This window comes from Schistocerca piceifrons, chromosome 3, assembly GCF_021461385.2.
Source record: "Schistocerca piceifrons isolate TAMUIC-IGC-003096 chromosome 3, iqSchPice1.1, whole genome shotgun sequence".
In the NCBI taxonomy this organism is placed as follows: Eukaryota; Metazoa; Arthropoda; class Insecta; order Orthoptera; family Acrididae; genus Schistocerca; species Schistocerca piceifrons.
In genome coordinates, this window is record NC_060140.1 from 510,981,838 (window position 1) to 511,053,926 (window position 72,089).

General features: G+C 43.6%; 1 protein-coding gene across 1 annotated transcript; it reads right to left on the minus strand.

Annotated features, from left to right (window-relative positions):
• Positions 1 to 20,766: 20,766 nt before the first annotated feature.
• Positions 20,767 to 37,158, minus strand: LOC124788348 (achaete-scute homolog 1a-like). The gene is made up of 2 exons (XM_047255608.1): positions 35,890 to 37,158; positions 20,767 to 22,412 (listed from the first exon to the last, which is right to left on the minus strand). Exon 1 carries the CDS (start codon positions 36,865 to 36,867, stop codon positions 35,899 to 35,901), a length of 969 nt encoding a protein of 322 aa, XP_047111564.1. The 5' UTR covers positions 36,868 to 37,158; the 3' UTR covers positions 20,767 to 22,412; positions 35,890 to 35,898.
• Positions 37,159 to 72,089: the final 34,931 nt, after the last annotated feature.

Genomic DNA, 72,089 nt, shown 5'->3' on the forward strand with positions numbered 1-72,089 from the left:
AAGTGAAACACTAAACGGTTGATTTCAACAAGATGGTGAAACCGCGCATACATTTCGCGTTTCAATGTCACTGCTTGCTGATGTTTTTGGTGGTCGCCTAATTTCACGGGGACTTTGGCCTCCACGATCTCCTGGCCTAACACCACCTGACTTTTTCTTCTGGGGTGCAGCGAAAGCAACTGTCTATAGAAACCGTCCAAAATCCGTCGATGAATTGAAAACTGCAATGTCCACTTTCACTGCTTCTGTTACAGAAGAAATGTTACAGCTTGTGTTTGAAAACATGATTAGACGAATTGAATTGTGTATTATACAACAGGGGGGACACTTTCAACATTTAATGTGAAAATTTGTAAGAAAAAATGAATATTCAATAAATTAATAACTTGTATTTCACTGGGTTTTATTTCGATATATTCACTGCGGCATACGGCACGTGCGGCTAACAATCGTACGGCGCTGCGGAGAGACTTTTTGAACACCCCGTGCTTTGAAATTCACGAGTGATTTCTTTAACTGATCGCATGCGATGTTTTACAACCACTCTGCGCAAGGCTACACGGTCTTTGTCCGTCATTACATGAGGTCAGCCAGGTCGTGGTTTAGCTTTTGTTGTTCCTTCGAGTTTACTCTTGAAAATCACATCATCAACAGTCGATCTGGGCGGCTTTAGAAAGTCTGAAATGTTCCCAATCGATGTATTATTCAGGTACACCCAACGACTAGTCCATGTTCGAAAGCACTGAGCTCTCTTGAGCCCCCGTTCTGCTGTTACTGTTTTTCTGCTGACCACAGCGTACTCCCCACCTACTTTTATACCTACTAGTCCTCCTCTTGTAACATCTAGTGATCAATTCCGCATTACGTAGGGCTGGCCAGACGCTTTCGATCTCATAATGTATTTCGTAGCAAAATGCGAGAGTTAAACATATACCTTCATTTCTACAGACAACTGATGGTGCCTAATACGAATAGATGAAACGGCTTTGGTTAAATATAATAATAAGCATTCACTTGCAGCAGACGGCTAATATTTATTCTTATCTTCACGGTAAACATAAACAAGAAAAGAAGTAGCTCAGTTCAGTTTAGAACAAGCGCGCGAAAGAAGAACTTACGTTCTTGTTAGACGTTCGTCTCGCATCTGTGGCTAGCTGGTGGATGCAGCGCAGCAGGCGGTTGTGCGTGCACGCAGCTACGCAGCTAATGTGCGGTCGTGTGGGCGCGCGCACGGGCCGGCAGTCTCCTGCACGGCCCGTGCCCCGCGCTCTTTGTGGAGCAACTTTGTGATCAAGTTTTATTTCACGGCGAGGAAGCGTGCCGGGGAGATCGGTTGCTCTCCGTACAGGGGTTGCGGCGAGGGGTGACAAAAGTGCGCAACTCGTTTTCCAGCTGCCGGCGCTGGTGCGGCTTACTCTCCCCCGTGGGCACCCTGCAGGACTAGCAGATATCCACTGCCCACTGGCTGAAGACTGTGAGCGGGGTGTTCTACAGGGAGTGATAACAATGAATATTTAGTGACAGCTGGAAATCGGTGCAGGACCAGGGAAAGTTTAAAAGAGATCAGTAGCGTTAGTCATTAGCTACTTTCTGGACAACATCGAATACTCGAAATCTGTGCGCCTTTCGTGCCTGTGTGTAACTCAGCAAAATATGCAACGTCAGTGACCAATACACTGTGGTGAACGTGGAATTACAAATTTCCAAGTATGCTACCTGCTGCTTGCGCAGAAGCAGGGGACTGTGCCGGCCTCCGCTAACATTGGAACTTTGTGACTTAAGCTGTTCTGGTCGAATTCACTCCTGTAATTTGCATTTTCGTTTCTTCTTAATATTTATTGAGTTGCTTGTTTTCTTTCCGTGACACATTGGGAAGTTACTAAAGGACCTAGTATTTTTTGCTACTAATGTTATCCTGTAAGAGACACGAAATACACAAAAAATTTAAAAAAAAAGCAGGGAGCACGAAGAAATTATCTGAATGGGACGGAAATCGATAGATGTGATGTACAAGGGGAGACAAAGAGAATATTACGATTTCAGACAAGTTGAGTAATTTATTCAAGTGAAAGAGCTTCACAAGTTGAGCAAGTCAACACCGCGCTGGTCCAACTCCGGCCCTTACGTAAGCAGTCAAATAGTTCAAATGGCTCTGAGCACTATGGGACTCAACTGCTGAGGTCATTAGTCCCCTAGAACTTAGAACTAGTTAAACCTCACTAACCTAAGGACATCACACACATCCATGCCCGAGGCAGGATTCGAACCTGCGACCGTAGCGGTCACGCGGTTCCAGACTGCAGCGCCTTTAACCGCACCGCCACTTCGGCCGGCCGTAAGCAGTCATTCATCTACATCTACATATACTCCGCAAGCGAAGTCGGAGGGTATTTTCGGTACAACTATATGATCCCTCCAACCGTGTTCTAATCGCGAATAGTGTGTGGGAAGAATGATTATCGGTAAGTCTCAGTATTGGCTCTAATTTCTCGAATTTTCTCCTCGTGGTCAATGACGCGAGATGTATGTGGGTGGAAGTAATATGTTGTCCGACTCCTTCTGAAAAGTGCTGCCTCGAAATTTCAATAGTTAATCTCTCCGTGATGCACAACACCTCTCTTGTAACGTCTGCCAGTGGAGTTTGTTTAGCATCTCCGTAACGATCTCTCGCCAGATAAACGATCCCGTGACGAAACGAGCTGCTCTTCGTTCGATCTCCTCTATCTCCTCTCTCTCCTACCTGATAAGGATCCCAGATAGATGAACAATACTCAAGAATTGGGAGAACAAGCACGTTATAAGTCACTTCTTTCGTGGATGAGGTACATTTCCTTAAGATTCTTCCGATGAATTTGAGTCTGGTGTCTGCTTTTCCCACTATCTGTTTTATTTGGTCATTCCACTTAAGGTCGCTCTGGATAGTTACGCATAGATATTTTACGGCAGACCTGTTTCCAGCTGTTTGTCATCAATAGTGTAGCTGTACAGTAGTGGATTTCTTTTCCCAATAATGCGCAATATGTTACATTTATTTACGTTCAGGGTCAACTGCCAGAACCTGCACCATTCATCAGTTCTCTGCAGGACGTTCTACAAATTCTTACTGTCTTCTGGCGTTGCTACTTTGGTACAGACAACTGCATCATCTACGAATATCCTTAAAGAGCATCCGACTCGTTCTAATAGATCGTTTATATATACTGTAAACAGCAACGGTCCTATCACACTTCGTCCGCAGCTCGTGGTCGTGCGGTAGCGTTCTCGCTTCCCACGCCCAGGTTGCCGGGTTCGATTCCCGGCGGTGTCTGGGATTTTCTCTGCCTCGTGATGACTGGGTGTTGTGTGCTGTCCTTACGTTAGTTACGTTTAAGTAGTTCTAAGTTCTAGGGGACTGATGACCATAGATGTTAAGTCCCATAGTGCTCAGAGCCATTTTCCTATCACACTTCCCTGTGGTACTTCGGGTATTACCCTTACATCTGTCGATTTTGTTCCGTTGAGAGTGACATGTTGAGTTCTGTCTACAAGAAAGTCTTGAATCCAATCGCAAGTTTGCTCCAATACTCCATAAGCTCATATCTTTTTCATTGAACGGCAATGTGAAACGATTTCAAATGACTTACTGAAATCAGGGAACACTGCATCAACCTGAGCGCCGTTGTCCACTGCGCTGTGGATCTCATCGAGGAACAGAGCGAGCTGAGTTTCACAGGATCTCTCTTTGCACCATATGTACCGTGTTTATTAAGCCCCATAAACTCTACGCACGGAAGTATGAAACCATTGGCAACAGAGCAACATTATGTTCAAAAGCTCAGTCTCTTTCAGAATACTCTTATTTATTAATATATTTCTGTTTCCTTGTGTATTTCTTCATATATGTCAGATTCCTCCATTTTTATAAAGCTCTGTATCTGTATGCAGTTTGGTGGAACTGTTAAGCTACGTCAAAGGCGTTCTATTATTGTTCAAATTTGCGCATTCTCTTGATGCTCTCGCCTCGCGAAGAAAACATGTATTTTGCGTATTCGTGCTTTGTCGAAAACTATTCGACGCCAAGACGGTTAAGATCAGCCTTTTCACAAAGTGCTACTAATAGTAATAGTAATAGTGCTTTGTTGAAAGAGTCTAACTGCGACGTTTATCGGGAATAAAGAAAATCCCATCGAAATTCGCAAAGCACTATTCACTTCACTACAAATTCAGTTCAGAAGCTTATTGTAAACAAAAAATGAGAGCAGAGGATTAAATAGAGTTCAAATTAATTTATTGGAAGAATAATGAACGGTGAGTGTCAGTTGTATTCGAAAATTTTTGAATTGCTAAATAAATACAATTATGAGTGGTACGTAAAGTTAGTACATGATATTGTTATATTCCTTTTGTACATCTAAAAGCGTCGCTGTGAAACGATTCCATTACTCAAGAAACGCCATGAAATGTAACTAAATGTAATTAGCAACTTCTTTTGATTATTTTGCAGTTTCAGAGACACAGACCTATTTCCATTTCAGACATCAAATTAAAGGTATACTTGGTACGAGTAAGCGGATTGCGGACAAAGAAGCGTTGTTGCTAGAATGGACGTCAAAACTGCATTACACACAGATTTTACCTACATCTACATGCTACGCCTGCTGGTCTTCTCAGTACATTCAATACGAACCGCCCGCCATGTCATAACCTGCCAGTTATGTCATTCGGATGCCGTACAGAGGTGCATGGTGCCCGCCACCACACATTTCTCCCGGTCTTCATATAGACCCAGCCGCGGGATAGCGAGGGCGCACCTGCAGCTGCACCACTTTCTCTGATTCACAGTAATTTAGTTTAGTTTCTGTTTCTCACGTTCTTTGGTAAGATGGTGAATTGTTCCTGTGATTTTTATCGTGTAGCCCCGTGTTTACTACTTCACTCTAAAATTAAGGTATACCTTTGAGTAAGGCAATTCGTCGGGTAGCCCCCTGCCACCAGAAGAGACACGTCACGTGACACCAACTAAATCTCTTGTTAAAACACGAAACATAGTTTAGATCTGAATTTGACAGTTTGCATATTTATTTCCTGCAGTAGCTTTTGAGTAAGCAGAGTTTCTAGTTAAAAGTAACGATTGATGCATTTGTTTTCATTAGAGAAATTTATTTATGTTTGACGAGCTTGCGGATCTTGCCATCTCAGGCTGTAGTGAGAACTCTGCAGATAAGATTTAAGTGACTGGTTGTTCTCCTCGTTAGTATTTTGCATAGATTCCAATCTCAGTAGCGCCACAGTCGGGAAATTTTCTCTTTTGCGGGGATCGGTTTGTACTTACTCAGTTACTCCTGGCTGATTCGTTAGTACTTTTCGACGTCTTATTCAGTTTTTTACAGAGTATATTATCGATAGAGACTGTGCGGGTTGTGAGAGGTTACAAGGAGAATTGGCTGCTGTCTCTAAACAGCTGGAAGCTGCATTGGCCACGGTCGACAAGCTCCTGTCTACGGCTCAAAGCTGCGGCGACATCAGGGCGCCAGTGACGAGGCCTGCAACATCTTTGGTGCTGCTGGAATCCCCTGGAGACCTGGTTGTAGCTGCGTCTTCCAATATACAATATCTGACCGGTCGGGCTTTACTCGAGAGTGACTGGCGGACAGTAGTGAGTTCACGTGACACCGGGCGGAAGGCAACAAAGGGGAACGTGCTGCACCGTTGGCTTCTTTCGCGTTGGCGGCAGGTACGAGGTGCTACCCAGTGTTGATAATACGTCTGAGCCACCACGGTATGCCTATCCTGTTGAACCAGTGGCCTATTTTCATACCCAGCCCGGACAAAGGCAGATGACGGGTATGCTAGTCCTCGGAAGCTCCAATGTTAGGCGGGTAATGGAACTCCTCAAGGAAATAACAACCAGGTCGTGAAGAATGCCAGTGTTCGCTCGATATGTCCTCGGAGACGTGGGGGAGGCTCTGCTGGCGGCTATCGATAGTACAGTGTGCAACCAGCTACAAAAGGGGCAAACGTCGACACGAATGACATCTGCCACTTGGTTTCTGAAGCCACCCTCTGTTCCTCTCGACGAATGGATGATTCGGTGAAGGGACCTAGAGCATCGCACGCGGAGTACACATTAAGATCTTATTTCTTATTTTTAGCATTGTATCCAGGGTCGATCGCGGTCCGCTAGTTTAGAGCAGAGTGGAAGGCCTAAACCAGAAGTTCAGACGATTCTGCGATGGTATCGGATACGAATTTCTCGACGTATGCTACTGGGCGGAGAATTGTAGGTTTCTCCTTAATAGGTCAACAGTGCCCTACAGTCAGCGAGCACTTACTAAGGTAGCGGAGTACGTTTGGGGTGCACATGGCGTTTCTTTAGGTTAGAGAAACCCCTCCTTGGGATTAGAGACGAATCATCGGCAAAAATGGAAGCAAAATGAATCATAGTGTTCTCAGGGATTGTTCGCCTTCGAAGATCGAATACAGAAAAGGCCAATATGATATTAGTATACTGCAGGAGCATCTAAGGAAAGGCCCCAAAATTAGTATCGCTTATTGAACATTATAATGCCCATATAGTATTAGGAACAGAAAATTAGTTGAAACCGGCGAAATCCTAAGTTCAGATTGGAATATTTCTCATAAGGACGAGTTAGTCATCTATGATGGCGGTGTATTTATTGTAATAAAGAATTCGACGATGTCTAGCGAGGTTATCACGGATTCCGAAAGTGAATTAATGTGGATGGAGTTAGGCATCAAAGGTCGGTCAAAAAATGGTAATAGGATGCTTTTCTACACCGCCTGGGTCAGGAGCGTTAGTACCAGAGCGTTTCAGTCATAGCTTGCAGAATATCTTTAGCAACTTTCCTATCATGACGTTTTAAAAGGAGGTGAGTTCAGCGTATAAACTCGAAGAGTCATGCTATCACAACTGGTGACAGGAAAAGGGATATTGTGACACTGATCTGAACGTCTGGTCCGAAAATTACTTGGAGCAGATAGAGAACCGATTAGTGAAGTTAACGACTATCATTTCGTAGCAACATACTAGCCTGAACTTATCGAATCATTTAACGTAGAGGAAGGCATCAGTGATCATAAGGCTGTGGCAGCATCTAGGACGACGGGTCCTACAGGGAATGTTAAGAAAGGTAGGAAGATATATTTGCTCAACAAGGGTGACAGGACACAAATTTCAGAATGCCTCAGCAGTCAGCATCAAATATTCGGTGACGAGGACGAAGAACTGGAGAACAAACGAAAAATATTCAAAGGCATCGTTCAATATGCACTAGACAAGTATGTTCCGAGAAAAGTTTTAAGGGATGGGAAAGATCCACCATGGTTTTATAGCCACGTTAGAAAAGCGCTACGTAAACAAACAGCACTTCATCTCAGATTCAAGAGAAATAAAAACCTAGCTGACAAACAAAAGCTGAAAGAAGCGAAAACGAGCGTAACGAGAGCAATGAGAGAAGCGTTCAATGATTTTGAAAGTAAGACCTTGTCAACCGACGTGAGTAAATACCCTAAGAGATTTTGGTCGTATGTAAAATCAGGAAGTGGGTCAAATTCATCTATTCATCCTCTCAGCGACCCTACCGGCATCGAAAGGGAAGATAACAGAGAGAAGGCCGAAATACTGAATTCGGTCTTCCGAAGATGTTTCACCGCGGAAGATCGTAATACGGTCCCTACTTTCAATCATTGTACAAACGTCGAATTGGCATATATTGAGACAACCGATCGCGAAATAGAAAAGCAGCTATAATCGCTTGATAGCGGAAGGCGTCAAAACGAGATGAGATACCAGTAAGATTCTACAAAGATTATGCGAAAGTACTAGCTCCCTTTTTACTAGCAGTTTATCGTATTTCGCTGGAATATCGAATGGTACATTCTGCACAGGGCATTCCCGTTTCCGAGAAGGGCCGTAGGACAGGTGCAGATAACTGTAGGCCAATATTGTTGACGTCAATCAGTTGTAGAGTTATGGTTCAAGTTTTACTCTCTAGAATTATGGCGTTTTTGGAGAAAGAAAATCTCTTCTATAAAAATCAACATGGATTCCGCAACACAGAGATTTTGTGAAACTCACGTCGCTCTGGTCCTCCGTGAGACTCATAGCGCTGCAGACAACGTCGCTCAGGTTGATGTCGCGTTCCTTAACGACAGAAAGACATTTGACACCGTCTTACACTGCCATTTGGTGTCTACAAGGAAGTACCAACGCCAGAAGGCAATATCGTTTCACAGAATAACTACAGAGGATTGAGAAATGGTGCAGGCTATGGCAGTTGACCAAGAACGTAATAAATAAATGTAGCATATTGCGCATACAAAGGAAAAGGAATCCATTACTGTACAATTGCACTATCGATGATAAGTTGTTGGAGACAGTACCTACCGTAAAATATCTAGGACCAACTATCCAGAGCAGTCTTAAGCGGTAAGTCCACATAAAAGAAATAGTAAGAAAAGCAGCTGCCAAACCGAGCTTCAAAGGAAGAGTCTTAAGGAAATGCAATTCATCCATAAAAGAAGTGGCTTACAAGGCGCTTGGTCGACCAATTGCGGAGTATTGTTCATCAGTCTGAGATCCATACCAGCCAGGACTGATAGAACAGACAGGGGACGTCCAACAAAGAGAGACGCGTTTCGTCACTGGATCGTTTAGTCGGCACGAGAGCGTCACAGAGTTGTTCAACAAACTCCGGTGGCAGACGCTGCGAGAGAGGCTATGTGCACCACGGAGAGGTTTACGATTGAAATTTCGGGATAGCATTTTCCGGGAAGAGTTGGATAACATATTACTTCTTCCGACATATATTTCGGGAAATGACCACGACGAGAAAATTCGAGAAATTAGAGCTAACACAGAGGCTTACCGAAAATCGTTTTTCCCATCCGCTATACGCGAGTGTAATAGGGAAGGGCAAAAAGGGGGATCAGCTAGTGGTGCCAGAAGTATCCTGCGCCACATGCCGCCAGATGGCTTGTGGAGATGTAGGTGTCGGCTTCCCAGATCCTGGAGCCGTTAGTTCTCGCTCAAGTAGCTTCTCTGTTGCGATGACGAGGCTGAGTGCACACCTTTCCGGTTCTCCCACCAAGGAGAAATCCCGTGGCCTGTAGATAGTAGTCAGACCCGCTGACAACTGATCTTCGTAAGTACACTCATATACATGCCTACTCTGCAATTCACACTTAATGTGTTTGGCACCAGCGTGAGGTGAACTACTTTCAGATTATTTCTGAACCGTTCCCCAATCGAATAGCACGTAGGAAAAATCTTTCCTTGAGAGTCCCGATTTCTCCTATTCTATCATGATTTTCTTTCCTCACTATGTAGGTGGAGGTACCAAAATATTTTCTGCATTCGGAGGGGAAAGTTGCTGATTGAAAATTCGAGAAAATATCCTGCTGCAACGAAAACGCCTTTGTTTTGATGATTGACACCCCAACTCGCCTGTCATACCCGTGACACTCTCTCTTCCAGTGCGTTAAAAGACGAGCTACCCTTTTCTGAATTTTTTCAGTGTCCTCCTTTAATAGTATCTGGTAAGGAAACCTTACACACAGCGGTCCTCCAGAACAGGATGCACAAACTTAGAGTAGGCAACCTCTTTGCTATAGACTGATAAGCCTAGGTAAAGAAAAATACGGGTTGGGACTACCGTCGACAGTGAGACAATTTGAGACGTAGCTCCAGTTAGGATTGGGGAGGGATGGGGAGGAAAGTCGACTGCCTTTCTCAAAGGTATCATCCATAATTTGCCTTAATTGGCTTAGGGCAACCACGGAAAACGTAAATGTGGATGTCTGTATAGGAATCTGAGCCGCCAGCCCGCAGAAAGCGTATCTTGTGTCTTGCCACTACACCATTTACTCTGGTATCTGCTTATAAGTGTGCATTATCAGCTTTCCAAGCAGAATACTAAAATTATCAATGACATTTGATTACAAAGGCTTTGGAGCAAGTCTTGACGCTACAGTGCGTACGAGGGTCGGCTATTTTTGCTGTAGTCGGCCAGCAGAATAAACATCCCTGGCACATTACGCACGTGGACTATATTTTGTGCAGAGAACGCCCTAACGCCATCATAATGATGGTGCCGAGTTGCCGTCCCAACCACTCAACGCTGTGCATGGTGCCACCCGTTCTTAGTGGCTGCAAAGTTGTAAGGTTGTTGTTTTATACAGAAAATTGTAGTTTCGGTAATATTTTGGATTTCAAGATTTTAAACATGGCTGCAACAGCAACTGTTGAAATTCTTCACGATAAAGGATGTGATTTTCGATGTGTATGGGTGGTTAATCGACTAGTATGTTTTTATTCACAACGACAGATGGTTTCGTTTTATTATAACATTTTGGTTGTTTTCGCTAGTATGTATTTCACCGCCTACTTTACGCGAGATTCTCGCGCATTACACTAGTGCCCTCTCTCGTTAGATGTTCCATAGCGCAAGCTTTATCTGTTTGACACTAGGACACAGGTAAATTGTTTCTATATTTTATATTTTACATAAATGTTTTTAAAATGGTCTGATATGTTTTATTTATTAAGACAGAAAGTTTGAATTAACACAACTTTAATAATTTTTGATTCGCTTATGTATGTATTCATGGATTTTAATATGCGTGAGTGTATGGCACATACAAGTGCCCTCTCTCGGCGAAACCATCTGCCCTAGTGCTTTCACACTCTTGTCTCGATAGTTCATAGGCGAAGTAATGGTGCTAAACTGTTCGCTTTGACCCTGTGCCTATAGTCATGTTGTACAAATGGAGAAGATGTCTTAATTATTGACGACGCCTTTGGCACAATTGTTTTATTAATCCCCATTGCATTTAGTAAGTAACTAAAGATTTTATGCCTGTATTACTCTGGTAATTTCACTATTGCTTAAGCTTTTGTGTTTCTCACTTCCGATGCTAAAGCTTTTCTAATGAAAGTGTCTTCCTGTTCAGGATTTTTTACTTCTGATGAAGGTATATTTATATGTACCGAAACCTTGGTCAAGAATTTTAATAAATTATTATCCTGCAACTGTTTTTGGCTGTCATCCTTTATCGTGAAATATTTTGGATGTCACGTGAAAGGTAAAGCATCATTAGCATCCTAGTAATAACGGGCAACATCTCTGTCAAACAAGTTGCGCTGCGAGAGACTGTTAGTAGAGCCTTTGCTTGGCAGTGGAGTGCAGTCTTGGAGAGAGAGACGAGGAGTCGAGTTGTATCTTGTGATGGGGTAAGATGTGTTTAGGTTGTGCTGTATGCCAGCAATAATTTTCTTATATTATTTTTCATTTATTGAGAGATATTTTGTAAATTCATTCAGAAGACTTCAATAAGTACTATAATAGCGCATTTGCCGAGACATCCAAGCGTAGTAATTAATTTGGTCAGGGATTTAGAATTGGAGATTTCTGTGATAATGTATGATTTACTGATTTTTCTTCAAAGATGGATAGCATACTTGTTTGTAAGAAAGTAAAGACAATTTGTTCAGGTATTTCCACTGTTAGTATATAGTGAATTTTTCAAGTATTAAAATATTTTGTCTTAGTGATGTGAGATTTTGTTAACACAGTTATTTGATTGCTTTTTCATCAATCAGCATTCGTCTCTTTATTTCAAGATTCACATATATATAATTCTGCTTTCATGAGTTTCTCAGTAAGAAATTTAATTGACAGCGTCACCGCAGTAATGATAGTTATTGGCACAGGTCCCTAGAGCTTAAGGCATGGATTCTACATCACGCTGCTCCATTTATTCATTGCACAAACTTGTAGGCCATTTGTAATCTACCTGTGATGCAATTAACATTTCAAGAATGACATACTTTTCAGATAGGTCATCTTGGAAGTTATTTATATCTCACGTTGCAGTGCACAGTTCAATGTTGCATTTCTGATTAATTTTTTCATTGCTGATCACATTTCAAGAATTACGAGATTACTTACAACCTTAAATGCGAGGTTAATTGTTCCTCTAATCACGATATCACCTTCACACTACCACACAGCCAAAATACCAGTTAGTATAATTATACATTACCGTACAACAAAAACTAATTAGCCACTTTCATAGTAGCTGTCGCGGATCGTGAGTTACCGATTCAGTTTGTGTTAACGGTGCGGTGTAGTGTCTTTAATTTCAAACGATTACGACATAGCCCGCTTCCTTAGCTGTAGGAAACTGAGAGAGGCGAAACCTTAAAGAGCCAATGCCCTGAGCTCGTATATAACATAGGACGCTATTTTGAGGAGGAAGGTATAATGGGAGGCTTCTTATACCGTTGTCGAAAGACGTTAAAACAGTAGCTGGTGCTCTGAAACGTAGAACGATTTTTGTGAAGAAAATAACTAAGGACAAGTGTGCAGTAGATCTAAGTAGCGCTTACTGCATTTGCCCGAGCTCCACTTCTCTCTGGCACCTCGGCGTGCGTGCAGCGCCGAGGCAGGGACTGGAGGAACTCGGGAGGGGACCTGCCCTCGGCGTGCTATCGCATCCGCTGCAACCATACACCGGTGCAGCAAGTCGAGGGTAGCCGGCGCGCGGCAGCTGTCGTGCCACCCCTAATGCATGCGCCAGGCGGAGGGTGCAGACTTGTAGCGTCCCCTGCAACTGGTCGGCCCGGCGCGACCGGGGCCGCCACTTGTCGAGCCGGAGAGGCAGCGGCGAAAGCAGCGCCCTGGAACTGCAACTACACTGTGCGCCGTAGGACTACGCTCCGCGCCGCGTGGTTGCCAGCGACAGCGTCTGCGAACGGCCGGAGTCGGTGCCAGTTGCACCTCACAGTAGGCTGCTGCTATTTTTAGAAAATCGAGAATCCGATATGTTGTTGTTGTTGTTGTAGTCTTCAGTCCAAATACTGGTTTGATGCAGCTCTCAACACTGCTCTATCCTGTGCAAGCCTCTTCGTCTCCGAGCAACTACTTCAACCTACATCCCTCTGACTCTGCTTATGGTATTCATCTCATGGTTTCCCTCTACGAGTTTTATGCCCCCTCCCGACCCCCCCCCCCCCCCCCCCCACACGCACACACCAGTACTAAATTGGTGATCCCTTGATGCCTCAGAATGTGTCCCACCAAGCGATACCTTCTTTTAGCTAGGTTATAGTACGAATTTCTCTTCTCCCCAGTTCTGTTCAGTACCTCCTCATTAGTTACGTATTCCGATTTATCGACATTTATAAAAATATCTTTAACGGCCGTCGATATGATAAAAGAGTATATCGATATCGCTATCGCTGGCGCCTTTGTCCCGCATGTTGCACGGGTTTGGCGTGGTTAAATCGGATTTGGCATGTTAATTTGAAGGAGTGGCCGGATGCCCTTCCTGCCGCCACCCCGTACCCCCCGGGTCGGAATCAAAAAATTCAAATGTTCAAATGTGTGTGAAATCTTAAGGTCATCAGTCCCTAAGCTTAATCTAAATTATCCTAAGGACAAACACACACACCCATGCCCGAGGGAGGACTCGAGCCTCCGCCGGGACCAGAAGGAATCGGGGTACCCCATCTGTCTACATCTAGTGTGAATCATGGAAAAGTGCATATGTGCTTCAGATGTATGTGAGTGGTGTAACTGAGGCGGGACGAGGGGACCAGCCCGATATTCACCTAGAGGCATGTGCAAAACCGCCTAAAAACCACATCCAGGCTGGCCAGCACACCGGCCCTCGTCGTTAATCCGGCGGGCGGATTCGATCTGGGGCCAGCGCGCCTCACCGAGTCCAGGAAGCAGCGCATTAGCGCAAAAGAGTATTTCGAGGTTCCGGCCTATAAAAATATCGGCTGCACATTATAAATATACTGCCATTTTTAGGGCTGTAAATGTGAGTATTGCTTTATTATTAGTTATTCTCTATATCAACAAGCTAGCAGCCTGCTTATCCGCCTTAGAGCGAGAATTTAAAGGAAAACGATGCACGTTCACGTTTGGCAATAACCACTTTGCTTAAAACGGCAAACTGCATGTAAGTGACACAATAAAAGGTGTCCGACGCGCCCGTCGTTCGATTTCGTCACATATCGGATGTGTCCGGAGCACTTCATGTCGACTTCCCTGTTTTTTCATTTCTGAAAACGCCAGCGAACTAGCAGCTGTAATGACAAAACTGCTTGGTGAAGTTAAACGTTGCAGTGTCTGCTGAGCTCCGAGAACCGATTACGTCAGTATTTGCCCTCACACGTCTGCGCCCACCACTAAAACCAATCTTGTCATTTAGGTTTTCGTTCATTTTCAGCAGCTGTTTTTGAAGGAGGCCTATTGAAGAAATACAACAGTAGTTACCTTGAAACCTGTTTTTAAAGAAACTGGTGCGGTATTTCTTCACATCGGAAAACTTATTATTCCATTCACACCGCCCCGCCACCGCTCTTCCCTAGTGCAATTGGACTTCTTTGTGTCACCTACACTTGCTTCACACAGCCAAAGAGAAAGAGCGGACGTGATGAAAGCTCAAAAAGTAGTAAGACTCCATACAATGAAAGTAAAATTATGCTCTACTACAATTTCAAATATTTACCGAAAATTGCGAAAAAAATATGTAACAAAAAATAAAAATATCGGTTCTCGTGATTGCCATTTCGTTATCGATAGTTCGATATATCGATGTGAAAACTACCGCATGTGAATATCGGTATATCCTGGAAAAAAATATCGATATTTCGATTTCTTGTCAACAGCTCTACTCTATAGGCTTTGGACAGAGTCCTTGCGGACTAGAAAGAAATCGCAAGATCGACCCGTTTCCATGAAACGTCGACAGACGGGCGCACAAAGCTAATGGCCTGTATCTGTGACATCGATCTGTCGTAGATTTTGGAACAGGTTTTATGCTCGCTCGTTATGACATTTCTCAAGACACGAAATCTCTGGTGTAGGTATCAGCAAGGGTTCCGTCAGAAACGATCGTGCGAAACCCAGCTCGCTCTGTTCATCCATCAGATGCAAAAAGCAGTAGATAACAGCATCTAGATTGATGCTGCGTTCCTTAACTTCTGGCAGGCATCCTAAACACCTCCGCACTGCCACACAGTGAACAAAATACGCCTATACACAATATCAGGTCATCTGTGTGAGTGCATTGAAGTGCTTCTAGCAAATAGAACACAACATGTCAGTCTAAACTGAGAGTACTCTTCAGTCGTAAAAGTGACTTCGGGCATGCCCCAGTGGAGTTTTACAGAACCATACATTTCAATGTGTGTAGAAATGACCTGGTAGTCGGAAGTATCTTGAGACTTTTAGTAGACAATGCTATTGTTTACAGAGAAGTCGCGAGAGCAGAAAATTGTAGCGCGTTGCAGGAAGACCTGCAGAGGATCGACGCTTAACACATGTAACGTGTTGTGATTACATGGACTGAAAGATCTTTCATTATCTGATTACAAAATTGTAGAAGAATCATTGCTAGTTGTTACATCCATAAAATACCTATGAGTATGTGTACGGAGCGATTTGGGGCGCAACAAACACAGAAAATTAATCGCTACTAAGGCAGATGCCAGACTGCCATTCATTGGAAGAGTCCTCTGGAAATGTAAGCCGTCGAAAGAAAGGGAGTAGCTTGCAAGGCTCCTGTTCGACCAATACTTGAATATTGCTCGTTAGCATGGGATCCATACCAGATAACACTGATGGAGGAAATAAACCATATCTAAATATCTCCACGTTTCGTTACAGGTTCATTCAGTTTGCGACTATTTCGGACATCTGATAAACGTAGCAATCAATATCCCCGCAATATGGTACCTCCATGCCCATGGAAATGGTCGTCGAACAGACGCACAAAACAAGTCTCTTATCTCTGACATCGATGTGTCATAGAACTGTGGAACACGTTTTATGCTCTCATATTATGACATTTCTGGGGGCCAAAAATCTCCTCTGCAGGAACCAACATGAGTTGCGAAAACAACGATGATGTGAAACCCGTCTCGCTCCGTTCGCCCGCGAGACCCGGAAGGAAGTAGATACCGGCGTATGGGTAGATGCCGTGTTTCTTAACCTCCAAAAGACATTCGATACAGTTCCGCATTACCCTGTGAACAAAAGACGAGCGTGTGGAATATCAGGCCCATACCTGGACTGAAGTGTTTCTAGCAAAAAGAACACAGCATGTCATTCTCAACCAAGAGAAATCTTTAGAAATAAAAGTACCTGCTGACATGTCCCATGGCAGTTCTATAGGACCATTACTTTTCACAGTGTATATTAATAACGTACTGGATAATTTCAGAAGTCATTCACGGATGACGCTGTTGTATACAGAGAAATTGTAAACGTAGAAAATTACTGCGAAGTGCAGGAAGACCTGCAGAGGAACAACGCCTGCTTGAGGGATGGCAGTTGAGTCTTGCGCATAAACAAATGTAACATATTGCGAATAAAGTCGCAGAAAGACCCTTTATTATATGATTACGCGATTGCAGAACAATCACTTCCATAAAATATCTAGGAGTATGCCTCCAGAACGCTATAAAGTGGAACGACCACATTAAAGTAATCGCAGCTAAGAGCGATGCCAGGCTGACATTCGTGGTGATTTGTGGCGCAGACATGTAGATGTATTTTCCTGTGCCGGTCAAGGCTGTGTGTTTCAAAAAAATGCTCAAATGTGTATGAAATTTTATGGGACTTAACTGCCAAGGTCATCAGTCCCTAACCTAAACTCTCCTAAGGACAAACACGCACACCCATGCCCGAGGGAGGACTCGAACCTCCGCCGGGACCAGCCGCAGCTGTGTGTTTCGAAGTACCATTACTGACTGTATCTTTCAGAGTAATGGAAAGTTTTGAACATGTAGGAGTATGTGAGTGTAGCGAGACAGATACGGAGCGAACACGAACTCCACCTGCAAAATTCCAGAGGCTTTTCAGGGATATTTGCAGAGTATTTTGGTATAAGAGAGCGGTAGTTTCCGGTAGTTTCTTGCCTCCATTTATATTTCTATCTATATTACACTGAAAAATCTGCAAATGTCAACGTTGTGCGTTGCGTGGCTTGTTTGTAAACAAATTTATTCCATTCAGTTATTGTAGCCGTTCTACTCTTAGTCCTCAATGTGGCATTCGGTAATACTCCGTTCTGTCCCAGATATGCTTTTCCGGCAGTGTTAGTTGTACATTAGCAGTGATATACAGCAACTTGTGTAGGTTCTCAGATGAAGAGTTGGCTAATAGGCATCTCGTGTTTGTCTTCACTGAATACGGTGGAAGAGTCGCAAATCGACGCTATTTTGATCTGTTCCCGCAATGACGGTTACCATATCGCAGTATTTTTTTCGTGTAAGTGCTATTACATTGCTCTGTGTTTTGTTCTGTACGTTTAGGAGATAGGATGTTACAGTAATTTTATCTCTTGATTAGGTATTCTCTCAGAAACCAACAAACTGAATAATTCGTAATTACGTTACAGAATACACCGGAGCCCATGAGGACTTTATACCAAATACGCTGAAAATATTCCTGAGCAATCTCCGAAATTTTGTAGTTGGAATTCTGGTTCACCATATTTGTCTTTAATATGATATGACATAACTGCTGCCTGGTTAGACTGCAAAAAATAATTAGAAAACAGAGAAGTGACAGGATATGAGCCGCTTCTTGTAGCAGGCCATTGACTACCTCAATATTAAACGCAAACGATATTCTTGAGCCGGCCGAGGTGGCCGAGCGGTTCTAGGCGCTACAGTCTGGAACCGCGCGACCACTACGGTTGCGGGTTCGAATCCTGCCTCGGGAATGGATGTGTGTGATGTCTTTAGGTTAGTTAGGTTTAAGTAATTCTAAGTTCTAGGGGACTGACGACCTCAGAAGTTGAGTCCCATAGTGCTCAGAGCCATTTGAACCATTTTTGATATTCTTGGCTGTTGACCCCCAACTAGAACTGCGAATAGCGGTAGCAGACAAGAAAACACCTTTAGTGTAGACCACATTCATCACTATACGGAGCCCAAGCAGCAGAAAAGACCAGGTTCTCCTAGGCCCACGGACGCCATCATAAGTAATGAAGAATTCGAGTATCTTACTGAACTCAATGTCTTGTCGTGGTTCTGCGTACGGTCCCAACGAAATAATAGACAGAGATGTCACGCGTTATTCGTGTGCCCCCAATAATTCATGAACAATTTGAGATATCGAGATCAGGTTTTCGACTTTTGGTATTGCTTTTTTAGCATAATGAATTTTTATTTACTGAGGTACTAAAGCAGTTTTGACTTTCTTAAATGGAAGAATCCACATTTAAAAATAAATTTCATGTACCTTGAAAACAGGGTTGCAGTGATGCGGCGTTGGCTGCTGTTCGTGGTTAATCTTTTAGTAAAGAAGCGGCAGGAAAACGCTAAATAGGAAGATCAAGATGGCCTTATAGCTTATGTTTCGTGGCAGGTGTAACTGAGTCCTGTTATCAGTTTCTGCCTAAACATTTAACTAATTCTTCCTATTCTTTCGCAAAATATTTTACTGAAAATACAAAAGTCGTATTGTCGGAGTCATTATTTCGGGGCTATTGGAACATCGTTAAGAGTTCCAGTTTTGCAACAGAATGAATGATTTTCTTTCAGACTATACAGGATCTGCAATACGAAGCCACACGTCACGACATAGAGGTCAACATTAATGGAAATACTGGAAACTCCTAAACGAGAACTGTACGATCCATGACGAGTCTGCGTCGTTGTTTCCACATACGATAATACGAGAAAGATGTTTCATATCATGTGAAAGTTTGCTATCAGTACTGCCCGCAACAAAAAAGTTGGGTATACTATATAGGTTCCATAACTTATCAAGAATAATTTGTAGCTTTTCTTTCCCTCGTCCCCATCATGCGAAATTTGCCACGTCTGTTCCATGTCTGTGTCCGCTGCATTTGTCACTAACTCTTGAATTTACGGTTTGTTTGTTCAGCAGTCTCGACGATGCCAAGTTCATATTTTAATGAACAGTTACATCCTATTTATTTTGTTTTGAGGCAATGGTTGACTTTGTTCCTTCTTTTTATTCTCCGTACATTTCACGCACAGCTATCCAACATTCCTTTCTAATATCTTTGGATATTATCCACATCTGACATTTCACTACAGCGAACATGTAGTGAACACTCTCGGTTACAGGCGCAACTTCTCTCCGTAGATCCTGCGCGCTAATGTGACCGTTTTAGATGGAAATAAACGCGTGCAGCCGTGTTTTCAGCGTCGTTGCAGCGTTATGTTTTAAGGTTAGTGCCTTTTGTGTCTCTCACCACATTTGTAATAGCAGTTGAAGGACATTTCGCTTGAGATATAATTGTGCCATAAAAAGAAAAATTCAGATTATATTGAAATCGTCGTTACTATGATTACATCACAAGTTTCTGATGTTTCGGGGATTATGAACAGATTTATTTCCTCTATACCAGCAATCTTGCATTAGAGATTGAGAAAAAAGCCTTTTACCGTACAAAATTTGTAGTTGGTTTGTTACAATTTTTATTGATGTCTCTAATGAATTATTTAGTCTCAAGCATTGTTTTCACTGATTCTACATTTCAGTTCCGATCCTCAGTTATCCCGAGCAATATAATTTTTCTGGTGACGGTAATTAAAGTCGTCTGCTGTTTTAGTTAGAACCTTCATATCTAGCAGTGTGCCAGTTGCTCTGAGTAAGTTATTCCAAAGTTGCTGCTTTGAATTGTTTCGAAAGACGACAAGCGAGTCAGCCAGCAGTTAGAAATCCTGTCGCTGCAGATATGTCAGATAGTTAACTCACATCATACTGTCGTCTGTCTTGACCGAGAACTTGCAGTTGGCGATCTTAAATATCTATTTGTATTCTCCTCAGAATTAGAGCGATCTATTTTGTGCTATGGTGTGACTGTAAACAATAAATGTTATTCCCTTCCTTTTAATATTTTCTGTCATATGTGGCTCATAGCTATCAGCTAGTTGAGCCTCTCCTGTTCGTTATATAACTCCTATATTTTCCAATAAAGCGTCTCACAAAACAGCTCTCTACATCATTTTTTGTATTTCTTTTTACTCGTATTTATTGACTGCACGATCTCTTCCGCGGTCTTGACCTGTTGATGAGAGCTGGTACGTGCTGTAGCCTAAAGGCATCATTACTGGATTTAGTTACATGAAGTAATTGTATGTATATTTTCTTTTTTAGAGAATACAGATTCTTTAAAAGGTGTGAGGAGTACAATAGTTAGCTTACTACCAAATAATTCATGATAATGGTCTGAATGCAATTTGTAGTTTGGCAGAGATTAGTAAGCATACATTTAGCTGTCTACAAAGAAACTCCCCATTCCTATAGTTCAAATATTATGCTATGCAGTTCCTTCATTTGGTTTCGTGATGCATTTATTGCGACTGAAGACTTTTCGTACGTTTGTACATTCTTAATTCTTATTAATCCCTTATATTCAGCGTACTTCTTAACTTTTACTTCTCCCCCCTTCATTTCTAGTGCACATTCAGCAGTTACACAAACGCACTCACCCACCCGCCCAAACACACACACACACACACACACACACACACACACACACACACACACAGACATGCGTGCACGAACAAGCGCGCATGTAAAATACACACGCATGCGTGGATACACATACGATACACACAAAGACACACTGATGATTTTTCCTTGAGTTAAGCCTATCAGTGATTGATGCTGAGGAACTCTTTGTCTGAGCATCGTTGAAATTACATGATCATTACACATCATACATTTATTGAGTGGTGATCAGGGTAGATAAAAATAAAAGAAAGCATTTATTTCAAATGTTTTTATGTAGGAATGTATCAAAAACCAGAGGATATAAAAATGTACAAAATATTATTTTATATATATCTATATACAAAAATGTAACATTCTCTCGTAACCGGCCACGGCCCATACATGAATTCTGATGAGGTCATAAGCGTCCACATTACTACTAACGATGCTGAAATATTTCAGCCAAACAATGAAAATTCAAACTCCTTAATTTTGTCAACGAATGATAATATACAATGTTGTCAAATAATTTAAAATCAATGATGAACAAGATAATGTAAAGTATGCTTCTTTAGTAGCAATGAACTATAGATTTTTCCTTTGTCATTCTTCTTCGTAAAATGGTGATCTGTCACTAACAAAATACATGTGTAAAATATCTCAACATTATTAATGCAAACAGCTCATTAAAAACATCTAAAATTTCTCAAAATATACTATACTGACAATATTGGGAATATCGGTGTATAAGATATGTGAAATTAAACTGCGCTGCAAAGTGCTACAAAGATGTTATATGTGTACTTCGTGCTCACGGAACCAGCAAATGACGAAACGCTGATGTAATCAGTCCAAATCATAAAATATATAGTACACTTTGTGTGTAATACTATATTATTATCTGTCTTACGTTGGCACACTGGAAAAATTCGAATTTTCATAACTCGTCAAATCATTAAACGTTTGCATCCATTAAAGGTTTGCGATATTGTATTGTAAGATTGACCACTACAACAGAATTGCAGTTTTACAGCAGTCCTTTATAAATGTTAACAGCTGGATGCGCTTACGAGTTGCCATGTGATGTTCCTTAGCAAACACAAACACTGAGATACACTGATAATGGCATCCGAATTTGTGCTTATGTATATCTTACTAATTTACATAACAAATTAACACGCCAGAAATTTTTACAGTTCGTTTTGTACATTCACAGCAGTTGTGAATTTGAAATACCTCGGTTTTGTAACGCACACCTGGTGCATTCTTTACAACTTTTCAATAAAATTTAATGTCATCCATTAACGCGTGCAGTAATAGGTTATCTACAGAAACAATTAGATACCTAACAAACATAAGGCACCTTGCTGGGAAAATATCTGATACAAGCATAAGATTTTCTTTTCAGTCTTCTTTTACAATGATGTCGATATTGTGGCACAGTCCCCTTGAGGAGGTTCACCGCTCAGCAAAAGCGACTAACGTACAGTGAACGTTGCACGCTTCATTCCACAGTCCAATACACACATATCCCTTGGAACGTGCACTGCTTCTTTTTAGGAATGTATGAAAGTTGTTTATATATAATAATATCAAAATATATACCTGTGTATATATATATATACAAAACGTACAACGTAAAACTTCGTACAAAAAGATACTGACTAGATAAAAATATTTTATATTTTATATAATTTATATAAAATGGCATATCAAAACAGATACAGTCTGAGTACAAGCAACCCTTTTTGTTGCATTCACAGCACCGATTTTGCAACTTGGGATGCTCACAAGAAGGCACTCGTCAGGAAAGACTACAAGAAGTTCGGCGGCCGAATAAATGGCACCATGTTGAGGTCGAAACGTCTGCTCCGATGACTGAATTGTACATGCGGCTGACTGATCACAGCCAGGGAACACCTGCAAAAAGAAGAAAACAAACAATAAATTTACAGTTACAGATAGGAAATTATTACAAAACTAAGACAACAAATATGGATAATGGTGTAAGATTCTTATATGAAATACAACTAGTGAAACACGAATAGCACTGAGGTGCTAGGGAAAAAAATATTTTGACGTGTGGGAGGGGGTAAAAGTGGGACAGATAGAGTTTGAGCTGAATACACCGTCATTCTATGAAACGATCTCTAAAGAACTATGGAGATAGTGAAGAAAACATATTTTGAGGAAGAGCAGCGGAAAAACATACAATACATATTGCAAGAGGTATACGCTAAATCTTTGTGTCAACAATGCAAAGTCGTTATCGGGGTCGTGTTGATGAGACACAACACACACATCACTTCCGACGCAAAACAGATTCTGTTCAAAAAGCGAGGCACAGGGAAAACTGAAACTATAAGGGTTGACCTCGTATCGTTACTCGGTAAGTCAGTGGACAAGAGCACTGGTAGTGAAAGAGAAGGTTCCGAGTTCCAGTCCAGGTTTCAGCCTTCCAGGAAATGTCAAAAAACAAAATGCTGGTTGACACTTGTTCTAGCTGGTAACTGTTTGACGGACGTAAATGTGTACTAAAATGCCAGTAAAAGCTGACATACGTCACACAACAGGTGCGTTGTACGTAAAAGCATTTCAGAATGCCAGTAGCACACTTGTAGATGTAAACGTCATCAGATGGCAAAGCTTTCCCTCTCGACGTATTTCCCTCTTGAGTATTCTTAGCACGATTTTGTAACCGTTTAAGGGACTGCTGGCTTCACCTCAATGTGGAGCCCACGAACGGGTACCCGTAACCACTGCTACAGTGAGACGAGTTAATTCTGGCGAATACGGACAATTTTGTACAAGAACACTGTCACGGTAGGTCTGAACGAGCAGTTACCGTTTCCGTCACGAGTCGAGCACTAAGAATCTGTTGTGCGTCTGAGCGAATGGCGAGCAGACCACCCCACTGTAAAAGCCGCAGAGATTCTCTTCACATGTAAATGGGACCGGCTTACCTCATACCTGGCTATAAGCATTAATTATTAATTAGTACACGCATTAACATACTTCGCTCTACTTTTGAATGCCCGTCAGACGGGCGGACGCGCACTTTTTGATGCAAATACGATTTATGGGGCGGCGTATGAATGGCGTACAAACGACTTCGTCCCGTATACCTGCGGCGCTTACCAAGTGGAGCACTTTTTCCCCCTCGCCTGCTATCGGTAACGCGGCCAAGCCTAGCGAGAGCAACGGCTTCGCGAGCCCCCGGCCGCACTACGCGGAAAAGGTAGCGAAGCTTGTGCGGGATAAGAAAACCGGTGTCTGCTCGCGACCCCTCGCTTCTTTCCGCTGCGGCTACCAAACCAGAAAAGATGCGCGACCGGCAGCGAAAGAATGGCAGAATCCTGTTACGAAAGAATACTCGGACGGGGTGCTGTGTACCTTCAGACAGTTCACGGAACTGTTATTCAGTGTACAGCACAGTAAGCAACTCCAGTTCTTGATATAATGCCCTACTAGCGTTGTGAAAATTAAAGTAGTTTTTAAGCAAAAGGGAAAGAGGTGGGGGCGAGGGGTTCTGTATCAGGCCAATCAACCATCCTACTATGTCAATAATTGGAAAATCACTCGACCAAACAGAAACGCACAGTAAAATGGAGCATTTGGCTTGTGAAAACAGCCATACACCATTCGTGGGACAGTTGAAAAAAAAATCTGTAGATAATGTGAATTCAATTACAACGGTCAAATTTCCTGTGGGAGCAAAACTATGTGTTTGACCGTACATGGAAAGAGCCTCATTTGACGTACGCTGCTCTAATTATCTTAGTTATCTAGACATACTCCGTGGCCAGATTTAAAGCTTCATCTGGTCTCTCTTCTTTTTTTTCGAAAACTAGTAAAAGAGTATTCGTATGGACAAGAAAAAATGGGAAAAAAAACGTTTAATGTCCCTTAGATAACGTCGGCCTCCCACACGAGCGAGACCTCGAACTGGAGAAATACGTGGCATAAATTAATCGCATGAAATGATGCAGTGATTAAAATATTGAATCGTTTTCGGAAGCAGTACAGTTAAATTCTTGCCCCATCATCTAGTTAAGAGGTTGTCTGTGGTTTCCCAAAATCACTAAATACGAATGCTGCTGTCGTTCCTTCGAAGTGGTGACGGTTGATTTCCTTCACCATCCCTGTCCCGAACGAACTCGTCGACAAGAAGTTAATTCCCAACCTTCCCTTATTCCCCCATAGCATTAAGCGATTTGGGAAAACCACTGAAAATCTGCTTGAATCGCTGGAGGAGTATTTGACTCTTTCTGTTGTTTCGTCTGAGTCCTTTGGTAGTACATCTTCCTCGTCAGAAGTATGGCGCCCAGACACGTTACACGGTATCAGAAAAATAGTTTGTGGTAGTGTGATTAACCTGTTTCGAAGACAAAGAAGTATTGCTGCTCGGTGTGCCTCATTCATTTCACTTGGTATTTGCTACTGGGTAGAAACAAAACCAAACATTCGTGATAGAGTGAGAACGACAAAACTCTGAAAGGAAATGACAGAACGGCCACAGTTTTCGATCTTTACAATTAGTAAAGGTAATATTTTCATTTCCATTGTTGTGATCTTTTCTTTTACTATACGTTTCTGGACTGCTGCGAATTCAATTTCGAGTGCGCTCTGCCCACGTACTGCGAGAGTGGGCGGCAAACCGAGTGGCAGCAAGTGTCGGCGCTGCAGAAAGCAGCGGAAGGCCGATTGCACGAAGAGTCGGCCCTTTGTGCGGCTATCAGCGGACCGATAGCGGGCCGCCGGACCGCGACTCGCGACGCTCTAACGGCCGTGTCGCCCACCGAGATCTGGCGCTGCGGAACTGGTCCCCTCCGCGTCATGGACCCGAGTAGATCTCGTCCGCCCTTCACAGGTTTTCATCTTTCCTTTCATTAGACAGTGCTGGACGTATTTGTTTACGTTCAACCGGTTTGTTGCTAACTGTACTAACCGTATTCTGTACAATCTGCACTTTGCCAGACCCGATCAGTAGCTCTTCACTACGTGTTTTATCTATCTGTTACCCACCACTATACTGCTGTAACTCTGCACTTGCATATAATCTGTCTCTCACACGTGCCATTGACGGATATATCTTCCTTTTCTGTTGAGAAATCTCGACACCGGTAGACTTACGTTCGAGAAAGGTTATTTGCATGCTACAGTTAGCTATGTAGAGTCCCTTCTTCAGTTTTGTTGTTTTATTTCAGAATTCATTGTGTTTTCCTCGGTACCTTTCCTAATTGTCTGTTCAGCGTATTCTGCCTTTTACCCTGCGTTTCCCTCATACTTACGATGTCTTTTCTTATTGTCATCGAAAGCCTGAGAAAATTTATCACGACCATACATTTCCGGAGAGTAGTAAAGTTACCGAGCGAGATGCAGTGGTTTGCGACCGTGAATTCAAGTTCAAGCGGGTTTCAAAAAACAGCCGCCTAACGATCCAAATTTAGGTATTCGATTGTTTCATTTAATGTGAGTTCTGGGACGGTTTTCTTGACAACGGCACGGCCGATTTCCATCCTATTCCTTTTCTACGCTGATTTTGTGCTCCATCTCTAATGACCTCGACGACGGACCAGTAAACAATAATTATCGTTCCTCCTTTCACTAAAGAGACTCAGAAGTGGTACTTAGTTTGAAAGCTTTTACAGTTCGCAATTGCTTCAAGCGAGGTACACGGTACCCAGTATTTAGTAATACAGCTGCTGTTGAAAGAGACGCTACGTTGCTCGAATAATTCTGCATTACGGAAGCACACACAGTGTTAGCTCCTGTCTCTGAAGAAATGGCTCGTTATATGGTGTTGTCAAAAGACTGAATCGCGCTAGGCTCACTCAGACATCAGAATTTCTGCAGGTATTTTTATACGGCAGTCCAGGTGCCCGATTCATTTCTATGCACTATGGAAGAAATAAAGGGGAAACTCTGCCTCTTCGTCCTCTCAAGGTCAGATGGATGAGAAAATGAGCCACTATAAAGTTAGCATTCAAAAGAGCAGACAGCAGCACGGTGCATACAACTTGAGCCGCAACGACGAGCAGGGTTCGAGACTATCAGTAACGTTGAGCGTCAATGAGAAGGAGGGGGATGCTGCCACGTGCCGAATCGCTCCATCGTGAAGTCCAGACAGCGAGCGGCAACGTTCAGGCCGCTCGGGGCAAGTTGTGCTTCCAGTCAAGGACGAGTCCGCCGGCGGACGGAGGAAGAGACCCTCTTTATGGCCAGGAAATATTTTAAAATATCTCGACAATGGCTGCTCGTTCGAGGGGGCACTGCCTAGCGGATGGGAGGGGAAGCGGTCTGAGGTAGGGGCGCCGAGTCTTTATGTGCGGCAAGCCAGCGTGACGGAGAACGCGCACAAAGGCTCCGTCTGCCGCCTGCCGCCTGCACCGGACTCGTACGAGTCCGGCCGCTCCCAGCCACGAGACAAACTGCACTTCGTCTCGCGACGTCCAATCGCAGAGTACAGCGCTACAAGTAGTTGCGTGTAATCAGAGATATCTACGAAGGGAACAATGAATTTTGCTAATTAAGTCTTCTATATCTATAAAACATAATGAAATACGAATGGCTATACTATCGTGGTCGCCCAGCTTGTAACCTCTGTCCCCTTTCTGAGTTTCATATGAAGCTGAGAGACACTTTCTTTAGCAGACCCAGCCGCTGATCTCGATAGTTGCACGGTCCATTCTTTAGTAACAAGGCTTGACTGCTCTGAGTCCATTTTTAAGGTCACGCAAGAAGCCCATCCCAGGGAGTAAACAGAACGCTGAAGAAGTCAGCTGGCGAGATGGGGCCGGTTCAGTAAATAAAATGGAAAGTGTGGGCATCACTGTATGTTTCAGACTATTAGCCATGACACCATTTCAGCGGTTTGTGCAGCCCATTTCACTATCAGATCATCAGCCACTGCTCCTCATATGGATGAGTGGTTCCAGCTCTGCATTTTATCAAAAGGAAGGGAAGTAGTTTCACGTCCAGTCGACAACGCTATCTTTACAGGACACAAAAGCTCGGATTACGAAAGAATGCCCGAAGGACATTGCCCCTGCTCTTTTCAAAAGAACCATCATAGAATTTGGCTGGTGCGATTTAGAGAAAACTTGGAAAACCTCCATCTGGATTGCCGGACGAGTATTTAAACCGTCGTCCTCCCGAAAGCGAGTCCAGCGTGCCACCATGTTCGGTCACATTTCATCATCCTACAGAAATATCATCTCTGGGGTTGGGTGCGGGGGGGGGGGGGGGGGGCAAAATTGGAATTTGGTACCTCTCTGGACAAGAATCCAACAACGCTCACATTTATTACCATTCGTCCGCAGAGGTGACCAGGCGGGTTATGTGTGTGCAAGAGGACAAGTAAAGAGGAGTAGGAGAGAGAGGAATTACGTTTCCTTATTCTACGACGTTCCACAGTCATGTCCAAAGAGCTTAAGAAATTTCGTTTGTAGCGATTTTCTTAACGGACTACTACAGAACAGTGCTATGTTATGATACACTGTCATAACATAGCACTGTGGTAAATATTTTGTAAAATGTCAGAAAAATTATTGGAGGTAACTTTCGAAACTCTGTATTGCAGAATGTAGGATCTGATCCGAATTATGTAATATTTAAACTCTTCACTGAAACTTCAGTACAAATTTATCAACGTACACAGTCGATGGCAGATTAGGCTAACTGGGGAGGCAGAGGGTTGTGATGAGACCACGGAAAAATAATACAAATTTCGTCCATCAGTTTGGAAGATGGAAAACAAAACGTTAACTTAAAAATGGGACAGACGAGGAGGTGAGTAATAAGTTCATGCTCACGTTGAGGTTATTGCAGGTGAAGTGCTTGCCCCGGCGGAGAAAGACGGGGGTCTGTTCGATTCTACTGCTCGCATATTAAGTAGAATGATAGAAAGTGCGATCAGAATTTTGCCATTATGCAATCTCTCTCTTTTTCTCCAACCACAAAAGATTTTCCGTCCACAATGGGTGGCAATATCGTTCAGCCAACGTAGTGTTTAGACGAATATGTCATTCCATTTCCCCATGTCAGAAAAAGTAAGACAACGAAGATTAAGTAAATGTAGGAAAGTATGTGACAACAAGACCTCAAAAGCGAAAGAATGATACTGCTCGATATGCGAGGATGCTGAATCCCGACAGCCCTTGCTCCAGTTCCCAGGACACGTCACACTTGGTGGATGTCAGGCAGCTCAGCTGGGCGACAGTCTTTTATAAAAATGCTCGGGGCGCAGGTACCTCGGTGGCACGAGCAGGTACGCGAGGTAGACGCTGGAGGCCGGAGAATTCCTTTTGGGCGGCTGAATGCGTGAGCTAACGTCGGAGCTTTGTGCCGCAACCTGGCCGGGCCGCCACGCGCGCCCCACAATGGCAGCGCGCCACCCTCCCAGCCTCAGCTTCTCTGCTCCCAAATCCCAGGACCAGTCGCCTGCAGTGCTCCCCCGAGCAACACAGCTGCAACACTCCAATGGTACTGGGCTCCGGACTGTCTCTGCCATTCAAGCTCCGCTGTTGTTCTTCGTTTTATTTGGGACTGATGACTTGAACATTGCGTTGTATCGAGTGCTCCCTTTGAATATATGCCCTTAAGCGTTAACAATTCACGATTTCGTTGCACAGGAAATACTCCCAGAGCTTCTAGCTTAGGCAACTACTTATGTTTCGATTCTTTCGCTAGACTGTTGCATGAACTGACAGCTGCGTGACAGATTTCGAGAAGTAGATACTATCAAATTCAAGGTATTATTTATAAAGTAGGTTTCTCTTACAACGAATGGAGTTACCATTTCCGCCTGCATAATATGTAGCTATTTAAGACTCATTTAATAGAACAGATGGGGTATGAAAACCCAAAATGCTCCGCTACACTTATTTGGTCTTATATTGCTACGACTCCAATTTAAATCTTTTTAAATGTCGAGTCCTCCAGTGATGCAGCTCTCGGATTTGAGCACAGAAATAATCTCTGCTATTTTTTATATGTTCCAGTGTAACAAAATGCTCAAATGTGAGCTCATATCACGTCTGTACAGGTCAAAGAGTGTCACTCTTACAGAACTTAGCATAGCAGTTTCCTCGTCAAGTAACTGGAACAAGAAGTAGGTATTCTTCGGGCATGCATAGGAGACACGTAATGTGTATGGTTTTACAGTAAATGTCCATCAGAAAATGATGGTAGTTAATACTAATAGAGACTATGGTGGCGATAGGTGCTGGGGAAGCAGGTAACATGAGAGCAAAAGCTGTAAAATAATGTGTGAAATTGGACAAGTGATGTAATTGGTTGAAATAGTTCAAATGGCTCTGAGCACTATGGGACTTAATATCGGAGGTTATCAGTCCCCTAGATCTTAGAACTACTTAAACCTAACTAACCTAAGGACATCACACACATCAATGACCGAAGCAGGATTCGAACCTGCGACCGTAGCGGTCACGCGGTTCCAGACTGAAGCGCCTAGAACCGCTCGGCCACACTGGCCGGCTAATTGGTTGAAAGGTAGAAACTAAAAGAAGGAGAGTGATAATGACAGAAGAAAAGAGTAGAAATGAGAGGTAAGACCAGAAAGAGAAAGAAAAGGTGCTTAGACCACCCGTGGGGGACAGCTGAACCAAGATAGGAAAATGATCCTCCTCGAAAAAAGTTTAGGTACGTTCAAATGGCTCTGAGCACTATGGGACTTAACTTCTGAGGTCATCAGTCCCTAGAACTTAGAACTACTTAAACCTAACTAAACTAAGGACATCACACACATCCATTCCCGAGGCAGGATTCGAACCTGCGACCGTAGTGGTCGCGCGGTTCCAGACTGTAGCGCCCAGAACCGCGCGGCCACCTCGGCCGGCTTTAGGTACGTCTCTGCCGTCTTGTGAAGTGCAGGATGCTGACGAAAGCCTTGTTTTCAAAAGCCTAGGCTCCTTCTTGAAGGAAAGATAACATGGAAAAGAGGGAGAGAAGAAGACTTGGATGGTGAATTACATTAAAAAAAGTGCGAAGTTAACAGTAGATTAAGGAAAAAGAAACAGCATAAAGGACAGTGGAGAGCGTTCGGTATATACCTGTCGTTAGACAGATATCCCAAAGAAGAAGACTCCATCCTTAAGACGGAAGGTTTGACTGAAGAAAGTTTAATGAAAGAAACTGGAAAGGGTAAGAAAAGTCTACTGGATCCACGGTGGGGTGGCGCAGAGACGGTACGCTGAGTGCGACATCAGTTTCACGCCAGTGAGCAAAGTGGCTCCACGATCGAAGAACTGGGCTGTTAATCGGGAGGTGCTTCGTTGGAACCCTCGTGATTCAGTCGGTTGTCGGGATGATTTAAACATTGTCTTGTCCAATTGAGGCAGTGCTGCCAATCTAAAGCGATCTACGACATAGATTTTAAACTTCCTACTGAGAACAGCAATGAGGACTGTAGATTCTCGTACAAACTTCGAGGTCTCCGAGTCCAGACCGAGGGGCGGTAGCTCCCAGGCGCCACCTGGGTGCCAGCGCAGCTTTTCGCACGTGTCCGCCGTCAATGGCGAGTGTCTGCGGCGAGTTTTTCGTGCTCCTGCGTCGCGCTGTCATACAAATGAGGTGGGCACGGGTCCTGGGCTCTTTGTGTCGTTCCGGCGACACGTCCCGTTTTTGTTCTTGCCGGCCGGGAAGAATGCTCGCTCGGTCCCCGGCATTCACGCGCGCTGCTCGGGCCAGGGAGCGCGTTTAAAGCGCACATCGGGGTATTGTGGCCCTCGCCGGGTAGTAACCTTGGTGCGCCGGAGCACTGACCTGTTTTTCTTTTCTTTCTTTATTCTGGACGGCTGCTCCGAGCCAGACAGAGTGGGCGCTTTTGTTTTGAGAGCACACTCCCGTACCTCCTGCACTCTACCCCGTTTTTGCTCGGAGATTTTCTCGGTCAGCGGTCTCCGTGCAAGCAGTATTCAGCCCTTTTAGGCAGTCCCAGTTGTGCTTCTCGTAATCCCAAATCCCAACGTCGTTGCCAGCAGAATGAACAGAAGGACGATGCTACTCTGTACGAAATGTCAAGCTGATGTGTGCAGACTTCTAATCTCCAGATTTAGATTTTTCATGGTTTTCCTAAATCCCTTCAGTTTGTCGTGGTATATATATGAGCCAAAGATGCTTTCTTTCGGTGCGGATGCACACCATGCCCCATCTGTTAAGGGAATCAGGAACTACGAATAAGGGGTTCAAGGGTTGATGTCGTTACGTCAGTAGTGAATATGAGACTGGGAATCCGGGTAGGAAGGGATGCGTGCTCGGATGGTCGAGACACTTGAGGCGACCGCTCACGTAAAGCGGAAATCGGGTTCCAGCACAAATTTTGACCTGTTGCTACTGACATTTCACTGCCCCAATGCGGCTAATATCATTAAAATCTTTGAATTCTCATTTTCTCTGGGCTGTAACTCCGTCTTATCTGTAGTATACGTTAACCATTTGCAGCTCGTTAGAGTGCAGTGAAGGAAGACTGTAATTTAGCATTACGTTGACAGCGGATATGAGACTTTCGGAAAACTGAGCAAGTATAAGAATCTCTCTAGGATTTCCTTCAAGTGATAAATCACGAATAACCTGTATCTGGAGACTGGAAGAGGGATTTCGATGTAATTAATCCCAAAACAGTGCTCTGCTTTAGTCAATCCTCACATAGCTTGTTGGGTGTTTCAGAATGTTCACGGAAAGTAGGTGTCAAAGTTACGTCATAGTAAGTGTACAGCCTCTCACCATTGGCTGTCCTTGCATGGACTTCGATTGGTCTTATCACTTCGATCGGTCTTATCATTTAGCCCATCATGACCCAATCCTCTAATGCTGATGAAGGACTATGCAGTGCCGCTAATACAAATTTCAATGTATTTCATGTGTGCCGGGATGTCTCTCTGGCTGTGGCATTGCACGTAAGTTTTGACCCGGCTGCAGTCACCTCCTCAACTGCGCATTACGTAAAACTGTATCAGCGAATTTGTGTCAGCAACTGTATGTAAAAATTTATAGCAACGAAGATACTCGGCAGCCACTTACTAAAGCTTCTATTTATTGTTGGCGACGGGTTTCTGACCCTTCATTCCATCTTCGACCATTTAACTGTCAGAATAGCTCTCAAATACGTAACAAAAAGGTTTTTATGCCAGCGACGCTCCTGACGAATGAAGTCATGTTTTTTTGGCTCATTTTCATTCATCAGGAGCGTCGTTAGCATAAAAGTCTCTCTGTTACGTATCTGAGAGGTATTCTGACAAGTTAAATAGTCGAAGATGGAGCCAAGGTTCAGAAACCTGTCGTAAATAATAAATATAAGCATTAGTGACTGCCTACAGAGTATCTTGGTCGCTATAGCGGTTTTACATACATTTCCTGACACAGGATACGCGTATACAGTTATATGTAATGTGGAATTGAGCAAGCAATTGCTACAAAGCGAGGAGCCGAGATAAAATATTTTTTTTAATGGCCGTAAGTAGACAATGTCGTAGGGTTTTTATCCCTGAACCTGCAGCTAGTAGCTACAACGAACCCCGAACAATTTCAAGTAGGCTGGCGCAAACTGGTCTACCGTCCGCGTCCTGTTTATGAACGTCGCACGTTATGTCGCGGGGACTAGTCCCGAGAATTTACTGGTACCTGTTCCCCTGCACTTCGGCGCCGCCTAGGGCCAGTGGGTGAGTGGCGTTAATAGGTACGCGTTAACGGTCACACGGCCAACAGGTCGTACTGGTATGCCCGTTGCGAGGAGCGGGTCCGACTCGCTATCAGGTATCGAATGTAACAAAGACGCGAGCTACAGTGAAGACAAAAACAACATAAAAAAGGAGGGGAAGTGGAGGCGAAGAGGCGGAAGAGTTGCAACAGAAGCGCGGGCTAGCTCGGCGACGCCCGTTAGACGTCAAACAGCGGCCGCAACAGCAGCACAGCGAGAGTGCGGGGGGCGGGGTGGGGGAGGGGAGCGGCAGGGGGTGGGGGGAGCGGCCTGGCCGGCTGTCCGTGTCAAGGTCAGTGGCGGCACTCTCGCTCTCCGGCGGCGAGGCGCTCAATGACGCAGCACGCGACACTCCGCGCGCCTTCCTGCCCGCCGTTCTTACGATTACGCAGGAGGGCAGCGCTAGGCCGGCTTCGCGATCGTGTGGCTGGCGTCTCTGGACACACATGCAGAGGTCCTCTGTTCGATTGCTGTTCTCCCTCTCACATTTTTCTCTGAAGCGAGACCGTCTGGATTACGGTCTACTCAGGTTCGCGCTGTCCAGCTCGAAGGTGCATGACCCCATGAACAGAAAGATGTATGCGAAAGCAGCCTATGTGATGCAAGCGCCTAGCGTTTAAACCAGAGCGTAAAACTGCGAAAACGTCTGCCAAAAGGGCGTATAGATCTCGGCTTGCGAATAAATAAATACGAATGAAAAAGATAAATTGATAATAAATGATAATATTGATGAATCATCATATAAACTCTGTTGCTGCTTGAATTTTCACACTATCTTCTTAATCTTCGTTAACTTGACAACTGCGTTCCATTTCCATTTCTGAAAGTAAATATTGTGCTCATCTAAACAAAGTTTCACAGATTACTAAAACTGTGTTCCTTGACCCTATATGGGAAATATTACATCAGCACTTCTTTCGTTTCTTGGGTTCAGCATTTCGACTTTGTACCATGTTTCATAAAATAATGACACCATTACAACGTAACAGACAACAATTGCGGCGTCAACAGTATTGCAGGTTCTAACGAAAAAAACAGAGACCAAAGAAAAACGTATCGTAACACAAACTGTGCACTGCTGACAACAAAACAAACCTCGCCGCTATACTCGAAAATGTGCAGCAAGAATAAATTTTCCTGTAGTGTGAGACACATTTGGAAAAGGGTGAAGCTAGCAAATTCTTTAACTCTTTAAATGCTGTACAAGTGCTTATTGAAATGAACCATTTATTACGGAAAAAAATGCACAATAAATACGGCAAGGATTATTATAGCTACACAAATACTTAATTTGAGCTTTTGTATTCCGAATTTGTTAGGCAACATTCGGAATATAAAATGGCTGTGGTAAAAATCTTTAAAATAATATAGTAATTTAAAAACTGTATTGTATAAATCAGGGAGGATAAAGATCTTAAAGAAGAAATACAACCGTACATCATTCAAGAAAATTAGGAATAAGAGAAGTCTTAATGATTACTCAGTATGCTTAAAACTACAGTAGCTGTAAGAATGGTTGACAAAACTAAAGAAAGGGATAATTGCAAACTAAATTTAGATGTAGAAGTATAGGTACATTTCAATACTCTGTCATCACTGTACAGTATATATATATATATGTATATATATATATATATATATATAATGCAACACATTCACATTATGGAGAAATAACTTATGTATTTAAAATTTGACTATTCGAGAAGAAGTAGGATTTCTTGCTTCCTTATTTCAGACAGTGAATACTAATTTTCTCTTCACCAGACAACAAAATTAGATTATTGGTGTACGTGAACGATATTGAGACGAATGGCATAGTATTTGAAAGAACGAAGGTGTCAGAAGGATGTGTTGTACTCAAAATATATGACCGATCTACAAAATAAAGGACAAGTTGGACACATTTTCAGAATAATGGAGGAAAAAGAATTTCAGCATTGATCAGTCCAGTTTCATCACTTGTGATCGGAATAAGAAATGTTAGGTACTGTCTAACAACACTACTTTAATAGTGAGATTTAAAATGGGAAACCCCTATTCAATTTATGTTTAATGGACTTACGACGAAGGAAGAGTCTGTATTCTTCAAAGATAATCAGACTGATAGATGGTACACAAGTAATTAAAGAAAATGTATTACGACCTTATACGCCTCATAAGCATTTATTAACAGAAACGAAAAGAACAGATCAGTATCCATTTACAAGTAAACCTTGACAAACGCCGTAACTAGCTGTAAAATGCAGTGCACGGCCAGTCTATAAGCAACATACTTTCGGAATATGCGTCTAATTCTGGCTTTGAATTCTGCAAGTGGGTAACATGATAATGGAACAGTCAATTAGCATATCATCAGATGTATGAGTCCTCACGAGTCAAACGATACTCTTGTAATTATAAAAGCGGTTAATCTGAGGGTCCTACATAGGTGAAGGTAGTTGTTGTCAGAATATGTTATGGACGTCAAAACTTCCAGCATCAGAGAGTGTGAACCAAACAGATTTACATTACAAGATACAGCACAGTTTTAGTTACGGCATGAGGTGTCTGCACTGGCCGTGAAATGCATTTTAAAGAAGTCCGACCTCGAAGAGAAGGCATAAACTAGTAGACATAGTGCGATACATATTAGAGCACAGTTGCGGAAGAGTGAAGGAAAGTATTTATCGGGTGACGTACCTTTCCGCATCACTGGCTCTGCTGCCACCACGAGATGGCGTCCAGCAGCTCCTCGTCTTCGGGGCTCATCGGCTCGTAGCCGTCGTAGGCGTCTGCGGTGCCGTTGGCCGCGTACACCGTCGAGGACGCCGCGTACGACGACGAGCCCTCCGACGCGAAGGACGGCGTCGGCGACCCCGACGAGCTGGCCGCCTCGGAGCAAGGCGGCGACAGCGACGAGCCCAGCATCTGCGACGGCGTGAAGTGGCCGACTGCGGACGCGGCGTCGTCGGAGGCGTAGTAGGAACTCGCGGAGGCGGGCGTGTCGGGAGCCGCCACAGGGCCCCCGGTCTGGACTCCGTCGTGCTCCGCCAGCAGCTGCTGCAGGCTGCGGATGTACTCGACGGCCATCCGCAGGGTCTCCACCTTGCTCAGCTTCTTACTCGCCTGGCGTCCGCTGCCACCGCCGCCGCCGCCGCCGCCGCCGCCGCCCACGCCGGGAGAAGACAGCGCCGCCGCCACCGACGCCGGGATGTGCTGCCTCAGCGTCGCGAAGCCGTTGTTCACTTGCTTGACTCGGTTGCGCTCGCGGGCGTTCCTCCGCGCGACGGACGCCGGCTGGTGGTGGTGGTGGTGGGCGTGGTATCCGCCGCCGGCGTGCGGCTGGGTACCGTTCCCGGAGGCGAAGTTGATGCGCCTCTTGCAGCGTAGCAAATCCGCCTGTTGTGCCGCCGCCGCGGCTGCTGCAGCCCTGACTTCGGAGGTGGCGGCCGCGATGGGCCTCTTCTGCTGGACGAGCAGCGCGTGCTTGGGCAGCAGCGGCGACAGCACCTGCGGCTGCTGCTGCTGCGCCACGCCGAGCGCCGCCGCGGCTGACGGAGACGTCGTCACGATGACGCAACTGGCACCGGTGGCCGCCGCCGAGGCCGGCTGGACGAGGCTCGCCACGGCCTTCTGCTGCGGGCCCAGGGTCATCACGCTGATCGACGCTGTGGCCATAAATAGCTCACTCTTCTTTCGGTTGTGTCCCTTTGTGGAGTCTGTCAACACTGCACCGCCGTATCAGTCATTGAGCGGTGCCAGCTAAACACTTGCCTTCCTCCGTCACTCGCTACGGTACTGCGCCACCGATTCCTAAAAGCGAAATCGGCAACCTAGGAGAGTTGGCGTGGAGGTCGGAGACGCGGTCTTACTCTCTCGCGCGAACTCGAGCGGAGCTTGCTGACGCAGCCAGCTGCGATGCTGACGCTACGGAGGCCCGTGCCGAAATGCTGTGTAGCCCCGGTGCGCCAGTCCCTATGTACAACAGATACAACACTGCCCCTGCGGCCCTGCCTCCCCTCCCGTCCCCCTTGCCCCTCGACCCGGTCCCCCGCGTTCCCCTAGCTGCAGCCTGAACTGAGAGCCGAGCGGCAGCAGCCCAAAACCTTTTTTCCTCGGCACAGTAGGTGCTGCGCCTGTGTGCGTGCCTGCGTGTGTGTGAGAGAGAGGGGCGGAGAGGCTGAGGGAGGGGGAGGGAGAGGCGCGCGCGGCCCCCACCCCGCGTGCCGCCGGCCGGCCACAAAAAGCGCGCCTCTCGCCGTCTGCGTCGCGCGCGCGCCCCGCCGCTGCTCCCTCTCTCTCGGCGGTCGCGCGACAAGCGCGGCTGAACGCGTGCCTGCGACGTGCGGCGCATGCCGCCTCCCCTCCACCAGCGGCCCGCAGCCCGCCGCCTCTCCTCTCGCCGCCGCCGCCACCGCCGCCGCTGCCGCGCTCGTCTACCTTTTTCCCTTCCTGCTCTCTGGCTTCGCTGCTGCTACTCCTCGGTAGCCACGCGACCGCCCGACTCAGCTGCACCTCACTACCGCCTGAGACTGAGCGTATGCGCACAAACTTGCGGCACGCGCTACTTGCAACAAAATTGGCCTGGACTGCTCACATTGTCAACGGACTAAGGTATCGTTTCGGCGGTAATGCAAGGTGAACTTCATCGGAACTACGATCTTCGCTCTCACTTTGCCGACCCACCCCAAAGAAAGGTCGAATGCTTACAGTGGTCGGAATGTTGACCACGGCATCTCGGAGGAACGTAGCAATGATAGACTTCAGTATGTCAAAAATTACGACATCCTCAGGTTGCACTTTATTGGTCTTTATTTTTCACACATCAAGCAACATACAACATCGATTTAAGTATATATGTCTGGGAACCTAATATCCACACAAATTATTAAAATATATGTATGTATGTTCCACATCTCCTCCTAAATTACTGAAGCGATTTCAGCCAAACCTCATACACCTGCCACTTGTTGTTTGGAAAGAATCTCTGTGCGGATAAGGTCCATCCATGTATCAGAAGTGTTAGGATGGAAGTGAAAAAGGAATATAGACCACGACGCGTGAATACCCATATTTTAGTCATCCAATACGTCAGAATGATAGCACTTAGAGACTTGCAAAAAACCCTTCCACACAATTTCAAACCTCCACGAAACTTTTTTCGCTGACCACCCCCACAAAAAGAGCAAAGGAAAAACGTTTATCGCTTCCTATATTTTCGCTATTCATGCAGCAAAACTGCTGCATGAAGCATGACCTTTTAATTTATTCCTTCTTTACTATTAACTGTATTTGTGGCACATTTTCCAGACAAGAGAAACACGTGGCAGTTATACAGTGAAGTGCCAAACAAACTGGTTTAGTCATGCGTATTCAGATACAGAGATATATAAAAAGGCAGAATACGGCGCTGCAGTCGGCAACGCCTAAATATGACAACAAATGTGTGGCGCAGTTGTTGGATCGCTTACTGCTGATGCAACGGTAGGTTTTCAACATTTAAGTGAGTTTAAACGTGATGTTACAGTCGGCGCACGAACGATGGGACACAGGATCTGCTAGGTAGCGATGAAGTGGGCATTTGCCTGTACGACCATCTCACGAGTGTACCGTTAATATCAGGAATCCGCTAAAAAATCAGTCTCCGACATCACTGCGGCCGGAAAAAGATCCTGCAAGAACGGAACAAACGACGACTGAAGAGAATCGTTCAACGTCACACAAGTGCAACCCTTCCGCAAATTGCTACAGATTTCAGGGCTGGGCCATCTACAACAGTCAGCGTGCGAACCATTCAACGAAACATCATCGATATGGGCGTTCGGAGCCAAAGTCCCACTTGTGTACCATTGATGGCGCCACGACACAAAGCTTTACGCCTCGCCTGGGCCCTTCAACACCGACATTGGACTGTTGATGATTGGAAACATGTTGCCTGGTCGGTCGAGTCTCGTTTCAGATTTATCTAACGGATAGACTTGTACGGGTATGGAGACAACCTCATGAATCCATGGACCCTGCATGTCAGCAGGGGTTGTTCAAGCTGGTGGAAGTTATTTAATTTTGTGGAGCGTGTGCAGTTGGAGTGATATGGACCCCTGATACGACTGTGACATGTGACGCGTACGTAAGCATCCTATCTGATGTCCATCCATTCATGCCCATTGTGCATTCTGATGGGCAATTCCAGCAGGACAATGCGACACCAAACACATCCAGAATTGCTCAGACTGGCTCCAGGAACACTCTTCTGGGTTTAAACACTTCCGCTGGAGTTTGAACACTTCCGCTGGCCACCAAACTCCACAGACATGAACATTACTGACCATATCTGGGATGCCTCGGCAACGTGCTGATCAGAAGAGATCTCCACCCTCTCGTACTCTTACGGATTTATGGGCACCTCTACAGAACTCATGGTGTCAGTTCCCTCCAGCACTTCTTCAGACATTAGTTGAGTTCATGCCACGTCGTGTTGTGGCACTTCTGCTTGCTCGCGGGGGCCCCACATGATATTAGACAGGTGTACTAGTTTCTTTAGCTCTTCAGTGTAATTAAACTTTCGCAATCTAAGAGGGCTCCCATGAAAAACGAATGACAGTAGGACAACAAAACTTTGTGCAAACATTTGTAAGGACACACAGAAGAGAAATAACGAATAAATCATCGAAACATACACATTTTAAATTCCGCATTGGAGGGTAACATTTATTAATTGCTTACCACGTTTACCTTCTGCATCCATGACAGCCTGGAACTGCACTAGAGGTTGCTCTACTGCTGCCAAAAACATTTCACGTTGGATGTTGGCTACCTCCCTCGCTAAGGTCGTTTTCAACCTCTGATGTGTGTTAGTTTTCCGTTGATAAACCCCGTCCTTCAGGTAACCCCACGGCCAGAAACGATACGGGTTTAAATCTGGTGATCTTGGTGGACACGCTTTCTGGAACAACCGGCTCATGATTCGTTTATCTACAGCTGTGATACGAAATAACCGAATTACCTCACGAGGAATGCGTCAGTGCTCGTGAACACAGCGGTACTATTGCTGTTGTTTTGATAAAACAGCTTTATGAATGACACCGTGCGGTTCTAGGCGCTTCAGTCTGGAACCGCGTGACCGCTACGATCGCAGGTTCGAATCCTGCCTCGGGCATGGACGTGTGTGATGTCGTTAGGTTAGATAGGTTTAAGTAGTTCTAAGTTCTAGGGGACTGATGACCATAGATGTTAAGTCCCATGGTGCTCAGAGCCATTTGAACCATTCACGTTGTTCGAAACCCTGTTGACTGCCTGCAACTGCAATGCAGGCGGATGCTTGTGTTTCAGCCCTACGACGCCGTACCAGTTCCTGAGCCAAACAGCACGTCATGACACAAACAATACTAAGAACGCAAAATCGTGCATCGCACACTCTGATCGTAATTACTGTAAAGTTCGATACCCATCGGTAATCTGTTCTCTGTCTTCACTGGCTCAGTTAGCGAAAATTTAATTGTAAGCTCCGTAGATTAAATAAAATATGTCCATGCACCGATTACCGATAACCGTCGTCGTGTTGTCACCGGTATCCTGTCATTATATGTACCACAGTCATCTGAAGGCGAATATCAGTTTCGTTTGGTACCCTCCACGGCCAGTTTGGGTTTGATATGTATTTCGAGCTAAAAAATAAAACGTTTTCATGCAACGTAACGTAATTTTAGCACCGTGCTAAGTTGGTGTAGTAGGATGCAATTGCTTATTGACCACCCATGCATAGACGTATTTTATTGAATCGATATACACTGATAGGAAAAAAATTATGACCACTGTTCACCATGTCGTTGGATGCCGCCTGGTGGCGTTGCGGGTTCGTGACGCGTTAACAAAAGTATGTCATTGGAGGAGACACGAGCGCGGGATCACCCTAGCGAAGACATGGGCTGTAAGTGAGGAAATCCATTGAAATAAGCGACTTTGGCAAAGGGTACATTATTATTATGCAGCGCCTTTGAACGGGTATCTCGAAAACGGCGAAGTGGGCACGTGCTACTGTCGTGAGCATCTACAGAAAGAGGTAGAAGAACAGTGAAAATACCACCAAGCGCTAAATGCTTTGACGTCCACGACTCTTCATATAACGTGGGGTTCGGAGTCTTGTCTGCTATGTAAAGTTGGATAGATGGTGATTTGAGCATCTCTGTCGAAGGACCACAGTGCTGGTGCACACACCGTTCATCTTGGATTGTTGAACATGGAACCACAGCAGATCATCCCTACGTGTTCACATATTGACCCAAAGACATCGTCAGTTACGATTGCAGTGGGCACGGGACCAACAGGATTCGACCGTCTATCAATGGAAACGTGTCGGCTCTTCGAGTGAATCACATTTTTGCTAGACTATGTCGATAGTCGTCTCCACAAACGCCGTCATCGAGGCGAACGGCGGTTCGAAACGTGCAGCGCGCCGCGGACGCGGGCTAGAGGGAGCAGTGTTATGCTCCGGGAGGCATTCTTCTGTGCTTGCGTGGGACCTGTGCTAGTAATCACAGACAAGCTGATAGCTGCGAACCACCTGCGTCGCTTTATGCTTGATGTCTTCCCCAAAGGCAATATTATCTTTTAGCAGAATAATTGTCCGTGTCTCGGAGCCAGAACCGTGCTACAGTGATTTAAGGAGCCTTATACTGAACTAACGTTGCTGTCTCAGCAACCAAATTCGTTTGAGTAAGTCCTATGGAACCCATCTGGGTCGCTGTCGAGCGCCATCACTGCGTATGCAGTTACTTACGCGAATTATATGACCTGTGCGTAGACGTCTAATGCCACATACCTCCACAAATCTACCAACAAACTGTCGGATCCCTAATACGCAGAATTAGATATGTATCTCATTCCGTAGACAAACAAACAAGATATCAAGCAGCTGGTCATAACGTTTTGGCTCATCAGTGTAGATGTGACTGGATTCCCAGATACATCTAATAATAGAATGGTTAATCTGTAATGAATCGGAATGTGGAAGATTCGCCTCACTGTATCAGAGAACTGAGTGACACCTCCAGCTTCAAAAAGCATTTAATAGCACACCTACTTAAACAACAAATGTCCACCTTGGTCCTGTACGCATCTCTTACGTCATTACAACTATGTACCCTTATTTACTATCAGATGTTCCTCGTTTCACAAATCCGCTAATCTCCTAGCTGGTGCAGTCTAACAAAATTTCCTTCACTCAGAACGCTCGGTCTCGTGTCCATATCGATAAATACGTGTTTTACCTGTTTTTTTTTAAATTATTGTTATTATTATTGACAATACCACTAGTATTAATGCTGTTAGTTCTCAGTAAGTACTCTTATTCACATTATCATCATATACATTCAAATCGTCTTCACATAATTTTCAATTCCGTTACTACCAATTTAACAGTATTTGATGACACTAAATATATTATTTTATGTAACAAAAACCACAACAGGATGTTGTAAAAAGTACTGTAGATGTAAAACTCTTGGCCGATTAAGAGAGATCTCAAGGTCTTAATCTCATCACGTTAAATAAGTAAATAAAAAATAAATACATCCTAACGATGTTAATCATATGTTGTATTTCCTCTGTGTCTCCATCGTATACCATCAACCTCAGGTCAAGTTACTGGATAAAGATGATGTCCATGATATGGAAGTGGTCATAGATGTTTATATCACCTTCTGCCAACACCGTTGCCCCTTTCATTATTTAAACCATTATTTCTTTTGTGGGTGAAAATATTCAGTGAGTTTTGTGAGCGTGCTGTTATTCTGTCCTGCTCTTACAAAACTACTCGAGGTTTAGTTTGTACGACAGGAATACATAAATTCCAATAATAGATTTACAGAGAAGTTGACAATTAATATCTTAAGGTATTTTGGAGTTCTTATTTGCGTTACTGTTTACTTAACAAGAACACCGTATTTTCATCTTCTTCAGCATATGCTTACATTAAACCAGTGCACATTGAATGTACAACAATATTATCAACTGTGTATTTCGTTGCTTCATGTGACGTCTTTTTTTCTTGCTTCATGTGACGTCTTTTTTTCTTCTCAGAGTTGAGAACTGGCATTCCGACTTCTGCCTTGGTGGCACAGTCCGACCCTCGATTATTACTTTTTAGCAGCTAGGTGCAACTTCCATACGATATTGCTGATTTAATTTTGCTCCGTTTTCTCACTATCAGTTCTCGTGAATGCCGTGGAACGTCCTTCTGACATACTTCTCCAGGTCAGCCACTGCTACATCTCTAATAAACACGAATACATCATGAAACTACAACTTATGTCTCCCGAATGTGTTACAACCTATGTTCCTTTTCTGTGAACGCTAATAACAAATAATGGTAAGATAAAAATATGTTTAATACAAACAAAGCTAATACATTAATATACTAAAGAAATAAAGTAGTTGCTGTGGCCGCGAGAGATAGGACTTCTCGCCAAGACGAATTGGATAATTCTGCATGTCACATGACTATAATTCCATTGAAATGGTATGATGAGCAATATATGCAATATACTTGGTGAATTGCCTGCCTGTCGACCACTCCTTAAAACTTATTACTTTCTGAAATACGCATTTTTTTTCATTTTCTGGCTGAGTTTAACAAGGAAGGTTAACAAATAATGATGAACGATGACGCATGAAGTAAGGAAGTCTTATGATTGCTGGCGAAAGGAACTTTGTGGCAATTTCTTTTGAAAGTGGGAAATAACTTGGTGGGACTTATATATTCAGGCTAGTTACGCACCATGAAAAGCAGAAGAGTGGAAGATCTCAAAATCACGAAACGGAGTGTTGAGGGGAAGGGAGGGGGGCGAAGGGAGGGGGAGGGAACAGAGGGGGTAGAATAAATCAAGTAAGTTATTGAGGATGTCAAGTATCAGAGACACACAAAAATGTACGGTAGAGAGTGATTATTGACTTGAACAAAGAGGTGAAATAATACATCTACGACCTTGTTATCTGATCTGTGTACAACTTATGCTGGTACTACTAACCTGCATTTTAAGACATGTAAACAGAACGATGACTATTACCGAGCGAGTGTGTAACCCGAGACTGCAAGAGGATCCAATTAATTCTTCTTGCTGGCGGGAATGCCTCGTTTAATTACTGAGCCATTTAAACCCGTTTAACATGCAAGTCGTTATTCACTCCTCATGTGTAATGCATACACCGACTATTATGAGCGCCTCCTGCGTTTATAATAGTATACACGGCGCATTCAAGACGAAACCACACGAAAAAGGTTCCCACGTAATACGTCCTTGGTTTAAAGTGGTGTAGATCTTCTACAGTGCCTGCCAACCACACTCTCTGCAGGCTGCCCAGACATTAGGCTACATGTTTAAGTCTAAATAGGATTCGTTTTTATTTCTTCAAATTTTATTACATTCACAAAAACTGACGAAAATATCTGAAATGAAACTAGCCTTCTCAGGTAGAAAAAATACTGTTTGATTTCTCTGAATAAGAGGTAGCCTTGAGTGTGGAAAAGCCTGGTAGTCTATTGTGCAAGAGAACATTGTTACCGGAATAATACTTCATAATTTACAGTTACTCACTTGGGGACTATATGCTTCTGTCATGGCTAGCGTTCCGTCTGAAAACTGGAAAGGAGGGCATCTAAGTCATCAAACATAGAGAAGAAAAAGTAAAGCAGATAAAATTATTACTGCATTTCTGTCACATTCTTTGGAAGCGTTCCTCTGTGTAAACAATAATGAGATCGTAGCAAGTTAAGGTTAATTCTACCACTTGATTGTTCATATGCTAGTCTTTATTAAGACACCATAGTGATAAAATGGATTGATGTTTGTGGTTCTTCGATTGCTGAGTCACCTGTTTCTCCAAAGAGGTGTGAAGGCAGTACTAACACGAGTATAGGGTGTCCTGTACTCGTAAGTAGTGCTACGTTTATAGTGACTGGTTGTTCCTGTTCCTGTTGTTGTTGTTGTTATGGCCAGCAGTCCCAAGATGGTATGATGCAGCTCTCCACGCTAGTGTGTCCTGTGCATGCCTCGTCATCTGCGAATAACTACTACAGTCTACGCCCATTTGAACCTGATTACTGTAACCATGCTTAAATCTCCCTCTGCAATTTCTACTCACCACACTTCTCTCCATTACTAAATTGACTAATCCTTTATACTACAGAATGTGTCCAGTCAACCGATCCGTCCATTTAGTCAAATTGAGCCATAGATTTCTTATCTCTCCAATTTGATTTTGTTCCTCCTCATTAACTATTCATCTACTCATCTAATCTTCGGCATTCTTCAATAAAACTACAACCCAAAAGCTTCTGTTCTCTTCTTGACTGAACCGATTATCGTCCTCGTTTCATTTCCGTGCAAGACTACACTCCAGACATATCTTCATAAAAACTTCCTGACACTTCATTTTATATTACATGTTAACAAAGTCCTTTTTATCTTAAATGTTTTTCTTGCTATGGCCGGTCTGCATTTTATATTCTCTCTATTTTGGCCATCATTAATTATTTTCCTGCACAACTAATAAAACTGATCACTAATTTTATGTATCGTTTTCTTACCTAATTGCGTCAGCATCGCCTGATTTAATTCGATTTCATTTCATTACCACTGTTTTACTTTTGTTGAAATTCATCATTAAATCTCTTTTGAAGTTACTATCGATTACGTTCAACTGTCCTTCCAAAGCCTTTGCCGTCTCTGACAAATTTACAATGCAATCTCAAAGTTTCTATTTCTGCCCTCTGAACTTTAATTTCTTTGCCGAATTTTTACTTGATTTTCCTCACTGCTTGCTCAATGTACAGATTGAATAACACGGGGGATACGCTTCATCCCTATCTCATTTTCTTCACAACCACTGCTTCACTTATACGTCCTCCTACTCTTGTAACTGCAGTCTGGTTTCTGTACAAGTTGTAAACAATCTTTCGCTCCCTGTATTTTATTCCCGCTATCTTCAAAATTTCAAAGAATGTAGTCCAGTCAGTATTGTCTAAAGCTTTCTCTAAATCATCAAATGCAGCAAACGAGCCGGCCGCGGTGGTCTAGCGGTTCTAGGCGCGCAGTCCGGAACCGCGCGACTACTACGGTCGCAGGTTCGAATCCTGCCTCGGGCATGGATGTGTGTGATGTCCTTAGGTTAGTTAGGTTTAAGTAGTTCTAAGTTCTAGGGGACTGATGACCTCAGGTGTTAAGTCCCATAGTGCTCAGAGCCATTTTTGAGCAGCAAGCGAAGGTGTCTTCCGTGATAGAAGCCGCGCGGTTAGAGGCGCCATGTCACAAATTGCGCGGCCCCTCCCGCCGGAGGTTCGAGTCCTCCCTCGGGCGTGGGTGTGTGTATTGTCTTTACCGTAAGTTAAAGTAGTGTGTAAGTCTAGGGACCGATGATCTCAGCAGTTGGTTTCCTTAGGAATTCACACACATTTGAACATTTTTTATGATAGAATGTAGGGTCAGTATTGCCTCACGTCTTTCTCCGGAATCCAAACTGATCTTCCGTGAAGTCGCTTCTACCATTTTTTTAGCGCTTCTACCATTTTTTCAGCTCTTCTGTAAATAATTCGTGCTAATATTTTGCAGCGATGACTTATTAAATTGATGGTTCCGTTATATACTCACCTATCAGCACCCACATTCTTTGGAGATGGGATTATTACATTCTTTTTCACGTCTGAAGTTATTTTTCCTGTCTGACGTATTACACACGAATTTCGATAATACTGAGGGAATGTCGTCTATTACAGGTACATTTTTTTCACTTACATGTCTGATAGGGTCGTTCTAACAGATGTAATTGACGCGCATATGGCCTTAAGAACTAGATTCTTATTTGTTTCTTTTCTAGATTTAACTGGATTAGTGATCTGTTGAGACGTTTCGCAACTATGCAGCTCTGTATACTTTCGTAATAAGTTATTTAATATTTATCTTAAGATATGGTTATCTAACTGAATTATTATTTGCACGTTATTTGCATAGATATCCTTGAAAAGCATATTTAATGTGCAGCTTCCGAGGTAAATTTTTGCCTGCAAAAGACAATTAGTAATCATAGAGCTATTTAAGTAATGATAAAGCTAATTGGTAAATATTTTCCAACTCTTTACTGCCTATGCCTTGCTACTAAATTGCGCTATCTAAAATATGAATTATGATGCCGCTACTAAATTGCGCTATCTAAAATATGAATTACGATGCCAGGATTCAAACACTGACTTGGCATTAGACTGTCTGCCCTATAAATCAGTGACAAGTCCAGTTTTCAGCGATTCTGCAGGTTTAGGACACTGGAAGAAAAGTTGATCTATGAAACGGCTATGAACCTGCTGCCCAAAGGAGTGGGGTGGCGTGTGCGTTGCGCTGGGTGATGCACTGGCTACAGCTGCTATCATTAACACGGTTTTAATATGTCGAAAGTATGTTTCACTTCATAAAAATGACAACATTTTTGTAACGAGCGAGGACTTCATTCGCGACATAGTAACAATAGTCATGAAAATTTCGGATATGTTTGTATTGTAGCAACTATCATAGTCCATTTCCATAGCTAAGCGGTTATCCAGGCTGATTGACCCACTGACAATCGCAAAGACACCCAACAATTTTTCTGTCTTCTGAAGAACGGGACGGATCCACACATTTTGGTAAATTGTAAGAAATACAAGCAGGTACAACAATCCTGGACCTTAGTGCGGAAAAGGTTTAGTTAGTGAGCTACACCAAGCAAAGAGGAAGATAGGAAGAATGAAAGGTTTGGAGTTTAAAGTCTCTGCCATATTACCGTCATTAGAGACGGAATATTAATTAGATTGACATGGATGGAGAAGGAAATATTGACTGACTTGTTCAATTAAACATTCCCGGCATTCGCTGTTCAGCGTAATATGGAAACATTGGAAAAACTAATTAGGTTGGCAGAACGACCACAATTGATGCTGAAACTTCCCGGCAGATTAAAACTGTGTGCCGGACCGAAACTCGATCTCGAGACCTTTGCCTTTCGCGGGCAAGTGCTCTACCAACTGAGCTACCCAAGCACGACTCACGCCCCGTCCTCACAGCTTTTACTTCTACCAGGTAGGAGACGAGGTACTGGCAGAAGTAAAAGCTGTGAGGACGGGGCGGGAGTCGTTCTTCGGTAGCTCAGATGGTAGAGCACTTGCCCGCGAAAGGCAAAGGTCCCGAGTTCGAGTCTCGGTCCGGCACACAGTTTTTATGTGCCAGGAAGTTTCATATCAGCGCACACTCCGCTGCAGAGTGAAAATCTCATTCTGGAAACAACTGAAGCTGTTCGCGTCGAAATCTCCATAAATGACTGGTTGCTCCTGGCAAGTGTAGCTTGATATGGTAAGGACACAAATTCAGCGGGGACACGATACTATGTTCCTGCTCTTGTTGGCAGTAGTCGTTCAGGGAGTTTGAAGATGGCTAGGTTCTCAATAAGCGTGTAATAGATGTGCGTGGAAGGAGGTAAGTGGATGCAACATGCGAGGTGGATAGAACAATTTGTTGAGAGTGGCAGTGTTCTGGGGAAGTAGAAATCCAAGTGGCAATGGCAGATGTAACGAACATGGGTTAGGTAACACTTTACAGGTTTTAATAATTGTGGAAGGGTGTAATCGCCATAGTCTGTCAGTACTTCTCTGTTGAAAGCATTTTGTAGGACAGTTAGTAAGTAGAGGTTTTATAAGTAAGTTTTTATATTAATTTTGGGCCGAAAATTAGTCCTAAATATTTCAATTAACTGGAGGAGATGATCTAGGATCGTAAATGGAAGTCAGGAAGGTTGAATCGTCCTATTGGTTCAAATGGCTCTGAGCACTAAGGGGCTTAACATCGCGGGTCATCAGTCCTCTTGAACTTAGAACTGCTTAAACCTAACCAACCTAAGGACATCACACACATCCATGCCCGAGGCAGGATTCGAACCTGCTACCGTAGCGGTCGCGCGGTCTCAGACTGAAGCGCTTAGAACTGCTCGGCCACCAGCGGCCGGCAATCGTCCTATTGTTTTTACTTATGTTGCCGCCTGGCCGTCATTCAGCAGCTTAACATGTAAAGTATCGGAAAGAATATTAAGTTGCTTAAAAGGCGACGTTGGAAATAAATGTGTTCGGATCAGCGAAAGGTCGAGTCTGGAAGGTCCAGCCTCCGGTCTTCACTAATCTGCAAAAGGCTGTAGTAACGCCGCAGGCAGGTATAGGCAGCCCTGCACGCACTGCGAGGACGTCTGCGAAGCTCTGCCGGCGTCTGGCGGTGTGCAGTGCTGCCACACCGCGGTGGCGCTATAAACCACGTCCACTGGTCCTGCCTTCAGGGAGGATGCTGCCTACTGCTGCCGTGGCCGCCGCCACACGTCGGTACTGGCCCGAAAGCAGATTCGGAAGCCGGGAGCTGTGGCTGTTCCAAATATAGCTTTTGTTACTACCTACGTGATATATTACTGTTGGAGGAGACGTTGTTTCTAAATGTCTTAGTCGTTGGTTTTCGTCACGAAAACGAAGAAAAGTAAACGTGAAACACATTCTCTCTCGAAGTTCACCATGTATCAGCATTATCCTTAATTTATGAGTATGAGTGTATGTTACTGTGTACTGTTTGAATATATATCTATGCACCATGTGCGTCACGTAAATGAAACAGTTTTTAAGTTTCACCTGCCACTAGCTGTCCAAGACTGATTAATTTCTATGTCTACACAGTCCACCAAAATTACTATTCAACCTATGCTATTGGAACTGTATAATTCAGTTGTAGTAAAAAATATATATGTATCACACGTTACTTTTTAGGGCAGATTTTCAGCCAATGCTACCGGGAAAAAATTGGGTTACTGTTACAGCATATAAGTTGAAAATATCTCTGCGTTGGAATGTCAGAGTCAGGCTGTACCTTAAGAACAGAGCAACACCTCAAGAACTGAACTGTACTCGGGAACTGAACAGTAACTTAAAAATCTAATTGTAGCTGTGTGAATTGAATAAATGAAAAAATTTGTTACCGTAAGTCTTTTTTCTCAAATCGCTACCCTCACAAATGTATGTAAGGGTCCTGCATGACACAAACGACATTAGTTTTTCTGAAGATGAGTGCTATTAAGGAGAGAAGTTAAAGATGTAATTTAACAAAATATGCACAGTGGTTTTATGAGATTACGCCTATAGTACAGCACAAATACTGACCTTACGACTTATCATAGAAGAAAGATTAAAGAAAGACAAACCTACGTTTATAGCATTTGTAGACTTAGAGAAAGCTTTTGACAGTGTTGACTGGAATACTCTCTTTCAAATTCTAAAGGTGGCAGGCGTAAAATACAGGGAGCGAAAGGCTATTTACAATTTGTACAGAAACCAGTTGGCAGTTATAAGAGTCGGGGGGCATGAAAGAAAAGCAGTGGTTGGAAGGGAGTGAGAGAGGGTTGTAGCCTCTCCTCGATGTTATTCAATCAGTATATTGAGCAAGCAGTAAAGGAAACAAAAGAAAAATTCGGAGTAGGCATTAAAATCCACGGAAAAGAAATAAAAACTTTGAGGTTCGCCGATGACATTGTAATTCTGTCAGAGACAGCAAAGGACTTGGAAGAGCAGTTGTACGGAATGGACTGTGTCTTGAAAGGAAAATATAAGATGAACATCAACAAAAGCAAAACGAGGATAATGGAATGTAGTCGAATTAAGTCGCGTGATTCTGAGGGATTAGATTAGGAAATGAGACACTTAAAGTAGTAAAGGAGTTTTGCTATTTGGGGAGCAAAATAACTGATGATGGTCGAAGTAGAGAGGATATAAAATGTAGACTGGCAATGGCAATGAAAGGGTTTCTGAAGAAGAGAAATTTCTTAACATCGAGTATAGATTTGAGTGTCAGGAAGTCGTTTCTGAAAGTATTTGTATGTAGTGTAGCCATGTATGGAAGTGAAACATGGACGATAAATAGTTTGGACAAGAAGAGAATAGAAGCTTTCTAAATGTGGTGCTACAGAAGAATGCTGAAGACTGGATGGGTAGATCACATAACTAATGATGAGGTATTGAATAGAATTGGGGAGAAGAGGAGTTTGTGGCACAACTTGACAAGAAGGAGGGACCAGTTGGTAGGACATGTTCTGAGGCATCAAGGGATCACAAATTTAGCATTGGAGGGTAGCGTAGGGGGTAAAAATTGTAGAGGGAGACCAAGAAATGAATACACTAAGCAGGTTCAGGAGGATGTAGGTTGCAGCAAGTACTGGAAGATGAAGAAGCTTGCACAGGATAGACTAGCATGGAGAGCTGCATCAAACCAGTCTCAGGACTGAAGACCACAACAACAATAACAACAACAGCACAAATTTGCTTATGGGAGCAGGAGGGACGCAACCTTGTCCACTTCCAATGTCCACATGTGATTGAACAAAACCACAGACATAGCATCTGGGTAAAACTGTATACTATTTAGGTGGGAACAGATTGAAAACAGTAAAAATGGGTACACACATACTGAGAAGTAAAAATTGATTTATCTCTCATGCAACTTAAAAGTAATTTTACATTTTCATAAGCAGACACAGTAACTCTATTTTCAAACATCTACTTCTTGAGCCGATGGAGAGTAAGACACTCATAGAGTTCCAGGTCTTGAATAGCAGAATGTATGAAGATTCGACGCATCCATATGATCTTCTGCTTCCCCTTCGAGCAGATGACGGTATCCATGTGGCTGTATAATCGAAGCAACGTCACCATGTCTTTATAGGGTACGCCAGGCTCATCCCAGTGAATTCCATGGTAGAAATGTATTAACCACTTAGCACTCATCCGTGTTTTATCGCATTTCATGTCCTTGAAATACCTTGGCGATGTAGTGTTTGCTGAGAATGTCTCTATTATTCCAGTATCTTCAGCGTACACTACCAAGGCAACATTTTTAATTATGAGCTGTCTTTGCTCATCATCATTGAAATCCTGACCATCTGCAATGATCTTCACATGCTGAGATACCATTATGGAACGCTATGGATATGGCGCAAGAACTGTTCATTTGCACATCTCGTTGCACATTACCTGTGAGCGACAGTAGTTAATCACATGGTCATGTAGAACTATAGCAAACACTGCAGTGTGCTCCAGGAAATTTGCCGAAGATTCAAATTCAATTCATACATCTGTAGATCCAGATTTAATTATCTCATTCTATTTAGAGCAGTCTGTTACGAATTCCATGGACTGAACAGACATCCTTCCTCTTCATAGTATGAAACATGGAACCTCGCATACAAATCATACACTTGATTGTATACATTTACATCCCACTGCATACAGATAGAACTCGGAGTTCAGGTAGACTCTGGCATTAGTTAACTTGCAATTATCAAATTTGGTTGAATCATTTGCTACATTCCCTCTTCTATTGGTCTGAAACCCAAGTATGGTAAACCTGGGCGTCTCCAGCAGAGCGGAGGTTTCAATAGACCACGTTTGTCTGCTTGCAGTCGGTAGCACTGTGTACTCGAAAACCAACCATGAACGGAAATATAACGGTAGAAATACATTGGCATTCAGAACTTTTAAAAGCTTCAAACGCTGTTCATCCGATACTATGATCCGTGGCATTTTTCATATTATTTTACTGATGTGGTCTCGTTCTGCTCTTGAGCTCCTTGAATGCATGAATTGGTATCCGTTGCACTGTGTGCCAGAATAAGTTTCCGTTTAGCATTCAGAACAATTCGCTGCATGTCACCAAAGTATCCCACAAGTAATTTTGAAGATGTACACACAGTAAATCTATTGTACTCTTCCATTGTTCTGTCCACTGGATCGTCAATGAACCATCTTGCATTTTCTAAATCGTTCAAATCCGAGGGGGAAGCGGAGACATACGTATTAAGATACTGCTTCAAAAGCCCGCTCTTTTGTCACTCCCAGTAGCCGTCCTATTGATCCTTTGTGGTCGAAATCATTCGTTGCACTAGTTGTCTTTATTTCAAATTTTTAAGTGTTTTGATGTTTGCAAGTAGCGTAATCCGTTTTCCAGCCCGTTTTAAAACTTCGTCTGTATCGCCAATATCGTATGCTCCAGGTTCTATTTTCACCATTTATTTTCCATCTTTCATTTCCAGGTGAAGTTCGTTGTTAGCCTCTGTGATGTTGGGAAGTCTCCAGTCCAATATGTGCCTCACTCCCTGTTTCATAAATCAGTCGGTGGGAAATACTGCGATCGTTCTTTTAAAGTCAGAGTATACGACATCGCATCTGAACGTCGTCTGACGGGGAGCCCTTAATGCACCTCTTTATATTTATGCTTCTTCGTAAACGTCAGGAGGAACATGATGCACAGATGCCCGCAGAGGTAGGAATTAAAGTCTTGGTAGCAACAAAACTTGTCGAAAACACGTCTTCCGTAGGCGAAGTATAATTGCAAATCTTCTGACGACTGCAAGCCGCACATGCCACCCAGTGGGTTCCTGGTCGTCCAGCAAAATCTAAATTCACATATCCACATTCTCCGGATTTCCACATAGCCTTCGATGCTGTATCTCGCAAAAAGACATCACGGAATCTACATATACATACCTACATCTATGTATATACTCCGCTAGCTACCAATCGGTGTGTGGCGGGGGGGGGGGGGGGGCAATATTCGCGCCAAAGTCATATTTCCACTCCTCTATTCCACTCGTGTATAGCGAGAGGGAAAAACGACTGTCTGAACGCCTCAGTACGAGCTTTTATTTCCCTTATCTTTGAATGGTGATCATTGCACGATTTGAAAGTTGGTGGTAATAATATATGCTCTACTTTCTCGGCAAAGATCAGATTTTGGAATTCAGTGAACAGCCCCTTCCGTTTAGCGCGTCGTGTACCTGCAAGTGTGTCCCACTTCAAACTTTCTATGAGATTTGTAACGCTCTCGTGATGGCTAAATGTACCAGTCACGAATCTTGCCTCTCTTCTTTGGACCTTCTCAATCTCTTGAATCAGACCCAACTGGTAAGGGTCCCATACAGACGAACAATAGTCTAAGACTCTACGAACTAACGTATTGTAAGCAACTTCCTGTTCTGAAGGACTGCATCGCTTCAGGATTCTACCAATAAACCGCAATCTAGAGTTCACCTTACTAGTTACTTGTGTAATCTGATCGTTCCATTTGAGAGCATTTCGAATAGTCACACCCAGATACATGACGCAAGTTACCGCTTCCAAAGACTGGGCATTTATTTTGTACTCGTACATTAATGGGGATTTTGGCTTTGTTATACGCAGTAGGTTACACTTACTAATATTGAGAGATAACTGCCAGTCATTAAACCACGCATTTATTTTCTGCAAATCCTCATTGATTTTTTAACAGCTTTCGCATGATACTACTTTCCTGTAGACTACAGGATCATCGGCAAACAGTCTAATGCCGCTGTGAACACCAGATCGTTTATGTAAATCGTAAAAAGCAGCGGACCTATTACACTGCCCTGGGGCACACCTGACGTTACGCTTGTTTCTGTTGAAGTCGGCCCTTTCAGGACGACATACTGCTCTCCGTCTGTTAGAAACCTTTCTGTCGAACCGCATATGTCATCGGATAGACCGTAAACGCTCACTTTTTGGAGCAAGCGACAGTGCGGAATTGAGTCGAACGCCTTTCGAAAGTCGACGAATAAGGTATCAACCTGGGAGTCGGTATCTAGAGCCTGTTGTATATCATGCACAAAGAGGGCCAGCTGTGTCTCTCATGACCTCTGTTTCCTAAAACCGTGCTGGTTTCTGCAGATGAGCCTCTCAGAGTCTAGAAAGGTCATTATGTCTGAACACAAAATATGGTCCATAATTCTACAACAAATCGATGTCAGTGAAATTGGCCGGTAATTATGTGCATCCGATTTTCTACGCTTTTCGTAGATTCCTATGACCTGGGCCTTCTTCCAGTCCAGAGGAACTTTACGCTGTTCCAATGATCTCTGACAGATGATGGATAAGAATGGTGCTATATTTGTAGCGTAGTCAACATAAAACAGTACGGGGATACCGTCTGGGCCGGATGCCTTCCTGACGTCTAAGGATCTCAACTGTTTTACAATCCCAGATACACTAAACACTATATCAGCCATCCTTGCGTTTGTTCGATAATTGAACGGGGGAATGGTGCTGTAGTCCTCTACCGTCAACGAGTTTCTCAAAGCTAGGTTTAGAATTTCGGCCTTGTGTTTATCATCATCCGTACTGTACTGTCAGCAAGAGCAGGTACTGAATTATTTGTAGCGTTCATAGATTTCACGTACGACCAAAACTTTTTGGGGTTATTTTTAGAATCTGTAGATAAAATATTGCTTTCAAATTCGTTAAAAGAATCCCTCACTGGCCTTCTGACAGCTGCTTTCATTTCGCATAATTTCTGTTTGTCAGCGGGGCAGTGACTACGTTTAAAATGACTGCTCTCTCAGCAACTTCCTAATATGTTTCTTGAATCAAGGTCGATTGTTTCCGTTCCTTATATTTTTGCTAGGCACATATTTCTCTAGCACGTGGTGAGCAATCCCTTTAAATTCCGACCAAAGATGCTCAATATCTTTGTGTCCCGCGGTGAATGCTTGAAGCTGACTATGAAGATATTTACTAATGATACTTTTATTTGCTTTCCCAAACAAGAAAACTCTACGCTGTTTCTTTGGTTTTTTTTGAAACTTCCACTGACAGTAGCCACAACGACAATATGGTGGTTAATACTTCTAGATAAACTTCCTCAAATGGATCAGGTCTGTTTGTCGCCAAGATATCTGATATGATATGTTCACATCTCGAGTTGGTTTTCTAACCAATTGCTCAAGGTTGTATGTATAGAGTGTTACTAGAATAACTTCACACGAGTCTTTACTTCTGCCCCCAGTGATAAACGTGTAATTGAAACTTCCTGGCAGATTAAAACTGTGTGCCCGACCGAGACTCGAACTCGGGACCTTCGCCTTTCGCGGGCATGTGCTCTACCATCTGAGCTACCGAAGCACGACTCACGCCCGTTACTCACAGCTTTACTTCTGCCAGTATCTCGTCTCCTACCTTCCAAACATCCCCCAGGCTGTGGCTAAGCCATGTCTCCGCTGTATCCTTTCCTTCAGGACTGCTAGTTCTGCAAGGTTCGCAGGAGAGCTTCTGTAAAGTTTGGAAGCTAGGAGACGAGATACTGGCAGAAGTAAAGCTGTGAGTACCGGGCGTGAGTCGTGCTTCGGTAGCTCAGATGGTAGAGCACTTGCCCGCGAAAGGCAAAGGGCCCGAGTTCAAGTCTCGGTCGGGCACACAGTTTTAATCTGCCAGGAAGTTTCATATCAGCGCACAATCCGCTGCAGAGTGAAAATCTCATTCTGGAAACGTGTAATTGTCCCTGTGAATGGACGCCAGATTAAAATCGCCACCTATAACTAATGGATAATTTTTATAATTTGGATATTTATTTCCTATGTACTCAAGACTTTCCCCGAGACATTCTGCGACGTTTGTTGCGGACGCTTGTGGTCTATAAAAACATCCTAATACAATGGTAACTACTTGTCTGATTGACAGCTTTATCCAGACTATTTCACAGTCCGACCCAATATCGATCTCACCTACGTTTAAACAGCTCTTAACTGCAATGAACACACCAGCTCCCGTAGCATCGGTCCTATCCTTCCTAAACATTGTACGAGTGCAAAATTACACTGCTACTTGTCCGGTTTCAACCGTCTTCCGGTAGCTAATGCAATATTGGCATTACTACTGTTTATTTCGGAGAGTAACTCGGGTCTCCAGCTACAGACACTTCGACAATTTACTAACATGAGATTTAGCATATTTAAATCTTCTGTCATAAACTGGTAACTTTTTAGGCCAACGGTTTGTTTCCCGTGGGGAGGAACCGAATATAAAAGACCCCCATGTGCACGCTACAAGTACTGTGCTATCCATGTAGCTGCTTCCTGTGTGTAGTGCACCCCTGATCTATCGAAGGGCGTCCTACAGCCTTCCACCCCATAGCGTAGGTCGAGAACTCTACAACCATTTTCGTCACATAGTCGACGTAGCCTCTGGTTTAGATTCTCCACTTGACTCCAAACCAGGGACCCCAGTCCACCCTGGGTACGATGCTGCAAATCATCAACTTGGCTTCCACTCCTCGAGAGGTGGACGCCGCCTTCGCCAATTTAGCCAGCCGTTGAAAGGTCCCAAGGATTTCCTCGGAACGCCGACGACTGGCATCGTTGGTACCAACATGTGCAACAGTCTGCAGCTGGCTGCATCCCGCACACTCGATAGCCGCAGGAAGAGCTTCTTCCACATCCTGAACAAGGCCCCCGGCAAGCACATCGAGTGAATGTTGAAGTTCTTCCCCGCTCTAGCCGCTATATTCCTGAGGGTCTCCATGACCTGCCCAACGTTGGAGATCCCAATAACCAACAAACCTCTATCCCCACGTGCCTTTCCTGACCTTGCTGAAGGAGCGGCCACTATCCTGGCAGAAGGTTCATTCTGATCCGGCTCAGCCTCCCCTCCCCAGCATCAGATAGCACACTGGGATTTGGCAGGGGCCTGCATCCTCCATGCAGCCTTCGCCTTGAGGCTCGACTCCTCGACACAGTCCGCCAACCACACTGAGGTGAGAGTGTGTCGGCCGGCTCGGTCGCACCTGAGGTCGGCACAATGACAGAGAGCTGTGACACCCCTCCTCAACATCTAGTACGGCAGAGGTTGCCCTAGGCCACCATTCCCACCGCACCTCAAGGTGCCTCTGGAGCCTGTTGACTGTGGCCAACAAAGTTTCCAGCTCGGTTTGCACTGTGGCCAACTCCTCCTGCATTTGCACGCAGCAGACACAGTCCCTATCCATCTAGCTAATAAGTGATTTACTGTAAGAAACTTAAGGAAACCTACTGCCACACAAGGGTAACAGCTACACTCTAGTTGGCAGAAAGGACACTCAACAACGGAAAACAATAAAAATGTATGGCATAAGCTAGATCTGGTGCTTATTCTCCTGGTAGGGGCTATGCAGTGAATACTAAAGAAAAAAACAGTGACTTACAGTAAACTGCTAGGGGCTATCCAGTGAATATTATTAACGAATTAAACAGTAACCTACGGTAAGCTACACCTACTGATTATCCCTCGTATTTATAATGTATACAAACGGTTACGTACACGCGAAAATGACCTAATAAAACAATACAAACTGCTACCTTCAATGTATCGAGTCTCAGTGACACTAATAAACGTAAATACTGAGTATTGTACACTGCCAGATGCAGTTACAAAACAAAATCTTTAGTTAACAATAAGAGTTCAGAGTGTAAAGCACAAGGACGAACTCTACTTTAGAGGAACCGATGCGCTTGCAGTACACGATCACTAAAGCCCACAACAAGCTAAGGAATTTAAGCAGATGCCGAGGTGAGTTTTAGCTTTCTGCTAACTAAACCGTATGTAAGAAGGGCTCCGAGGTTGAATTATAATACTGATTTACTCAGATATTGTAGTGTAACACTAATTTAGCATGTTTGCTTAACTGTTAACGCTCGCAGGTTGCGCTAGTCAGACACAGTCCCTATCCATCTAGCTAAAAAGTGATTTACTGTAAGAAACTTAAGGAAACCTACTGCCACACAAGGGTAACAGCTACACTCTAGTTAGCAGAAAGGACACTCAACAACGGAAAACAATAAAAATACTGAGTATTGTACACTGGCTTACTTGAAATTCGCGCGTATTTAATGTCAATTAAGAATGTAAACAAACTTTGCGTTCACGCGGAACTGTTCTAAACAGAAACTTCACTTTTCCAATCCAGTCGCAAATAAAAACTGAAACCTTCACTTTATCAAGTCTATCTGATGCTAATGTACGTAAATACTATAGAATATACAGCAAAAACAACTAATTATTAACTAAATTACTTATCTCGTAACACAAGAAGCGAAAAGCGCTCGTAGCCGGCGCCAGGGATGCCAGCTCACTCCAACTTAGTGTCCCACATCCTGTTCAGCGCCAGAAGGTAACGTGCAATACGAAAAATAGTTATGAATAGTGTGACTTAGGCCTTATCACTGTAGAAAGTGACAAGTGTAGAATCTTGGTATACTGAACTTTTTCCGCACAAAATCAGCAGGTCTCTATTGGCAAGCAGTGTATCCAGTAGGATAGCTAACGGGCTTTATTTTTTTTCTTAAAAAAAAAAAGAGGCCTAATCTTTTATGGTTTCAGATATTGTCGCTTTTTCGATGGCTGCTGCTTCCATCGTGCTTTTATGTATTCTTGCTTCCTCTAGCTGCCCCTGGGAGTTCTGTGCGTCCTTGACTGATCTGGCGATAGCTGCAGCACCACCAGCGAGTGAACTCATCACTGAGAGATCTTCGAGGACAGGAATGAGTAAGAGGATAATTCCACCTGATTCGGAACCTCGTGTGCTTTAACGGGTGCTTCGAGCTTGAGGGCGGCTTTAGCAGTATACATCGCGGTCAGGGTAGGGTTTTTTAAGCACCCCTGCCGTGCCTTCTTTTTCTTCTTCTTCTTGATCGTTCGCTTCTTCTTCTTAAGCGCACAACGTGCAGCATTTATAACTTGCACAAAATTCATCACCTTAATTTTAGCATACGTGGTTTTATCTACTACAAAGGTTGCAAACGCTGTCTTATACCAATAACCTTTCTCACATGTATTGCCTTGGCTTTATCAGCTAATATTCGATGTGCATCGAGACATCCTGGGAGATCTTTATGTTTTGAGTGTGCAATGTCGTTTTCCGAACACACTCATCAACCAGGTTAATCCCCTTATCATCACGAGCCAAAAGTTTTTGAAGCTTTATACCAGGTCCGCAGTAATTATATCCCGGAATGTGCAATTCGACGGGAAGTTTGTCTATAATGACACCGCCTCCTATGAGGTCTCCTACCATGCATGTTATGCTACTGTGCTGGTTGTGCTCTGTGCAACCCATCAACAGCAAATCCAGCTGTTTTGTTTTGCAGAAAAACCAGGCCACTTAACAAGTGCTCTATTCGCTCGACGTCTTATGACGCGCTCCACGAGAAACACATGTGGTTCTGAGCTCTTCTACATTTCCGCGGTGTAGAAACATCCTGAAATTTCAGTGCCTTTACTGTCCTTTAGGATGTAGTTTCTGGGATTTGTTCTCTGCACTTTGGAAACTGTTTGAGCCGCGAAGATTAAAACGCACCCGCATTTGACCTTTTATTGTTCTGTCCAGACGTCCCACGATATTCATCTTCCGATGGGTGTATGTCAAGTACTGATTTATTCCATACCACCGCAACACGGTCTTGAAATACCCATTGTGAAACTCTCCACCGTGATCGGTTTGGAGGTTGCCATGAGCAGTCGTAGTTGTTCTATTAGCACATGGGGTTTTACCATAAATACTGAGGGGGCTGATTGCTGACTCTTTTGTGTTGAATGTCAATACCATCACCACTTCTCTAATGACCGTCTAATAGCAATGGTTCTATAACATCTCTGTATTTCTCACCACGTTGATTTCCTACATTTCTGTGCACACCGGTCAATGGTGTTATTTCATCATATATCTCCAGAAATTTTGGTGAACATTTTACTGTTTTTGAGGGTTATAGGAAAATGAGGTTCAGTAGACCTGGTATTCTTTGAAATTCCCTGTATTGGTTTTTCATTTAAATTTATGGTCTGAATTGCCATCATGTATAATTTATCACCACTGACACCGAAGTTTTGTCTATGCTACCGTCACTGTGACGGTTAATAAAACCGGCAATAGCATCATCGTCATCGTAGCGTAATTTCGCTGAGGATTCATCGAGAGATTCAGTAACTGTCTTAAACGTTTTTTGCCGTGTCTGCTCTGGATCCAGATGTCCTAACCTCAACGACTGTAGCTTCTCTCAAACAGCCTTCTGTGCAATGATGAACTTATGCTTAGTCGACATCTTGCTATATACTAAGCAGGCCGCTTCACAGGCTGCACCTTACATACATTTTACTCGACCTTTGCAGTTAGGTCACATACGTCCTTTTCAGTCCCATAAACTTTTACAACTAAGTCATCTACTTTCTTTCTCAGCATGATGTGGGTGTACTTCTGTAATTCCTTAACCATAGCATACTTCATCAGTCTAGGTAGTGTCTGGGCACAAATCTCACCTATGTACAGGTGCATTCTCTGTCTATGCACACCTATTCTCTCGGACTGAGTGCCATGGTGTGATGTACATTGATATACTTATCACTTTTTCATTATTATAAGTATAGTAACTCCTGGGAATTCCGTTTATACCTAGCGTCATTCAGTTTTCTTGATTTATCAATAAAAAGAAACCTGTACTGTGTGTGATCCATCAGTCTCCATAGATCTTGACAGAATCATTGAACGACATGTCAGTTCCTACATGTGCCTGGTAAATGTGTTTTAGATTCAAATTGTTTTGTCTGAAAGCTAAAATGAGATTTGCATTATCCCTCACCAACTCAAATAAAATACGTCAATACCCCTATGACGACCAAACCAGAAATACTGTACAATTTTACCTTGGTTTTCCAAAGCAACATCGTCAAATAAGAACACTGTGTTTGGCTTTACTTTTTCTGATGGTGAGATTTGACTGCTTTGACTGAATGTCGTGTATGCTTCTCCATCAACGCCATGCAATACCTTCTGCAGTAGCTTGTACTTGGTTTGGAATAGCGTTTTCAAAAATACGCATACATGCTCAAAACGGACTCCATCTGGGTGTGTTAGTAGTGACATGAGAACATTTGTCTTGCCACAGGTGGATGAAACAACAATTATCGCTCTTATGTTATTAGGTAGGAGTACACCATTCTTGTTCTTCTTGTTCTTGTTCTTCTTCTTCTTCCAGTCTTTTTCTACACCATTACAGGACCAGTTACTTACAACAAAGTCCTGATGCTTCTCCCACCCGACCATGAAGCTGTTACGTCAGGTTTTGGTGAGTGATGGCCTTTTATAGAAAAATGAACGCTTGTAACAACAACGATAATAATAATAATAATAATAATAACAACAATATATTTAGCCTCTATAGTGCAATCATCTAAGAGACTGATAGACTGATCTACAATGGCTACACCTTATGTTATATTTTGGTGGGGCACTTAAATAAAGAAACAACAAAAATTTGCGATTTTACGTATTTTATCTACGTTTCAGCAATAATTCACAGGCTGCATTACATCAGTAACAAAAATTTTCACAGTTTTTCCCGAATAACTGTTCTAGTATGCAGTAAATTCAGCATATATTTCTCTCAAACCGATGAGTCTTCCTTCAGCTTCTTCTTCTTCTGACATTGCATTGATGTACTGTTCTAAATCATTCACATGCACACTATACATACGGAGATAGTTCATGATGTCTTTACACACAGCCTTAACGTCTGGTAGCCCATGGTCAGTCTTTCCAGCTCAAGGGACAGCACCATTCATAGGCAAAAAAAAGTTTGTAATGGTGGAGTGTTGCAGATAAATGGATCGACCTCCGTATCTTACCATGAGTGTCATGCCATCGTACAGTGATGTTACAGATAGCATCGGACCAGCACAGTAAATGACCGATGATGGAGAATACTTGGAGGTCATCTGTTGGTTCATGTATTGTTCTACACTGTACAGTTCATCCCATTCCAACTCCATAAACTGTACTTTAACACTTCCTGATGTATTTTCAATCTCTGACCAAACACGCCAGTCACTATCCACAGATGCGTCTACACCAATATTTAAGCGCTCTGAACCATTAGCTGTTAAATTATATGTTGAAGCGAAAAGCAGTAGAGATCTGGGAGGAATTGGCAGCTTCTCATCCACCACACCAACACCCTGCAGCAACACCAGAATGCTCTGGGATGGTGCATATGTTGGAGTCCAGTACTTACCTGTACCATGTAGTTATTCTTAGAGTTGGGAGTTGCTGTGTCTCTAAATCAATGAGTGGGATGGATAATAGCATCTTTTTGTCCTGCTCCAACATGCTGGTCAGCTGCACTACAGGAACATGCGGTGTTGCTACTTTTCCTGAGAGACCAGAGCTTTCTGCAGGTCCTGACGAGCTGATGGTAGCTGCTGCTGGTCCAGACACGTTGGATGTTGCTTCCAGCCTGGGTTGATTTGGGGGGAGAGAACAAACAGCGAGGTCATCAGTCTCATCGGATTAGCGAAGGATGGGGAAGGAAGTCGGCCGTGTGCTATCAAAGGAACCACCCCAGCACTGACCTGAAGCGATTTAGGGAAATCACAGAAAACCTAAATCAGGATGGCTGGACGCGAAATTGAACCGTCATCCTCCCGAGTGCGAGCCCAGTGTGCTAACCACTGCGCCACCTCGCTTGGTACTTCAAGCATGGACACACAAGAGGCCGCTGAACAAAGAAAGGGAGAAACAATAAGTTTCTATAGACAATGACATGGAGTTGGACAAGGAGAGGGAATTTTACACAGAAGAGGAGGAGGAACAACTACGCGTGGTAATAGTAGCAACTACATGTAATGAGTACTTACTTTAATGCTTCTTCTGCAGTGGAGATACAGATGAGGATCTTGACTGCTGCTGGTAATGATTATCTCCTTCCAGAGACTGACTGCACCAGAAATTAATTAGTCAATCAATTTATTGACTTCAGCAGTATTTCTGGATCACTTCCTGGTCGGGAATTTGCCTTGGAAAGAGTACGTGTGTGCTCAGGTATCCCACATGGGAAGGCTTCGTTTTCAGTTCAGTCCGACTGCAACTGACAGTGCATCCAGGCACAAAAGTGGCTCTTGACGGGATGTGGCCACTTGAGAGATGGAGAGCATGTGTTTTTACAGGGATTTTTGGGTATCATAAAAAATGGTTCTGAGCACTATGGGACTTAACATCTATGGTCATCAGTCCCCTAGAACTTAGAACTACTTAAACCTAACTAACCTAAGGACATCACACAACACCAAGTCATCACGAGGTAGAGAAAATCCCTGACCCCGCCGGGAATTTTTGGGTACGATATATCTAAGGGATGACTGACCCGTGGTCTAGGGCTAGCGTCTTTGATTTATAATCAAAACGTCTTCGGTCCCGGGTTCGAACTCCGCGACTGATTAAATTTTGATAAATAATCAGCATTGGCGGCCGAAGACTTCCGGCATAAGAAGTCAGCCTCATTCTGCCAACGGCCTTGTCAAAGAGGGCGGAGGAGCGGATAGAGGTTCAGGGCACTCTCTTGTCCTAGGGGTAGGAAATTGCCCCTAAAGGCGGAAGAATCAGCAATGATCAACGACATGAGGATGCAGAAGGCAATGGAAACCACTGCATTAAAAACACGTAACGTGTATCCACAGGACATGTGGCCTGTAGTTGAAGAAGTGTCATGATGATCTCTCCATTGGCAATAGATTCCGGAATAGTCCCCTATTCGGTTCTCCGGGAGGAGACTGCCAAGGGGGAGGTTACCATGAGAAAAAGATTTAATAATCAACGAGTGGATAACGTTCTACGAGTCGAGGCGTAGAATGTCAGAAGCTTGAACGTGGTAGGGAAACTAGAAAATCTGAAAAGGGAAATGCAAAGGCACAATCTAGATATAGTGGGGGTCAGTGAAGTGAGGTGGAAGGAAGACAAATATTTCTGGTCAGATGAGTATCGGGTAATATCAACAGCAGCAGAAAATGGTATAACAGGTATAGGATTCGATATGAATAGGAAGGTAGGGCAGAGGGTGTGTTACTGTGAACAGTTCAGTGACCGGGTTGTTCTAATCAGAATCGACAGCAGACCAACACCGACAATGATAGTTCAGGTATACATGCCGACGTCGCAAGCTGAAGATGAACAGATAGAGAAAGTGTATGAGGATATTGAAAGGGTAATGCAGTATGTAAAGGGGGACGAAAATCTAATAGTCATGGGCGACTGGAATGCAGTTGTAGGGGAAGGAGTAGAAGAAAAAGTTACAGGAGAATATGGGCTTGGGACAAGGAATGAAAGAGGAGAAAGACTAATTGAGTTCTGTAACAAGTTTCAGCTAGTAATAGCGAAAACCCTGTTCAGGAATCACAAGAGGAGGAGGTATACTTGGAAAAGGCCGGGAGATACGGGAAGATTTCAATTAGATTACATCACGGTCAGACAGAGATTCGGAAATCAGATACTGGATTGTAAGGCGTACCCAGGAGCAGATATAGACTCAGATCACAATATAGTAGTGATGAAGAGTAGGCTGAAGGTCAAGACATTAGTCAGAAAGAATCAATACGCAAAGAAGTGGGATACGGAAGTACTAAGGAATGACGAGATACGTTTGAAGTTCTCTAACGCTATAGATACAGCAATAAGGAATAGCGCAGTAGGCAGTACAGTTGAAGAGGAATGGACATCTCTAAAAAGGGCCATCACAGAAGTTGGGAAGGAAAACATAGGTACAAAGAAGGTAGCTGCGAAGAAACCATGGGTAACAGAAGAAATATTTCAGTTGATTGATGAAAGGAGGAAGTACAAACATGTTCCGGGAAAATCAGGAATACAGAAATACAAGTCGCTGAGGAATGAAAGAAATAGGAAGTGCAGGGAAGCTAAGATGAAATGGCTGCAGGAAAAATGTGAAGACATCGAAAAAGATATGATTGTCGGAAGGACAGACTCAGCATACAGGAAAGTCAAAACAACCTTTGGTGACATTAAAAGCAACGGTGGTAAAATTAAGAGTGCAACGGGAATTCCACTGTTAAATGCAGAGGAGAGAGCAGATAGGTGGAAAGAATACATTGAAAGCCTCTACGAGGGTGAAGATTTGTCTGACGTGATAGAAGAAGAAACAGGAGTCGATATAGAAGAGATAGGGGATCCAGTATTAGAATCGGAATTTAAAAGAGCTTTGGAGGACTTATGGTCAAATAAGGCAGAAGGGATAGATAACATTCCATCAGAATTTCTAAAATCATTGGGGGAAGTGGCAACAAAACGACTATTCACGTTGGTGTGTAGAATATATGAGTCTGGCGATATACCATCTGACTTTCGGAAAAGCATCATCCACACAATTCCGAAGACGGCAAGAGCTGACAAGTGCGAGAATTATCGCACAATCAGCTTAACAGCTCATGCATCGAAGCTGCTTACAAGAATAATATACAGAAGAATGGAAAAGAAAATTGAGAATGCGTTAGGTGACGAGCAGTTTGGCTTTAGGAAAAATAAAGGGACGAGAGAGGCAATTCTGTCGTTACGGCTAATAATGGAAGCAAGGCTAATGAAAAATCAGGACACTTTCATAGGATTTGTCGACCTGGAGAAAGCGTTCGACAATATAAAATGGTGCAAACTGTTCGAGATTCTGAAAAAAGTAGGGGTAAGCTACAGGGAGAGACGGGTCATATACAATATGTACAACAACCAAGAGGGAATAATAAGAGTGGATGATCAAGAACGAATTGCTCGTATTAAGAAGGGTGTAAGACAAGGCTGTAGCCTTTCACCCCTACTCTTCGATCTGTACATCGAGGAAGCAATGATGGAAATAAAAGAAAGGTTCAGAAGTGGAATTAAAATACAAGGTGAAAGGATATCAATGATACGATTCGCTGATGACATTGCTATCCTGAGTGAAAGTGAAGAAGAATTAAATGATCTGCTGAACGGAATGAACAGTCTAATGAGTACACAGTATGGTTTGAGAGTAAATCGCAGAAAGACGAAGGTAATGAGAAGTAGTAGAAATGAGAACAGCGAGAAACTTAACATCAAGATTGATGGTCACGAAGTCAATGAAGTTAAGGAATTCTGCTACCTAGGCAGTACAATAACGAATGACGGACGGAGCAGGGAGGGCATCAAAAGCAGACTCGCTATAGCAAAAAAGGCATTTCTGGCCAAGAGAAGTCTACTAATATCAAATACCGGCCTTAATTTGAGGAAGAAATTTCTGAGGATGTACGTCTGGAGTACAGCATTGTATGGTAGTGAAACATGGACTGTGGGAAAACCGGAACAGAAGACAATCGAAGCATTTGAGATGTGGTGCTATAGATGAATGTTGAAAATTAGGTGGACTGATAAGGTAAGGAATGAGGAGGTTCTACGCAGAATCGGAGAGGAAAGGAATATGTGGAAAACACTGATAAGGAGAAGGGACAGGATGATAGGACATCTGCTAAGAGATGAGGGAATGACTGCCATGGTACTAGAGGGAGCTGTAGAGGGCAAAAACTATAGAGGAAGACAGAGATTGGAATACGTCAAGCAAATAATTGAGGACGTAGGTTGCAAGTGCTACTCTGAGGTGAAGAGGTTAGCACAGGAAAGGAATTCGTGGCGGGCCGCATCAAACCAGTCAGTAGACTGATGACCAAAAAAAAAAAACAAAAAAAAAATATCAAAGGGTTGCCGCCACCTGACATTTTGTTCTGGGATTAGTACGACATCTGGTCTGGCACAAGGTGGATGGCATGTGGTGTGGCCGAGAGCAGTTGCGAGTCCTGAGCGGGTGTAGTGTGCCCTTCGTGTGTGGCAATATGTGTGGCATCTGGTGTGTTAGTAGTAGGGAATGGTCCTCCTACACCAAGTTTGATATCAAATTGATATCAAACTGATACGCAAATTAATTCAACTGATTACCCCCACACCCACTCACCCCCCACCACACCTTCCACCACCCATCCCATTCCTGGACGACGTCATGTCTGTTCCTCAGCATGCACGTGGTTCCAAGTGCCCACAGCCGTCCCCACCCCACTTCTTTTCCCTGCCCCATCAACCCTATTTGTAGGAATTTCGAATTTTGGGGGGAAACTCGAATTTCAGCGAGAATTTCGAATTTTGGTGCGAATTTCATTGCCTCAGGGCTGTATTTGTGTCCTATCTCCCGCCCCCCCTCCCCACACACACACAGATTTGGCGAGATGTAAGAAATGGCGGTGCCCTTTCCAGGACTCAAACCCTGGTCCTTCTGGTGGGAAGTCGAAGAGCACCCTGAACACATGGAAACTGTCCAGATGCAGGAGAGTAAGGTTAGGTTAATGTATTTTATTTGTTTTGTTTGGGAAACTGAAGTAATGATTGGTGGTAATTACGTAATTGGCCATAAAGATGGGCTGTAATTTCATAGGTATATGCATAACACTACAAAAAGTGTATCTAAAATCGTAATACAGTTCAAAATAGATGTTGCCTTACAACTGGTGTTATCGTGCTGGGAACAAATTCCACAGAACCTCTAAAACTGGTGACGTACTCAAACTCTACACTTGACCTATAAGCTGGTAAGAAAAAGGATGCAGTGACAGGTACTATCTTTACTTTTTTTCCTCAGAAATATGTTCAACTGATGAGATTTTTGGTGTTGTACAGAGAGGAGTTTAATAATTGTATTACTTGTAAGCATACAGCTGAAGACTGTATCTATGCTATTTGACATGTTCCGGGAAAATCAGGAATACAGAAATACAAGTCACTGAGGAATGAAATAAATAGGAAGTGCAGGGAAGCTAAGACGAAATGGCTGCAGGAAAAATGTGAAGACATCGAAAAAGTTATGGTTGTCGGAAGGACAGACTCAGCATACAGGAAAGTCAAAACAACCTTTGGTGACATTAAAAGCAACGGTGGTAACATTAAGAGTGCAACGGGAATTCCACTGTTAAATGCAGAGGAGAGAGCAGATAGGTGGAAAGAATACATTGAAAGCCTCTATGAGGGTGAAGATTTGTCTGATGTGATAGAAGAAGAAACAGATGCCTGCTCGACAATCACCCTGCAACCCAGGTAGTAGAAGCCAATACATGTTACCACAACTGTTGGAAAATGCTTCCTTTCTCCTTACACATCGAAATTGTCACGAAAAAAAACCCAGCAGTTATAATCAACAGGTCATAATACATGTACTGGGGAAAATCATTGCCCCAAAAGATTTCAGAGGAGGTGGCAGTTGAACATGTGTTCTCCTCGATGTACAGCCAGGAACTAGCCAAGTTATAGGCCCTTCTACCCTCCCCCCTCCCTCATCCCTCCCCATCCCCATCTCCCTTTCTCACCATATGGTGGGGACGTAGGCCTTTTCAAACGGCCAGCTACAACTGCTTGGCATGCTGTTCCCTGCTTTGCGGCCTACCACACTCCCTTCAGCAGACCAGCTCGCTGTCGCTGACTGCCTTGAGGTGATCGTCCAAGCATTAGGCCTTCACCAGCACAAAGGGATTTAAAACCAGCTAACCAATATTAGATAAATGAGGGCCACCCCAAGAGCACCTTTTCTGTTTGTCTAAAATGTAGTGTTACTGCCCCGCTCCACACACTGCCCCCAACGCGGGGCCCAGCTGCGTCGGTAATCTCACAGACACTGCCCACGCAAGTGCCCTGCCGTTCTGTGATGGAGAGCACTTGTCAATGCATCTCTTATAATCAACAATCTATTAAAAAGGAAAACACAATCACAGTGTTACTAAACGTCCTCTTTCCACGAAAAGAGGTACAGTCTGTTTTCTTTTAGTTTTATGAACAAAATCGATATAATACTTCTTGGCAGATTAAAACTGTATGCCGGACCGAGACGCGAACTCGGGACCTTTGCCTTTCGCGGGCAAGTGCTCTACCAACTGAGCTACCCAAGCAAGACTCAGAACCCGTCCTCATAGCCGTAATTCCGCCAGAACCTCGTCTCCTACCTTCCAAATTTCACAGAAGCTCTCCTGAATACCTTGCAGAACTAGCACTCCTGGAAGAAAGTATATTGCGGACACATGGCTTAGCCGCAGCCTGGGGGTGTTTCCAGAATGAGATATTCCTCTTAATGGTGAAAAATAAATGTGGAGGATATCGCAGCTTATCGAAATAAGGCTATTCTGCAGCACTGAGGTATGTTTCCAAACAACTGTCTGAAGGTGTTGACCTCTACATTTAATCCCACGCTCAACAGTTACAAGTAGCAGATATCCAGTGTTTTGCCAAGGTCTCGCCATCTCAAACAAGTGATGTCAGTGAATCATTATGTAGTAATCAACAGCATACCAGCGGGCGGATGGAATGGGAAAGACACCATTGCTGTGGTACGATGTACTGTCGTACGAAATGCTGTTGACAGCATGATCAATTTTAGCAATTTTACCAGTCTTCCGAAATTTCAATACCATCCAATGACACAGCACATTGCTCCCCAGTTTCTGTATCATCGCTAAATCACCTCTCCATTAATTTGCAAATACCATATACTAGATTGTGAATGCAAAAAGATGACTGTGCAGTCCATCCATTTAGCCTTGTACACCAAAGTATACGAGACAGCCTCCTATACCAATGCAATTAGGTTGTCTACATATTTGCGGCTCATCGAACATAGTGCAGAATTTATGGTTACAACGGGCCTCCTTTCCCTGTTTCGGTGGGTACCACAGAGTATTTCCACATTTGTAGGATAAAGTTATAGATTGACAGATCCTTCCCACATTGTCTTTGACCAATACTCCATGCAGCATGGACGCCAATTTAATATTCAACTGATCACAAGTATGAGGGTCCTACATCCACTACATTCCACGAATCATGAAGAAAAAGGGCAAGTTGTGTCCATAACTGCTGTTCAGTAAAGACTTTTTTGCACCAATGTTCCCCACGATACCAATCCAAATGCACAAAATCTCTCCAGATGCAAGCATGCCGAGGAGGGCAGCACTTCTTATCGGTGTATAGTAGACATGAGAGTGTTGACAGTTAAGAAGAAACTTGTGGTTTGTATGTGAAGGAGCTCAGATGGAGTTTGAAACATGTCACATAAATCAATTGTGCTATCAATTCTGAAGTATTATTCCACTGTCTGGTGTCAGTACCAGAAAGGTACCGGTATGAGAGAAATGATCATAGAAGATAAACACACACTTCTATGGCTACATGGTTCTGCAACTAAAAATGCCATATTATTAATACCGTATGGTTTCCGAAGTACTTGTTGTGTGGAATGCAATGCTCTTAATACTTTAATGCAGGGTATATTTCTCCAATTTCAGGCATACAACTACCCCACAAGTTTCCCACCTCAATCACTATGCTGATAAACTTTAAAATTATAAAACTACTTCTTTTTGCACTATTCTGGTGTCCTAGGAAGGCATCGTCAATGTATGTCTACCGCTCGAGCTGCTTATAAACCAACTAGAACGAAGTCAGGAAACTGCTGTTCTGTCTCTTAGGAAATTAATGAATTTTATATATCTTTTTAAATGAGAAATGCACGTACCTTCAATCACACTTCCCCCATCAGTTGTGCTTACAGTTAATAGTAGTGTTAGTTTTTATGGATGAAGCTATTTGTCAGTAGGAAATAGAGTGGAGAGAAACCGACATGAATGTTTTCGATGGCTGATACACTGAGGTACCACCTAAGTCCTGCTGCACAAAAATGCGCATGAAGAAGCAGCAACTTCTTACAGGGGAGTAAGCGCTACGATCAGAAGCCAAGGCAATTGTAACTGTCTTATCGTTGTTTAGAGCATCATCAAAGCTCTGATAGCATTTCTCTTGTACAAAGACGCCCTGGTCTGATGATAGGTAGTTTTGCCTATGTGTAGCATAATTTAGAAATTTCGTCTCTCGAGTAAACCCCTCTCACACTATTAAAGGCGATATACGTGGCATCGGTCCACTCTCCTACAGAACTCTCTAGGGAACTGCTTAAAAATGATAAACACATTGATTCTTCTCCTTAGTACTTAAGGAATAACATTGGTTATGAGAACCAGCTGTAATTGGGTAATATCTATATTCGATTGGATGTGTGAAAACACAGTTATGGATTGCGACAAATATGTTTCGCCTGCTTTTGTATAGCGCCTCCGTGTAGTACTTATATCGCCTGTCTTGAAGTATGTGTTACGAAAACGCACGTGGTTTACGGGG

Bases quoted from the DNA above. Each gene is read 5' to 3' on its own strand.
- LOC124788348 (XM_047255608.1), bottom strand. From the start codon at position 36,867: ATGGCCACAGCGTCGATCAGCGTGATGACCCTGGGCCCGCAGCAGAAG.